Source organism: Salarias fasciatus, unplaced genomic scaffold, assembly GCF_902148845.1.
Source record: "Salarias fasciatus unplaced genomic scaffold, fSalaFa1.1, whole genome shotgun sequence".
Lineage (NCBI taxonomy): Eukaryota > Metazoa > Chordata > Actinopteri > Blenniiformes > Blenniidae > Salarias > Salarias fasciatus.
The window spans coordinates 392192-462628 of NW_021941376.1; the positions used below are offsets into that span (position 1 = coordinate 392192).

The window sequence follows — 70437 nt, forward strand, 5'->3', positions numbered from 1 at the left end:
ATGGAGGAGAATCTGGTCAGGACCCAGGAGGAGCTCTACACCGTCACGTCCTCCACCACCATCACCACCACGGTGGTGGAGGTTCCTGAGTCCCGCTCCCGCTCCCGCTCCGCCTCCTCCTCCTCTTCCTCCTCCTCCTCCTCCTCAGAGAACGAGAGCGACCAGGAGCACAGCGAGGAGAACAGCACCTACAGCGCCGAGCTGCAGACGCCGGAGATCCACGACCACCACGAGGAGGAGCGGCTGACGGAGGCCGAGAAGAGCGAGCGCCTGAAGAGGCAGCTCATGGTGCGCGCACGCACACACACACACACTGTGTCAGGGGAAGTTGAGTCTACAGCACAGATTTTAAATAAATGGACAGACCTTTCGTGACGTCACTTCAGCGAGTCCAGCAGGACGTCTCCATGTTGAACATTTGAAGCCAGATGTGATGTGATTGGTCCAGCCCGTCATGTGACTGCATCACGTGACCAGAGGAGGCGCTGTGATAGGGCCATTTATGCAAAACTTTAACTGGTAAAATAAAATCAACGGATGATTCATGTGAAAATCAGAGTCTGGTGAAGCAGCAGGTTCTAGAAACCAGAGCCAGAGACCAGAACCAGTCCTGAAACCGGAGCTTTATATGTTAATTTTCACTCTGAAAATCAGCATTTTGAATGGTTCCAGTGGGACCGGGCTCTTTTTGAAACCAGCATCATCGCCCCCTGCTGGAATCTCTCTTGAATTGCATCTTTTTTGCACTTCCGCATTATCTTCATGTTTTACGAGCGGAGGCTGGCGCTTGGTCTACAGCCAGTCAGGGGGAGGGACTCCATCACCACGTCTCTCCCCACCCCGGAACCAGCATAACAGCATGTCCATGATCACCACAGCCATACGATACATAGACCCCCTGCTGACAGTGGAGAGACCATTGGCTGTATGTAATGGTGGGCGGGGCTAACGTGGCGCCCCCCACAGGTCGTCTCCATACTGGACTCTGTAAACCAGAGTCCTGTAATGTGATTGGTTGTCATCAGTAGGTTAAAACTAAAAGCTCGCTTGACCTCGATCTTCAGTCTGAGTACAGACCGTGGAAGCGGGGCCTCACCATCCTTCTGACTTTTTGGGTTTTAAGCAGGAGGTGTCAGAAAAGTTCCCACAGGGAGAACTGGCTTGTGGCGGCCCAGCGTTCATAGCGACGTCGCTTTTTGATCCTTGAAGTCGGCTCTTCCTGTCATTGTGAAGCAGAATTCACCAGGCGTTGGATTGTTCTCCACTAACAGGGAACGTGAGCTGAGTTAGACCGTCGTGAGACAGGCTAGTTTTACCCTGCTGATGATGTGTTGCTGCAATAGTAATCCAGAGGAGGAGCTGTGATTGGCTGATTGATGCTGAACTTTAACCCCTGGAATCAAATCAATATAGAGATCAGAGTCTGGTCCAGAAGAACCAGAGCCAGAGACCAGGACCTGGTCTGGAACCAGGACTAATGTGGTCTGGTTCCTGAACTCGTGGTTCTGGGTTCTCCTGTGTTTTTAACCTGGAACCTGGTTCCTCCTCAGGCCCTGACCTCTGACCTGGCCGGCGCCCGAGACGACAGCATGAGGACCCAGAACGACCTGCTGTACGCCGAGAACGTCCGGGTGGGCCGGGACAAGTACAAGACGCTCCGGCAGATCCGGCAGGGCAACACCAGGCAGAAGATCGACCAGTTCGAGTCAATGTAGGCCCCCGTAGGCCCCTGTAGGCCCCCGTAGGCCCCTGTAGGCCCCGAGGGGCGGGGGGGGCGGGGGCTCCCGGGACCCGGGGACCCGGCTCATGGATTCACTCCAGTCTGAAGATCCTCCAGGAACAAACCTGCAGCAGGAAATCCGCCTCCAGCTGATTGACTGTGATTCAACAGCAGCTCGGTTCTGTCATGTGGACCCAGCTGAACCTGAAACCCAATAAAACCACCTGAGACCCTGCTGCACCGCTCATTCCCTGCTCTCATGGATTCATCCTGTCATTCATCCTCTCATTCCTGTGACTCTTGCTCTCGTTCTCTGTTCCTCGTCCGGCTTCTCTCCGTCTCTCTGATAATCTCTCGGTTAAACTTCAGTGATTTTATGGTTTTATCTGCAGCTCTGGACTCTTTCACTCACCAACCTTTACACCAGAGCTGCCTTTGCCTGTTCTGACCTTTGACCTTTCTTGCTCCATTGCTCCTATTTGACCTCTGCAGCAGATACAGAGCTGAAACTTGAGCTCTGGAGTTATAAAACTTTTCCTCCTCACACACGGTGCTGCTGGTGCTGTGCTGCTTTCACATTTACTTCCCCTCAGGTTCACTCCAAAGGGACCAATAAAGTTTTATCTATCTAACAGAAATCTTATCACCATTTCCTTCTTTGTTGTCGTTTCATCAATACCTCATAATCTACTGGACCTCAATTAAAGGGGCTGCATCATGCAAAATTCACTTTTTGTATGTTTTAACCGTGTTATATACAGTGTTGGGAATAACGGCGTTAGAATAAACGACGTTAGTAACGGCGTTATTTTTTTCAGTAACGAATAATGTAATTAGTTACTTTTCCCATCGTTGCAACGCCGTTACAGTTACTAAGAATATGAAGTGGCGCCTTACTACAATTAGATTGAATGAAGCGCGAGTGTCCGCTTCTGCCGCACATCAGCTGCAGGAGAGAGCAGGGAGGAGGGGGGAGGGGGGAATGGCGGGGTGATGAAGACGCCAGGATGATTGGCTGGTGGGCGGATCATGCCCTGCTCACGTGTCTCACTCGCTGCACGCTCTGATCAGTAAACACAACAAGACAGAGACAATGGCGTGAAGCTCGAGCCCAGGACGTAGAAAGGTAGCGTTCTGAAACTGGAAGTCTCACTGGAGACTTTATCCACGTCTGCCACATGCTAGCATGACACTGCTGCTGCTCTGCTGCTGCTGCTGCTGCTGCTGCTGCTGCTGCTCTGCTGCTGCTCTGCTGCTGCTGCTGCTGCTGCTGCTGCTGCTGCTCTGCTGCTGCTGCTGCTGCTGCTGCTGCTGCTGCTGCTGCTGCTGCTGCTGCTGCTGCTCTGCTGCTGCTGCTGCTGCTGCTGCTGCTGCTGCTGCTGCTGCTGCTGCTGCTGCTCTGCTGCTGTTGCTGCTGCTGCTGCTGCTGCTGCTCTGCTGCTGTTGCTGCTGCTGCTGCTGCTCTGCTGCTGCTGCTGCTGCTGCTGCTCTGCTGCTGCTGCTCTGCTGCTGTTGCTGCTGCTGCTGCTGCTGCTGCTGCTCTGCTGCTCTGCTGCTCTGCTGCTGTTGCTGCTGCTGCTGCTGCTGCTGCTGCTGCTGCTGCTGCTGCTGCTCTGCTGCTCTGCTGCTCTGCTGCTGCTGCTCTGCTGCTCTGCTGCTGTTGCTGCTGCTGCTGCTGCTGCTGCTGCTGCTGCTGCTGCTGCTGCTCTGCTGCTGCTGCTCTGCTGCTCTGCTGCTGTTGCTGCTGCTGCTGCTGCTGCTCTGCTGCTGCTCTGCTGCTGCTGCTCTGCTGCTGCTGCTGCTCTGCTGCTGCTGCTGCTCTGCTGCTGCTAACTCGACCTGAGCCCAAACGCAGCAGCAGGGAGACGAGCCGCTCAGTTAAAACAAGCAGGCAGCAGGCGACCAGAGCCAAGCTGAACACTGACTGCAGGTCCATTGGAACACAGGAGGCCTAATGTACAGTTACAGAGATTTGCAATACTTAATGGCCAGAAGTTTACATTTGTGTTTTATTAACAGGCTGCAGTTTAGTTCAAATAAATACTAAATGTTCTAAAATACTGTATGAAGTGTTTTTATTCTTCAATCAGTTGACATAAACATCTGTGATGTTATAGAATGTGGTAATGTGTAGAACATGAAAAATAACGTCAGTTACATTGCTGAGTAACTAATTACTTTTTCAATGAGGTAACTGAGTTACTAACTCAATTACTTTTTGGGAGAAGTAATTTGTAATTGTAACTAATTACTTTTTTAAAGTAACTTGCCCAACACTGGTTATATATTAGGGATGGGACGAGATCTCACGAGATCGAATGCCGCAGTTGTGACGCCGTAGTTCCGGTGCTGAGCCGCTCGGAGAGGCTGGAGTCTCACGGTTTTCTGACCGTGAACGTGAACGTGACCGTAATGAGGATCGTTTAGCCCTACCATGTCGGACTAGATGGATGTAAGAAATGGAGAAGAACTTTTTGAGTTGTGGAATCTTATTTTTGTGTAAATAAACCTGTAAAAAGTTCTTCGCTGGGAGCCATTTTTTCTTTGGATGAAGACACGCGTCAGCCACAGACTCCAGGATCACAATAGAGACAGGTTTTTATTGGGAAAACCTACATTTTAGTCAGAAAACCTCTACTCCGGGACCTTTTGGAAGGATGTATGCCGGATGGAACTGTGGACTGCAAAAAAGGACAACTTTATCAAAGATTGCAGTGGAAGGCGATCAGCACCTCGTGGCATGAAAACAAGGCAGCTAAGGTAAGAAGCTACACATCATGGAGGAAGGTTATCAAGAGTTCAGAAAAAGAGAATCAAAAATGACTGAGAAGGCTCTTGAAGAAAAGATATCCAGATTGATTCAAACAAGGAAAGCTAAGCTTGGTCGTATAACTACACAAGCTAATGAGCTCGAGCGGCTAATGGATGAGGATGCTAATGTAAACGAAGTAAAAAGGAAGCTCCGATTGGACTATCAGGATGCGGTTGGTGGACTGGAAAAAATAAATGATGCTTTAAAGGGACTACTAACCAAAGAAGAGTTAGAAAAGGATCAGAGCTCATGGTATGAGCCTAAAATAAAGCACATCCGTGATTTCATGCAACATGTGGAAAAGTGGATAAAGGAAGCTGAAGAGCGCCTCATTCAGGCAGAGGACTGTGATGCAGAGATAAATCCAATGGACAGTGTATCAATGGTGTCTGCTGCAAAAACCAGTAAGAGTAAAAGGCGTGGCTCTGATGTCAGTAAAGTCTCCACAGCAACTTCAGTACGCCTCAAAGCTGAAGTGGAGAGAGCTGCACTGCTCGCAAAGGCTGCAGCTTTAAAAGAAAAACAAAATCTTGAACGTGAAGAAGCTGAACTAAAAGCAAAGAGAGAAGCCTTGGACTTGCAAACTGCCCTTGCAGCTTCTGATGCAAAACTCAAGGTGTTGCAAAACTATGAAAACGAACACCTGTCACATGTAAGTCATGCAGGTGTAACAGCTATTGATTCTGGGTACTTGCCATTATCTGCACATCAAAATTCAGTCATAACCACGGACATTGAACCAAAAGCTGAATTCAGACCACTTCAACAGTCCAATGGCAGTTATGTAGCAGATGATCACACTGTGGAAGCAATATGTAATGTCATGACAAAGCAAAACAACATAACTGAAGTAATGATGAAGCAACAGAAAATGATGACATTGCCCCCACCAGACATCCCTACTTTCAGCGGTTATCCCTTAGACTACAACTCATTTGTAAGAGCTTTTGAGCATGGTGTTGAGTCCCGCACTGAAAGCTTTAAGGATCGGCTCTACTTCTTAGAGCAGTTTACCAGTGGACAATCAAAGGAACTTGTTAAGAGCTGTCTTCACATGCAGCCAGAAGCAGGGTACAGGAAAGCCAGACAGCTTCTTAAAGAACATTTTGGAGATGATTACAAGATTGCTACAGCATACATGGACAAGGTGCTGAACTGGACATTTATTAAGCCAGAAGATGCAGAGGCTTTGAGTGCTTTTTCACTGTTTCTGACTGCATGCTGCAACACTATGGCTGATGTGAACTACATGGAGGAGTTGGATAATGTCACAAATCTGAAGGCTGTTGTGGCAAAGCTTCCATTCAAGTTGCGAGAGAGATGGAGATCTGTGGTGTGTGGCATACAGGAGCAATGTGACAGGAGAGTCAAGTTCAAAGATTTAGTGGAGTTTATTAACAAGCAGGCAAAGATTGCACTCCACCCAGTCTTTGGTCATATAAGGGATAGCACTGTGTCTAAACCGCCCTCAACAAAACCAAACATTTACAAAGAAAAGAAAAAAGATGTGATTAAGAAGACGTTCATTACAAGTGCCTCACCAATTGACATGCAAAGTAAAAACAGTGATTCAACAGAGCAGACAAATGCTGTGTCACACACAGCATCAGTGACATGTCATTTCTGTAAAGGTGAACACAACATTGATGCATGCAGCAAGCTTGAAAGCAAACCACATAAAGAAAAACTGGACTTTCTTAAGGCCAAAGGCCTCTGTCATTCCTGTTTGAAGCATGGTCACATGAGCAAGCTCTGTAAAGCTAAAATCAGCTGCCAGGTTTGTTCGTTAAAACATCCAACGCTGTTACACATTAAGAAAAATAACACAGTTGCTCATCCAGAGAAGACGGCAGGTAACCATGATGGACAGACCGTCTTAAGCGCATTTGTTTGTGCTGAGGTTGAGCAGCATCAGTCAACCGGGGCCGGGGAAGATGACTGCATACTCTCAATTGTTCCTGTGCAAGTCAAAGCCAAGAAGGGAAATGTCAAGGTGCAGACATACGCCTTCTTAGACCCAGGAAGCTCAGCCACATTTTGCACGGAGACATTAATGAACAAACTGAAGCTAACAGGAAGGAAAACTGACATACTGGTGCGAACTGTGAATGAAGAAAAACCTGTCAGTACTTACCTGGTGTCTGGCTTGGAGGTCAGCAATCTTAATGGCAATGAATACGTTGACCTTCCAGATACCTTCACACAATAAACAATACCTGTGGGAAAAGAAAACATACCTCAACAAAAGGATCTTGAAAGGTGGCCTTACCTGAAAGAAGTAAAACTGCCTCAAATTCAGGCTGACATTGGATTGCTCATTGGAGCAAATGTGCCAAAAGCTATGGAGCCATGGGAGGTCGTGAGCAGTGTCGGTAATGTACCGTATGCTGTTAGGACCAAGCTTGGTTGGACTGTGAACGGACCCTTGAGGGAGAACTACAGTCACACGGGTAAAGGAAAACCCACAAAGACCATGGCAAACAGGATCTCAGTGGCTGTTCTTGACAACATGTGGCTACAACAGTTTCACTTGGATTTCCCAGAGGGAGGGAAACATGAAGAAGTTGAGATGTCCAGAGAGGATCACCAATTTATGGACAAGGTTATGGAATCTGCAAAATGGATCAATGGACATTACAGCATACGTCTGCCTTTGAAGAGGGATTCAGTCAACATGCCTGACAATCGAATAATCGCAGAGCAGCGAGCTCAAAACTTGCGATGTAAATTCATCAAGAATGACTGCTATCACAAGGAATACACTGATTTCATGGAGGACATCATACAAAAAGGTTATGCTGTGCGATTGTCTGATGAAGAACTGACACACAAGGAAGGAAAATTGTGGTATATACCACACCATGCAGTGTATCACCCCGTAAAACAGAAACTGAGGGTCGTGTTTGATTGTGCAGCGTCCTACCAGGGCACATCTTTAAATGATCAACTCTTACAAGGCCCTGACTTGACCAGCAGCTTACTTGGCGTTGTCATTCGATTCAGACAGGAGCCTGTTGCTATCATGGCAGATGTGGAAGCGATGTTCCACCAGGTTAAAGTTCCTGATGATGACTCCAATCTACTCAGATTTCTGTGGTGGCCAGGTGGGGACTATAATCAAGCTTTGGCTGAACACAAGATGACAGTTCATTTGTTCGGAGCCACATCCTCGCCCAACTGTGCCAGTTTTGCCTTGAGGAGGTGTGCTCAGGATCAAAGCGAACAGTTCAACACTGAAGTTGTGGACACAGTTCTGCAGAACTTCTATGTGGACGATTGCCTCAAGTCTGTGGCTACAGAGGAGGCAGCCATAGCATTGTGTCAAGATCTCATGAAAATCTGTGCTTATGGTGGCTTTCGTCTCAACAAATGGGTGAGCAATCGCAGGAAAGTGCTTGACTCCATCCCAAAGTCAGAACTGGCCAAGGAGATGAAAAACTTGGATTTGGACCAAGATGACCTTCCCCTAGAAAGAGCTCTTGGTCTCAACTGGTGTGTCGAGTCAGACATGTTCAAGTTTAAAATCACCATCAGAGACCGTCCTTTCCCAAGAAGGGGTCTCCTGTCAGTCATTGGCTCAGTCTATGACCCATTAGGCATCCTGGCGCCTGTGATTTTGCCAGCAAAGAAGATCATGCAAGATTTATGCAGATTGAAGGTTGGGTGGGACGACAACTTACCTGACCACATAAAGAAGCGGTGGTGTGACTGGTTAGCTAGTCTTCCTGCTTTGGAACACTTCTCCTTCCCGAGATGTGTGAAACCTGAAGAGTTTGCCCCCTATGCTTCAGCAGAACTCCATCATTTTGCTGATGCAAGCGAGTACGCTTATGGATCAGTCAGTTACCTTCTTCTGAAAAACACAGATCACAAGACCCACTGCGCTTTTGTGATGGGGAAATCTAGAGTGGCTCCTCTCAGACCACCTACCATCCCACGCATGGAGCTGACTGCTGCTACGGTAGCTGTGAAGATGGATGAAATTCTCAGAAGGGAGCTGCAAATGAATCTGGCTAAGTCAACCTTTTGGACTGACAGTACAGTTGTGTTGAAGTATCTTCAAAATGAAACAACACGTTTTTGCACTTTTGTGGCAAACAGAGTTTCTACCATTCTGAAAGGCTCAGATGTGGAGCAATGGAGACATGTTGGCACAGACAAGAATCCCGCTGACTGCGCCTCCAGAGGTCAAAAGGTCGAAGAATTTCTGAAGAACACAAGTTGGGTGTCAGGACCTGAGTTTCTGTACAGCCCAGCTGATTGCTGGCCAGAGATTTCACTGAACAAAGCAGAAATAATGCTTGATGACTCTGAGGTCAAAAGAGCCACAGTAAACGCCGTTTCTGTGGAAGCGAGTCCAACTGCATTCAAAAAATTGATCAGTCACTTTTCCTCGTGGCTGAAGCTGAAACGAAGTGTAGCATGGTTCTTGAAGCTCAAGAACTTACTTTGGTGTCTCTGTCAAAAACGCAAAGAGCTGCGTGTAACAAATAAGGAAGACAGTAGTCAACAGGAGATCCAGAGTCACATGGACAGCATCAAAAGGAGCGTTAAAAACGCACAAATTTCAGCAAAGGACTTGGATGAAGCCGAGTTTCACATCATCAGATTCTGTCAAAAGGAGAAATTCTCTGAGGAAATGTTGGTTCTGCTCAAAGGACGGAATGTAAAACATGGCAGCCATCTGTACAAGTTAAACCCTGTAATTGAAGATGGACTATTGCGAGTTGGTGGGAGACTGAGTTGGGCAGCAAACGGCCAGTCATCCTGTCTAAAGACTCTCACATTGCTCAAATCATACTTCGCACGATTCATATCGAAGCTGGGCATGCAGGTCGCAATCACATGCTTTCTGAACTGCGTCAGAAGTTTTGGATTCCCAGTGCCAACTCAGCCATTCGAAAAACTATTGGAAAGTGCGTGACTTGTCGTCGCTTACATGGAAATGCAGGAAAACAACTCATGGCTGATCTCCCAGCAGAGCGAGTGTTGCCAGATGACCCACCTTTCACAAGAGTGGGCGTGGACTATTTTGGTCCATTTCAGGTGAAGAACAGAAGAAGTCTTGTGAAAAGGTATGGAGTCATTTTTACTTGATGGCTGTACGTGCTGTACATCTTGAACTTGCGGCTTCATTGGACACAGATTCGTGCATTAATGCGCTCAGGTGGTTCATAGCACGAAGAGGGCAAGTGAAAGAAATCCGCTCAGACAATGGGACGAATTTTATTGGAGCCAACCGTGAGCTGAAAGGAGCTATTGCTGATTGGAATACCTCACAGTTTCATCTCTTCCAACAGCATGGAATCAAATGGTCATTCAACCCGCCGACTGCTTCACACCACGGGGGTGCATGGGAGCGTTTGATAAGATCAGTCAGGAAAGTGCTAAATTCCACTGTAAAAGAACAAACTTTGGATGAAGAAAGTCTTCACACTTTCCTATGTGAGGCTGAAGCAACCATCAACAGTCGCCCCCTCACGAAGGCATCAAGTGACCCGAATGACCTTGAGGCGCTGACACCAAATCATCTCTTGTTGTTGAAGACAAAGCCTTCTTTACCTCCAGGATTGTTTGACAGCAATGACATCTACACACGCCGCAGATGGAGACAAGTGCAATACATGTCTAATCTTTTCTGGAAGAGGTGGATTAAGGAATATCTTCCTCAGCTTCAGGAGCGTCAGCGGTGGGCCACAGCTTCTAGAAATTTTGCGGAAGGAGATGTGGTGCTCCTTGTAGACGACTGTGCGCCAAGAAATTCATGGATAATGGGAAAGATCATCGAGACACTTCCAGACAAGAAAGGGCTCGTTCGCAGGGTGCGAATAGAGACGAAGACGAATGTTCTCGACAGACCCATCACAAAGATCTGTCTGCTGGTGGAAGCAGAACGGGCTCGTGGTAAAGACTAAGCCCCTACGATGAGCCATGTGCTGGTAACCTCTGACTCTTTCTATCTGTAGCTATCTATCTTCTATCTTTCTTCTCTCTCTCTTTTCTTTTCTTTTCTAGGTTCGAAGAAGTGTCGCCGATGGAATTTATATAGTTTATTATATTAGTTGAAGTACAATGACCTTTAGTATGGTTAATTGGCATCTTTTGATGCATTAATTCACTGAATGTAAAGTTTTATAAAGTGAATGTTGCTTTATGTGTAGAATAGGATTTAAAAAATGTGTAATTGTTCTATGTCATTTCATTATTAGAACAATTAGGGGCCGGTAATGTAAGTGCCATATGTACATATTTATGTGAAAGATTGAGTTCATTATTTGATGTAATGGGAACAAGGAAAATTGTGTTTTGAATTCCTATTTGAATGATTATTAATAGTTTTATTTTGGAGAATTACAGCACATAATTCATGTTTTTGGAGTAATTTAAGTTGGATAAATATATTGCGCTTTTTGCTTTAAGAAGTTTGTCCTAGTTGTGACGCCGTAGTTCCGGTGCTGAGCCGCCAGGAGAGGCTGGAGTCTCACGGTTTTCTGACCGTGTCCGTGTCCGTGAACGTGACCGTAATGAGGATCGTTTAGCCCTACCATGTCGGACTAGATGGATGTAAGAAATGGAGAAGAACTTTTTGAGTTGTGGAATCTTATTTTTGTGTAAATAAACCTGTAAAAAGTTCATCGCTGGGAGCCATTTTTTCTTTGGATGAAGACACGCGTCAGCCACAGACTCCAGGATCACAATAGAGACAGGTTTTTATTGGGAAAACCTACACACTGTTCAGTTCTTTATTTTTTGGTTCATATTGTAGCTTCTGATCTGTTTCAGAAATGATTTTAATGATTCTGTTAAGTTTTGAAAGTCTCCCTGAAGTCATTGTTCAATGCAGAGAACTGTACCTGCTTCTCGGAGCAACGCCCTCTGGTCAGACAATAAATAAATTAAAAAAGTAAATAAATTAATAAATGATATTATTTACAGGAGCAATAGGAGACCCCGGGTTCTAAAATGTGGCTCTTGGTCCTGATTCGGATCATGGATTAATGAGTGCTGTGCTCATTTGAATTGAAGGACTTGCGTAAGGGGGAAGTAATGAGCAGGGTTGGGGAGTAATGGATTACATGAAAAGCATTTACATGACCAGGATACAAACAAAAAGTAACTGTAATCCATTACAGTACATAAAAAATATGTTATCTCGTTACAGGTATATCTGATAAAAACAGGGATTACTGAGCGGGACTACTTTTGAAAATCAGACGGAAATGATCAGAGTCTGGTGAAGCCAGAACGGTTGCAGAACCCAGAGACAGAGACCAGAACAGGTTCTAAAACCCGGCGCTTTTGTTTATTTGCTCTCTGAAAATCAGCATTTTGAGTGGTTCCAGTGAGACCCGGGCTCTTTTTGAAACCATCATCATCGCCCCCTGCTGGGATTTCCCTGGAACTACAGCCTTGCATGGAGGTTGGGTCTCGGCTGAGCAGAGTCCAGCAGAGTCCAGAACACGCAGAGCGGTGTGTGTTTGCTGTGTGTAGAGTCAGGTCACTGTGAGGCCTATGTCTTTATTTTTATCTTTGCTGGAGAAGTAATCTACAAGTAACTAAAAATAATCTGGTATGTTACTTTTCAATTGAACTAATTATAGTAAGTTACAGTTACTGATTTGACAAGTAACTCTTAATTGTTCCAGATTACAATTTTGAAGTAACTCTCCCAACCCTGCTGAGGAGCAGCATGCAGCCCACTGTCAGGATCAACACACATTGACTTTATAAGAACTAAACAACAGCTAAGAACCATGTTGTTGTAACCACTTCTAGATGATCCCAGAACCGCGTCTTGGTTTCCATGGAGACCAACTCCAGCTGTCTTCTCCGGAGGCGGATCGTGTCGGAGCTGCTCTAAAACAACAGGTATGTTAGAAATACATCAGGAGGTAAATATTAGCTCCAAACAGCCCGAGTCACGACACAGTGTGAGAGGTGTGCCTGCACATTGACACTGACGGCCAGAATAAGCTGAAAAAGACTCCATGGAACCACCGGCAGGCCGCCGTCAGTCGGCTCCACGGCTGGAACAGCTTCAGGTGAGACTGGGGAGGCCGGTCCGGGAGCGACAGAGCCTGACACGGGGGATGCAGGTGTGAGCGGTCTCCGGGTTGTCTCCAGGTGTGAGCGGTCTCCGGGTTGTCTCCAGGTGAGAGTGGTCTCCGGGTTGTCTCCGGGTGTGAGCGGTCTCCGGGTTGTCTCCAGGTGTGAGCGGTCTCCGGGTTGTCTCCGGGTGTGAGCGGTCTCCGGGTTGTCTTCAGGTGTGAGTGGTCTCCGGGTTGTCTCCAGGTGTGAGTGGTCTCCGGGTTGTCTCCAGGTGTGAGCGGTCTCCGGGTTGTCTCCAGGTGTGAGCGGTCTCCGGGTTGTCTCCAGGTGTGAGCGGTCTCCGGTTGTCTCCGGGTGTGAGCGGTCTCCGGGTTGTCTCCAGGTGCGAGCGGTCTCCGGGTTGTCTCCAGGTGTCTCCGGGTTGTCTCCGGGTGTGAGCGGTCTCCGGGTTGTCTCCGGGTGTGAGCGGTCTCCGGGTTGTCTCCAGGTGAGAGTGGTCTCCGGGTTGTCGCCAGGTGTGAGTGGTCTCCGGGTTGTCTCCAGGTGTGAGTGGTCTCCGGGTTGTCTCCGTGTCTCCCAGCTCTCAGTGTTGATGTCCAGAGCTTTCATGTCTCGCTTGCAGACGTCCTTGTAGCGCAGCTTGGGTCGCCAGCAGGTCTTGTGCCAGACGCTAGCTCACCGTACAAGACGTTTTTAGGGATTTGGTCGTCTTCCATCCGGCGAACATGGCCGAGCCTTCGCTATCTGAGCAGCGTGTACGTTGTGGGGAGGCCGGCTGTGGGAGGACCTCTACGTTTGGCACCTTGTCGCTCTGCCTGATGCTGAGGATCTGGTGGAGGCAGCGCATGTGGAAACTGTTCAGCCTCTGCTCCTGCTCTGCCTCGCTGCCATTCAGCAGAGTGCTGATGATGGAGGCGTTGTACGCCGCCATCTTGGTGATGGTTGTCGGCTTGGGGTTTTCCCAGACACGTGTAGTTGCAGCCTTCCTGATGCGCTGGTTGACTTCCGCCTTGAGGGACAGTTGTCGCTGATTGTGGATCCAAGGGAGGTGAACTGGTGCACAATGACTGGATCATAGTTACTGTATGTATGGTGGTGACGGGCGGTGTTTCCACGCCCTGGGCCAACACACCGGTCTTTATCAGGCTGATCGTGAGCCAGAAGTCTCTGCAGGCCTGAGAATATTTGCTCATGAGTTCCTGGAGCTCTGGCTCTGTGTGTGAGGAGACTGCAGCGTCATCAACAAGAGCAGGTTCCTGATCGTGATCTCATGAAATTTGGTCTTTGCTCTTAGCCTGGCAAGGTAGAACAGCTCCCAGTCTGATCTGGTGTACAGGTACGGGCCTGCTGTGGCTGCTTCAGGAGCCGGGAGAAGAAGATCCCAAAGAGGGCGGGCGCCAGAACGCATCTTTGTTTCACCCCGCTCTTGATGTGAATGATGAAGGGCTCGGACATGCTGCCTTCGTACTGCACTGTCGCCTTCATGCTGTCGCTGCTGCATTCTGGGTGTTTTCACTGCGCTGGCACTTCTTCTTGCTGTCTGCTGCTCTCTGCTCCTGGCTGATCGGAGTGCTTGGAGGGACTCTCTGGAGCTGAGCGCTTGTATTCAGCCGGGGCAGCTCTCTTGGATGACTGGAGTCAACTCGCTGGACGTCACATCAAACCAGTCTCAGCTCTTGAAGGTCTTCCTTCCAGATGTTGTAAAGGCTGTTTTCTGAATTGTCCCACGGTAGGAGGTCCCATTCCTCAGAGGCGGATTCGTGCGATTGTTTTGCGGACAATGTGTCCAACAGAGATTTGGCAAATTCTTCAACTTCCTGGTGGTGTCGATGCGGGGCTTCCCCTTCTGCCTGGGGTGGTGGAGTTTCCGGGGTTGAAGCTTCAGCTTGCAGCACACTAGCAAGTGGTCAGTGTCTCAGTCTGCACTAGGGGTGGGCAATATGGCCTCAAATTTACATCACAGTATAATTTTATATATTAATTTCAGCGTAACAGTCTTTTAAAGCTAGGGTTGGCGATCTGAATGAGATAAATTTTTTAAAATACTGGTTAAAATAATAATTATGACCTGATGGGAAGCAATTCATAGCGTGTTTTTAAAGTAGTTTGGGAAATATCCGCTAACTACAGCAGGATTAAAACGGGAAAAACAGTAACCAATAGTCTTGTCGGGACACCTTTTTTTAAACCAATCAAATCCCTTCGCCGTTCGACCTGCCCCCTGTGAGTACATGTCAATGGCGTGCACTGACCCTGGTTCAGTGCGCGTAGGACGGAGCGTCGTTGCAGAATGGCGGAGAAGAACGTTTGGGGCTTTACTTAGCGTTGAGTGCGCCATAACTTGGCGTAGTGCAAATAAAGAAAAACAAAGACACGAAGTGCTGAGGACAGCGGTGCTCATGCATGTAAGCGGATGTGTCCGAGCTCCCAACGGGAGCTCCTCCAATGGGGTGGGAGCTGGGCAGAGCTAGGCCGAGCCTTGGGGAGATGCTACATTCGTGCTACATATGCTAGTTTTGCAAGTTCGCCAACCCTAGCTTTAAAGGAATACTCCACCCAAAAAACGATTTGGCCTAATTTTCTACTCACCCTCATGCTGAGAAACACTCTGGAGCAGTTTTTTGATGTTTCAAATGCAGTTGGAGATGTTTGGGGACTTTCGTTGTCAACAAACAGGGACCGACAGCGCCCGAAAGAAAAAACGGTCCATAAAGTCCACAAAAACGTGCCCATTTTCCTTCATACTGCTCGTCCGCTGTAATCCAAGTGTCCTGAGCGCGTAACGTCCATAATTAATTCTTAACGAGGTCATTTAGTACATTTTAAGAGCCCAAACAGTGCGCTCTGGTACAGCTCAGGTGCATGTCTGCGCGCGCACCCTGAACTACGGAAACCCAATCTAGACAACACCAAAACAGAGCCGACAACCAACACAGACACTGACAGAACCACACATATATATAATTTTTATTTTATTTTTTTTCCCCTGACGAACCATAGTAGTGAACAGACTAGTAACTAGTAGTAACTAGTATTAACTAGTAGTAACTAGTAGTAAACTCGGGGCGTGCATCAAGAGAGGTCTGCTACAGATCACCATTAGTCTAACCACCACAAGAAGACAAGGTAACCCAGTATGTGAAGAGTGATTAAAGATCAGCGTGATCATGTGAATATGATGGTGACAGTGATGGTGATAGTGATCATGCATATATGACCTCTGACCCCTGAGAAGGCCAGAAGCAGGCCAGAGAGGCCCTCAGAGCCCAGACAGCCGGCGGTCATCACAGAGCCCGGATCCAAGCCGCCCCCCCAGGCAGACGCCCCCGCTCCGGTCCAGAAACGGGGCAGAGGAAAGCCCCGGCCGGGGACCCCGGCAGGAGCCGGTCCACCCCGGGCGCCGGACGCCTGGGCCGGGCAGAGCTGAGAGCCCAAGGCCGAGAGCCCAGGAGCCAACCCCCCACCCAGGCGGAGGGCCATGACCCCCCCGGGAGAACCGGCCCACACGGGCGGCTACCCACCCCAGGCCAGTACACCCCCAGCGCTCCAACCGTGTACCCCGAGATCCAGGGCATCACCCCCCCCCCCCCCCCCCCCCCCCACAACCCCCCGGCCCACCCCTCCCACCCTATCCTCTCCCACCTCACTCCCCCCCGCCCCAACCCAACACTCACACCCACTCACTCACACTGACACACACACATGCATGCGCGCGCACACACACACACACACACACACAAAACCACTCATCCCTAAACCAAACACAGCCACATTCTGACACACTCACACACGCTAGCAAGCACGTACACAAACACACACATACACACACACACGCACGCACACACGCACGCACACACACACACACACACACGCACGCACACACGCGCGCGCCCCCCCCCCCCCCCACACACACACACACACACACACACACACACACACACACACACATACACACAAAGTCAACCCTACCCCAAACACACTCACATTCCCACGTCATCCAACCGTCATGTCCTGTGGGAGACCCCCCCGGAAGGCAAGGGAACACTGAACCCCACATCCAGGACCCCCCGCCACCCACAACCGCCGCCCCCACCCCCAAACCCCACCACTGCAGACAGGTATGCACCCCCCAGAGCCAGCAGCCCCCCAAACCACAGCCGCTCCAAACCCCCGGCCTGTGGGGAAACAACAGCCCCCCCCCCGCCCCCCACCAGAAGGAATCCAGAAACGGGGGCGCAGAAGACCCCCTTGCCCCCCCCCCTCCGCCTCGTGAGTGTTGATGGAGTATATGTTGTTAGCGATTAAAATTTGAGGGTCAGTAACCACACCGTGCTACGAGTGAGGCCAAACGAGCAGTCCCATCCACCTGAACAGCCCCCCCCCCCCCCCCCCCCCCCCGACACGGCGCGCCAAGACCCCCCGACGTGTGTGTTTGTATGTATTTGGTCGTGTTAGATGACTAAGTGCAGTTAAGACTGAGAGGCGAGCCACTGAAGGGTGCAGTGATTGAGGCCACTTAGACGGCCCCCTCCACCCCCCCTCCACCCTCCACCCCCCCTCCACCCTCCACCACACCCTACCTGATAAGCCCGCCTCCCAAAGCCCTACGTGTGTGTGCATGAGAGCGGGGGGAGAGGGGGGTCCGGGGATGCCGCAGCACCCCCGTCACCCAGGAGCCCCCGGATGAAGGCCAGAGCCAGGAGCGCCCCCCCCCCCCCAGGACCAGGGCGGACAGCGACCATAGCCAGAGAGCCACCGACCCAAGAAGCACACACCCATCATGCATCAGGAGGAGTGGAGGCGAGGACAGACGGGGGGCAGCAGAAGGACCCAGACCCAGGGCCCACCGCCCCCAGACCCACCGGGGCCCCCCTACAGGACACCACACTCTCTCCTCACATACACACCTCCAATCGCCCACACATATACACCCACACATACAGACATACATACATACTTACAGATACATACCCACACACACACACATACATGCTCACAGATACATACACACTTACACATACACAGTCACACACATATACATACATATCCAGATACACACCCACACCCTCACATACACATACATACATACATACTCACACATACACACCCACACACATATACACACGCACGTACACACACACACCTTCCCCAACCCCCTAACCCCCACAGCCCCCCACCACCACCCCACCCCCCTGTCCCCCACCACCACAACCCCCCACCCCGATGCCCTGGATTCCGGGGCAGCAACCAGACCCCAGGGAATGCGCCGACCCAGGGAGCGGCAGCACGCCCGAGCCGACCGGCCCCCCAGCCAGGCCGACCCCCCCACCCCAATGGAAGGGGACAGCCCCCAGGCACCAGGGCCCAGGACACCCCGGCCACCCGGACATGAACCGGCACCCACCGACCCAGGCCCCCCGGAGCCCCCGCCTTACCACCGCCAGACAGCCCCAACAACCGGCGGCCCCCCCACCCCCAATCCAAACCAAACACGAAGACAGCCCCCAGCGAAGCAGCCCAGATCCCGACCCCAAGACAGCGCCGACCACCCGCAGCCATCAGGCCCCCCCCCACCAACAACCGACCCTCAAAGAGGAGAGGCCCCCCCCACCAACAACCGACCCTCAAAGAGGAGAGGCCCTCATCCTCCCCTGACATGAAGTGGTGGAGCTGATCACAGGGGACCAGAGGGAACCAGATATGAATACGAAACCCATTGAACTCAATAGAAAGCAGCAAAACAGTAAAACAGTAAAAACCATATTTTTATAATAAAAAAAACTGGTCATAAATACATAATCATTTCTTCAACCCGTCCGCCTTGTTCAAAAAAGAAGCTTGATTTGACAGAGACCCGCCCAACCTGGCAACACAGAGCCGCTCCGAGTGTTTGGAGTCGTTTGACTTTCCTGCAGGAGAAGAACAAACCGTTCATTCTTCTAAAGCGTAGAATGACTACATGACTGTTTGCTCTGTTTTCTACCAGAAGAAGTAAAAAAATAGAATATTAAGGCAAAAAACACGACACGGATTTTATTTTGAAATCACTTATTTTGGAACAAGTATTGCGTTTCTTTCTGGCGCCCGACTTGCTTCTGTCTGAATTGACGTGGTAGGAGTCCGGCATGCCGAGAAATAGGATCCATGTGGAAAGATTCTGGAGCTCCGCAAGGCCTCTGTAGCCAGACTGGATCCGGACCGGAACCGGACTGCAGCCGGACCGCAGCCGGACTGGAGCCGGACTGGAGCCGGACCGCAGCCGGACTGGAGCCGGACCGGATCTGGACCGCAGCCGGACCGGAACCGGACCGCAGCCGGACTGGATCCGGACTGGAGCCGGACCGCAGCCGGACTGGAGCCGGACCGGATCTGGACCGCAGCCGGACCGGAACCGGACCGCAGCCGGACTGGAGCCGGACCGGATCTGGACCGCAGCCGGACTGGAGCCGGACCGGATCTGGACCGCAGCCGGACCGCAGCCAGTGTGAATCTGGCCTTGTCAGCACAGGCAGCGTCCGCCCAGTGCCGCTCCTGGCCGAGACAACCTCAGAACCAAGGAACTGTTGAAGAGTTGTGCATGGAAGCACAAACATGTCTAAAGAAAAGAGTCAAGATTTTAGAGATCATGTCTTTTCAGAGGAGTAACCTGCATCCGGAGAACATACAGGGCCACACATGCTCCAGGAAAAGCGAGAGGGAAAAAAATCTGTTTCAGACCAATAAAATGATTCTATAAAAAACAAAAGCTGTTGAAGACGAACATAAGGGACAGAAGTCGTCGCTCTGAGCAGCGTGTTTCAGAATGCAGCTGAGACGTCTCTGGAGGTACTCTTGTGGAGGCAGGGTTGGCTCCGCCCCCGCTGCTCGGCGCTGCGCCCCCTGCTGGTCCCGCCCCGCCTCTCCGCCTGCGGGGTTGAACCGCGTTTCTTTTCTGCGAGAATCTAAATTTAACTCGGTGACAAACCGTCCAAATGGAGAAGCCGCCCGGCCGTGCTGTGGGGGAGGGGGAGGAGGGGGGGGGGGGGGGGGGGGAGGTGGTGCTGAGAGGACAGCTCCGTCTCCAAACTCCGCTCTGTTGGACTGAGAGTCTTCAGGAGAAGGAAGAGCAGAGAGCAGCTCCTCCTGCTCCTCTTCCTCCTCCTCTCTCTCCTCCTCTACCTCCTCCTCCTCTCTTTTCTCCTCCTCCTCCTCTTCCTCCTCCTCTTCATCCTCCTCTCTCTCCTCCTCCTCCTCCTGCTCTTCCTCCTCCTCTTCCTCCTCCTCCTCTTCCTCCTCCACCTCCTCCTCCTCTCTCTCCTCCTCCTCTCTCTCCTCCTCCTCCTCTCTCTCCTCCTCCTCTCTCTCCTCCTCCTCCTCCTCCTCTCTCTCCTCCTCCTCCTCCTCCTCTCTCTCCTCCTCCCCTCTCTCCCCCTCCTCCTGCTCCTCCTCCTCCTCCTCCTCCTCTCTCTCCTCCTCCTCCTCTCTCTCCTCCTCCTCCTCCACCTCCTCCTCTCTCTCCTCCTCCTCTCTCTCCTCCTCCTCCTCCTCCCCTCTCTCCTCCTCCTCCTCCTCCTCTCTCTCCTCCTCCTCTCTCTCCTCCTCCTCCTCCTCCTCTCTCTCCTCCTCCTCTCTCTCCTCCTCCTCCTCCTCCCCTCTCTCCTCCTCCTCTCTCTCCTCCTCTCTCTCCTCCTCCTCCTCCTCCTCCTCCACCTCCTCCCCTCTCTCCTCCTCCTCTCTCTCCTCCTCCTCCTCCTCCTCCTGCTCCTCCTCCTCAGCATGGAGAGGCAGACCTCCCGGACTCTGGCCCTCATCCTCAGTATCCTCACCTACCTGGTGGTTGGAGCCGCCGTCTTTGAGACTCTGGAGTCCAAACAGGAGAAGAGCCAGAAGAGGAAGCTGGACTCCAGGAAGAACCTTCTCCTGCGGAACCTGAACCTGACCAAGGAGAACTACCAGGACCTGGAGCTCCTGGTCCTGCAGCTCAAGCCTCACAAAGCGGGAGTGCAGTGGAGGTTCGCCGGCTCATTCTACTTCGCCATCACTGTGATCACCACCATAGGTGAGGCGCACTCACTGCACAGCTGGATCACAGCTGGATCACAGCTGGATCACAGCTGGATCACAGCTGGATCACAGCTGATACACAGCTGATACACAGCTGGATCACAGCTGGATCACAGCTGGATCACAGCTGATACACAGCTGATGCACAGCTGGATCACAGCTGGATCACAGCTGGATCACAGCTGGATCACAGCTGGCTGGTTTTCTTTCAGTTGACTGAGGAAGAAAATCACTTGAGGAGAGAAGCAGTAAGTCAGATCTGGTCCTGGTTCATGTTGGACTCCAGCAGGACTGAACTTTGTCACCGGTTCTGTTCAGAATCTTTATGGACAGAATTTCTAGATGCAGTCAGGAGCTGGAGGGGGTCTGGTTCAGAGACCAGGAGCTGGAGGGGGTCTGGTTCAGGGACCAGGAGCTGGAGGGGGTCTGGTTCAGGGACCAGGAGCTGGAGGGGGTCTGGTTCAGAGACCAGGAGCTGGAGGGGGTCTGGTTCAGGGACCAGGAGCTGGAGGGGGTCTGGTTCAGGGACCAGGAGCTGGAGGGGGTCTGGTTCAGGGACCACAGGATCTCCTCTCTGCTCTTTGCAGATGATGTTGTCCTGTTGGCTCCATGGAACCTGGACCATCATGCATTGGGGTGGTTTGCAGCCGAGTATGAAACAATGGGGATGAGGATCAGTACCTCCAGATCCCAGGCCCTGGTCCTGGACCAGAAGAAGGTGGTCTGTCCTCTCCAGGTCGGTGGAGGACCTGGACACCTCCCTGGAGAAGAGTTCTGGGATTGTCCCACCAGGAGGAGGACCCAGGGAAGACCAGGACACTCTGGAGAGACTATGTCTCTGGGCTGGACTGGGAACACCTTGAGATCCTCCCAGAGGAACTGGAGTAAGTTTTTGGGGACAGGAAGTCTGGGGACAGGAAGTCTGGGGACAGGAAGTCTGGGGACAGGAAGTCTGGGCATCCCTGCTGAGACTGCTGCCCCCATGGCCCGGTCTGGATAAGCGATAGAAAATGGAAGGATGGATGTGATTCCTGTGATCCATGTGATCCGTGTGATCCATGTGATCCATGTGATCCGTGAGGAGCCGCCCTCAGAGACATGTGACCTTGTCATGTTGTTGCCTAGGTTACGGCCACGCGGCGCCCAGCACCGACTCGGGGAAGGTGTTCTGCATGTTCTACGCCGTGCTGGGGATCCCGCTGACGCTGGTCATGTTCCAGAGCCTGGGCGAGCGGATCAACAGCCTGGTCCGGGTCCTGCTGCGCCGGGCCAAGCGCTGCCTGGGCCTGCGGCGCACCGCCGTGTCCATGGCCAACATGGTGGCGGTGGGCTTCTTCTCCTGCGTGGCCACGCTGTGCGCCGGCGCCGCCTTCTTCTCCCACAGCGAGGGGTGGAGCTTCCTGCACGCCTTCTACTACTGCTTCATCACGCTCACCACCATCGGCTTCGGCGACTACGTGGCGCTGCAGAAGGACGACGCCCTGACGAAGGAGCCGCGCTACGCGGCGTTCTGCTTCGCCTACATCCTGCTGGGCCTGACGGTGATCGGCGCCTTCCTCAACCTGGTGGTGCTGCGCTTCCTGACCGCCGGCGCCGAGGACGAGCGGCGGGACGCCGAGCGGAAGGCGCCGCCGGCCGTCCCGGCGGCCCGGCCGCCACCCGTCTTCGCCTCCGTGTCCTCCGTGTCCTCTGTGTCCTCCGTGTCCTCGGCGGACGGCGCGGTGAGGGCCTCGGACCGGAGGGGGGTCTACGCCGAGGTGCTGCACTTCCAGACCGTCTGCTCCTGCCTGTGGTACCGGAGCAGGGAGGAGCTGCAGAGCTCCGCCTTCCTGCCTCAGGACCCCGCCTTCCCCGACGCCTACCGGCGGCGGAGCGGCGCCCGTCCCCCCTGGACGGAGGACGGGTCGACGGGCTGCGTCTGCGGTCCGGGTCACTGCGGCAGCATCGGCTCCGTCACCGCCGGCCTCATCCTGTCCCCCTTCAGGGCCTTCAGGAGACGCAGCTCCCTGTAGCCGGCGGGACGGCAAGTCCACGGCGGGACGGGACGTCCACGGCGGGACGGCAAGTCCACGGCGGGACGGGACAGCCACGGCGGGACGGCGAGTCCACGGCGGGACGGGACAGCCACGGCGGGACGGCGAGTCCACGGCGGGATGGGACGTCCATGGCGGGATGGCGAGTCCACGGCGGGACGGCGAGTCCATCTGCTGCCGGGCGGACGCCGCCGCTCCGCCAGGACCGGTCGGTCCACAGACGAGCTGCTTCAAGACGAACCATGAGGCTTCCATTGGCTGCTCCCCAGTGACCTCTGACCCCTGAGGAGGGTGGAGGGGGGGTTCTGTGTTGGTTCCACGGCCGTCACTCTCAGAGGAACTGAGCCACGACAGACGGAGTGACTGACGGGACTGAAGCTCCTCCCCCAAATGGCCGGGCGCCGCCTGAGTTGGTGGTGCGAGAACACAGAGAACACAGAGAACAGAGAGAACACAGAGAACACAGAGAACAGAGAACACAGAGAACACTGAGAACACAGAGAACACAGAGAACACAGAGAACACAGAACACAGAACACAGAGAACACAGAGAACAGAGAGAACACTGAGAACACAGAACACAGAGAACTCTGCTCTCCAGACAGAACACACCATTCTGAGGCTCGTCTGTGAAAATCAGGATTTTCAGTCGTAATAAAGATGAACAGAGATGAAAGTTTGAATATTTCAGTCGATTTCCTTCAAACCGCCTCAAATCTGACTGATCGGCGTGACTCTGCGACACGACGTCTCACTCTGTCTCTGAAACCTCTGCTATTTCAGCCGTGTGTGAGGACAGCCGTGTGTGAGGACAGCCGTGTGTGAGGACAGCCGTGTGTGAGGACAGCAGTGTGTGAGGACAGCCGTGTGTGAGGACAGCCGTGTGTGAGGACAGCAGTGTGTGAGGACAGCCGTGTGTGAGGACAGCCGTGTGTGAGGACAGCCGTGTGTGAGGACAGCCGTGTGTGAGGACAGCCGTGTGTGAGGACAGCAGTGTGTGAGGACAGCAGTGTGTGAGGACAGCCGTGTGTGAGGACAGCAGTGTGTGAGGACAGCAGTGTGTGAGGACAGCCGTGTGTGAGGACAGCAGTGTGTGAGGACAGCCTGTGGACGTCCTCGAGGCGGAGTGTGTCCAGATGGTCTCTCTGTGTGAAGCAGCAGCTCTCTGGAGTCGTGTCTTCACGTCGTCTCGGTCTCAGCGTCTCCGCAGGGAAACAATGAGAACATGAGGACCGCCTCGTCCTTCCTGCGTCTGGACCTGGACCTGGACCTGGGCCTGGACCTGGACCTGGACCTGGACCTGGACCTGGACCTGGATCTTTACCGTCCAGCCGTTCCATCAGGTTCATCTTCTGCCCGCAGCGTTTCTGCTTCTGGTCGTTCGGTTAAAACCGGCTCGGGTCTCCAGTCGGACGGCCGATGTTCAGTTCAGGGACTGAAACGTCTCGGTCGGAATAAAACCAGAGACCTGAAGGATTTTCTCCTCGCGAGGGGAGGAGCAGCCGTGTGATTGGCCATTTCGCGTCCTGCTCGTCTGATTGGTCGTTATTCCTGAGCGCTGTTGTTTGCGGCTCTCTGATTGGACGGAGCGGGTTTGGAGAGCTGCCGGTGGAACCTGCTGGCTCCCGGCCCCCGTCCGGCCCCCGCAGAGGGACCCGTGGAGGCAGCATCTGCCGCCTTCTGCTCCTGGCCCGGAACTGGACCCAGACCCGGACTCGGACCGGAGGATCTGTGTCAAACCCCAGAACTGATCCCGAGGCGTCACGCTCTTCTGTCTGTGAGTCTTTTTCACATCGTTTGCTGAAATAAGTGAAGTCAGACGGATTTGCTGTTCGCTCGGCTTCACTTCTGCCTTCCTGCCGGATTTCTTTGCAGGTTTTTTCTTAACAGTGAAGAAACTGACCTCCACTGACCTCTACTGACCTCCACTGACCTCCACTGACCTCCACTGACCTCCACTGACCTCTACTGACCTCTTCTGACCTCCAGGGGCCAGGTTGAGAGTTTGAGATCCCTACTACACATTGATCATAAAACCTACACACACACACACACACACACACACGCACAGTCTCGTATTTCTATCCTTGTGGGGACCATCCATTGACTCCCATTCATGTCTAGCCCCTAACCCTGACCCTTACCCTAACCCTAACCCACACCACAACAAAGCCTAACCCTAAAGAAATGTTTCTGCACTTTTACTTTTTTCAGTAACAACAACATGGTCAAGAAAACACTGTTTCTCCTACTTAGGACCAGAAAAAGGTCCCCACAAGGCACGTCGCTCCACGTTTTGCTATCCTTGTGGGGACATTTGGCCCCAACAAGGATAGAAATACGAGAACACACACACACACACACACACACACACACACACACACACACACACACACACACACACACACACACACACACACACACACACACACACACACATTAACTGAAATGACAACCTGCAAACTGTCATGTGCAATATCCTTTAATGTATTTTATTTATTTTGAGCACTGACACCCGATACAGCTGGACCGAGGGGGGACAGAAGGACAGGTGAAAAGACAAAAAAGTGGAAGAAAGAAACTTGTACATTTCCCCCTGTGGGACTAATGAAGGATTTTTCATTTCAATTCAGTTTGGGCTCTTAGAAATACCTTCTCTCAAAGATTTATTCAAGCTTGCTTCCATGACTTCTCCAAAAGGAGGAGGAACTTTTAGAACTTTTTCAATTTTCTCTCTGTTCTGAGCGGTGAACCCGGGTCTGAAGTTTACAGAGTGTCCCTGAACGTCTCACGGTGCTTCCTTCTCTTTACGGAAGTTCAAAGTCCGAAAACAGCCGAAAAGTTCCGAACGAGTCCGACAACAACCGACAAACACCGACAACAACCGACGAAGTCCCGCGGAGCGGAGCGGAGTGCAGCATGGATCCGAGGCAGCGGCTCTTCGGCGGGCTGCTCCAGAGCAGGACGGCCGCCCTGGTGGCCGGGGGCGCGGCCGCGGCCCTGCTCGGGCTCGGGCTCGGGTATCGGTACCTGCGGCGGGCGGAGAGAGCGGAGCCGGTCGGCGTCGTGTCGCAGCTGCTCGTGCACCCGCTCAAGTCCGGCAGAGGAGTGTCGGTGTCCGAGGCGGAGTGTCTGCAGCTCGGCCTGAAGAGCGGGGAGCTGCGGGACCGGTGAGTGGTGACCCGCAAGGGACCCGGTCCGGACTGCCCTCACCCTACCACCCCCCCCGCAGGTCCAGACTGCCCTAACCCTACCACCCCCCCCCCCCCCAGGTCCGGACTGTCCTAACCCTACCACCCCCCCTCCCCCCAGGTCCAGACTGCACCCCCCCATCCCCCCATTCCAGAGTGTCCCCCACCCCGGTCCGGACTGGTACCCCATAATGTGATGTTTGGACACTAGTTACACCTGATCAGAGCTAGTGTAGTGGACTAGTTGCCGCTGGTCAGTGTTAGTTGAGTAGACTTGTTGCGACTGGTCAGTGCTAGTTGAGTAGACCAGTTGCGACTGGTCAGTGCTAGTTGAGTAGACTAGTTGCGACTGGTCAGTGCTAGTTGAGTAGACCAGTTGCGACTGGTCAGTGCTAGTTGAGTAGACTAGTTGCGACTGGTCAGTGCTAGTTGAGTAGACTAGTTGCTGCTGGTCAGTGCTAGTTGAGTAGACTAGTTGCGACTGGTCAGTGCTAGTTGAGTAGACCAGTTGCGACTGGTCAATGCTAGTTGAGTAGATTAGTTCCCGCTGGTCAGTGCTAGTTGAGTGGACCAGTTGTGACTGGTCAGTGCTAGTTGAGTAGACCAGTTGCGACTGGTCAGTGCTAGTTGAGTAGATTAGTTCCCGCTGGTCAGTGCTAGTTGAGTGGACCAGTTGTGACTGGTCAGTGCTAGTTGAGTAGACTAGTTGCTGCTGGTCAGTGCTAGTTGAGTGGACCAGTTGCGACTGGTCAGTGCTAGGTGAGTAGACTAGTTGCCGCTGGTCAGTGCTAGTTGAGTAGACTAGTTGTGACTGGTCAGTGTTAGTTGAGTGGACCAGTTGCGACTGGTCAGTGCTAGGTGAGTAGACTAGTTGCCGCTGGTCAGTGCTAGTTGAGTAGACTAGTTGGTGCTGGTCAGTGCTAGTTGCCAGACCGGTTGCCGCTGGTCAGTGCTAGTTGAGTAGACTAGTTGCGACTGGTCAGTGCTAGTTGAGTAGACTAGTTGCGACTGGTCAGTGCTAGTTGAGTAGACCAGTTGCGACTGGTCAGTGCTAGTTGAGTAGACTAGTTGCGACTGGTCAGTGCTAGTTGAGTAGACCAGTTGCGACTGGTCAGTGCTAGTTGAGTAGACTAGTTGCGACTGGTCAGTGCTAGTTGAGTAGACTAGTTGCTGCTGGTCAGTGCTAGTTGAGTAGACTAGTTGCGACTGGTCAGTGCTAGTTGAGTAGACCAGTTGCGACTGGTCAGTGCTAGTTGAGTAGATTAGTTCCCGCTGGTCAGTGCTAGTTGAGTGGACCAGTTGTGACTGGTCAGTGCTAGTTGAGTAGACTAGTTGCTGCTGGTCAGTGCTAGTTGAGTGGACCAGTTGCGACTGGTCAGTGCTAGGTGAGTAGACTAGTTGCCGCTGGTCAGTGCTAGTTGAGTAGACTAGTTGTGACTGGTCAGTGTTAGTTGAGTGGACCAGTTGCGACTGGTCAGTGCTAGGTGAGTAGACTAGTTGCCGCTGGTCAGTGCTAGTTGAGTAGACTAGTTGGTGCTGGTCAGTGCTAGTTGCCAGACCGGTTGCCGCTGGTCAGTGCTAGTTGAGTAGACTAGTTGTGACTGGTCAGTGCTAGTTGAGTGGACCAGTTGCGACTGGTCAGTGTTAGTTGAGTGGACTAGTTGCGACTGGTCAGTGCTAGTTGAGTGGACCAGTTGCGACTGGTCAGTGCTAGTTGAGTAGATTAGTTGCCGCTGGTCAGTGCTAGTTGAGTTGATTAGTTGCCGCTGGTCAGTGCTAGTTGAGTGGACCAGTTGCGACTGGTCAGTGCTAGTTGAGTGGACTAGTTGCGACTGGTCAGTGCTAGTTGAGTGGACCAGTTGCGACTGGTCAGTGTTAGTTGAGTGGACTAGTTCCCACTGGTCAGTGCTAGTTGAGTGGACTAGTTGCGACTGGTCAGTGCTAGTTGAGTGGACTAGTTGCGACTGGTCAGTGCTAGTTGAGTGGACTAGTTCCCACTGGTCAGTGTTAGTTGAGTGGACTAGTTCCCACTGGTCAGTGCTAGTTGAGTGGACCAGTTGCGGCTGGTCAGTGCTAGTGGAGTAGACTAGTTGCCGCTGGTCAGTGCTAGTTGAGTGGACTAGTTGCGACTGGTCAGTGCTAGTTGAGTAGACTAGTTGTTACTGGTCAGTGCTAGTTCAGTAGACTAGTTCTCGCTGGTCAGTGCTAGTTGAGTGGACCAGTTGCGACTGGTCAGTGCTAGTTGAGTAGACTAGTTGCAACTGGTCAGTGCTAGTTCAGTAGACTAGTTGTGACTGGTCAGTGCTAGTTGAGTGGACTAGTTGCGACTGGTCAGTGCTAGTTGAGTGGACTAGTTGTGACTGGTCAGTGCTAGTTGAGTGGACCAGTTGTGACTGGTCAGTGTTAGTTGAATAGATTAGTTGCGGCTGGTCAATGCTAGTTGAGTGGACTAGTTGCGACTGGTCAGTGCTAGTTGAGTGGACCAGTTGCGACTGGTCAGTGCTAGTTGAGTAGACTAGTTGCAACTGGTCAGTGCTAGTTCAGTAGACTAGTTCTCGCTGGTCAGTGCTAGTTGAGTGGACTAGTTGCGACTGGTCAGTGCTAGTTGAGTAGACTAGTTGTTACTGGTCAGTGCTAGTGGAGTCGACTAGTTGCCGCTGGTCAGTGCTAGTTGCCAGACCGGTTGCCGCTGCTCACCCGGTTGCGTTGCCGCCTGCAGACACTTCCTGCTGGTGACGGAGGACGGCCACATGGTGACGGGCCGCCAGCAGCCCCGCCTGGTCCTGGTGTCGCTGACGTGTGACGGAGGTCTGGGCCGCCTGACGGGTCCGGACATGGAGGAGCTGCGGTTCCCCCTGGACCGGCCGCAGAACCCCGTCCTGGACTGCAGGTTCTCCCGTCTCTCTGCTCCTTCACTGCTTCATCTCCGCTCTTAAAGATCTGCTGATCACCTCTGAGATCTGATCTGATCTGATCTGATTCAATGATCTGAGTCAACTCGATCAATAAATCCTGAAATCCTGTCAGAAGATCCAATAAACCCGCAGAAGAGAAGCAGCCAATCAGGAGAAAGAAAGACGCTTTCTGTTGTGGTCTCACTCTTCCTCTGCTGAAGCTGTTTCCACGGAGACGTATGAACTTTCTAATGATGTGAAAATAACCATGAAGTCTTAAAGTGGCTGATCTGCCGTCACGTCAGCCAATCAGAGCTTCTGTCAGAAACAGTCAGTGTTCCAAATCCTCAAGTATTTCTGCCTGAAGCCTGACCAGAGCCGTTTGTTTGGACGAGATAAGACATTCACTCCCTCTCACTCTCCTCACTCTCTTCACTCCCTCTCACTCTCCTCTCTCCTCCGTGGCCTCATAGTGCAGAATTGATCTGATGACGGGCCGACCGCCGGTTTACCGACGTCCTGAACGGACCGACGACTGAGGGTTGATAAACGCAGCGGCTGGAATCAGTCGTTAACATGTCAGCCTCAAATATTCATATCCAGAAGCCCCGCCCCCGGAGGTCAAACATAGAGTTAAGCCGTGGCCCCGCCCATTGAAGCCATACATGGAGAGAAGCCGTGGCCCCGCCCATTGAGGTCATACATGGAGAGAAGCCGTGGCCCCGCCCATTGAGGTCATACATGGAGAGAAGCCGTGGCCCCGCCCATTGAGGTCATACATGGAGAGAAGCCGTGGCCCCGCCCATTGAGGTCATACATGGAGAGAAGCCGTGGCCCCGCCCATTGAGGTCATACATGGAGAGAAGCCGTGGCCCCGCCCATTGAGGTCATACATGGAGAGAAGCCTCGTCAAAACTATAAAATTTCTGTGCTGGACATCGATCCCCCACGTCTGAGGTGGAGATAAATACAGATAAGGGTGGAGGTAAATCAGAAGGAGGGTGGAGGTAAATCAGGAGGAGGGTGGAGGTAAATCAGGAGGGTGGAGGTAAATCAGGAGGAGGGTGGAGGTAAATCAGGAGGGTGGAGGTAAATCAGAAGGAGGGCGGAGATAAATCAGGAGGAGGGCGGAGGTAAATCAGGAGGGTGGAGGTAAATCAGGAGGAGGGTGGAGGTAAATCAGGAGGAGGGCGGAGGTAAATCAGGAGGGTGGAGGTAAATCAGAAGGAGGGCGGAGATAAATCAGGAGGAGGGCGGAGGTAAATCAGGAGGGTGGAGGTAAATCAGGAGGAGGGTGGAGGTAAATCAGGAGGAGGGTGGAAATAAATCAGGAGGAGGGCGGAGGTAAATCAGGAGGGTGGAGGTAAATCAGGAGGAGGGTGGAGGTAAATCAGGAGGAAGGTGGAGGTAAATCAGAAGGAGGGCGGAGGTAAATCAGAAGGAGGGTGGAGGTAAATCAGGAGGGTGGAGGTAAATCAGAAGGAGGGCGGAGATAAATCAGGAGGGTGGAGATAAATCAGGAGGGGGGCGGAGGTAAATCAGGAGGAGGGTGGAGGTAAATCAGGAGGGTGGAGGTAAATCAGGAGGAGGGTTGAGGTAAATCAGGAGGGTTGAGGTAAATCAGGAGGGTGGAGGTAAATCAGGAGGAGGGTGGAAATAAATCAGGAGGAGGGTGGAGGTAAATCAGGAGGGTGGAGGTAAATCAGGAGGAGGGTGGAGGTAAATCAGGAGGAAGGTGGAGGTAAATCAGAAGGAGGGCGGAGGTAAATCAGAAGGAGGGTGGAGGTAAATCAGGAGGGTGGAGGTAAATCAGAAGGAGGGCGGAGATAAATCAGGAGGGTGGAGATAAATCAGGAGGAGGGCGGAGGTAAATCAGGAGGAGGGTGGAGGTAAATCAGGAGGGTGGAGGTAAATCAGGAGGAGGGTTGAGGTAAATCAGGAGGGTTGAGGTAAATCAGGAGGGTGGAGGTAAATCAGGAGGAGGGTTGAGGTAAATCAGGAGGGTGGAGGTAAATCAGGAGGAGGGTGGAGGTAAATCAGGAGGATGGAGGTAAATCAGGAGGAGGGTGGAGGTAAATCAGGAGGAAGGTGGAGGTAAATCAGGAGGGTGGAGGTAAATCAGGAGGGTGGAGGTAAATCAGGAGGGTGGAGGTAAATCAGGAGGAGGGTGGAGGTAAATCAGGAGGGTGGAGGTAAATCAGGAGGGTGGAGGTAAATCAGGAGGGTGGAGGTAAATCAGAAGGAGCTCTCTGTAAATCTAACCTGTCTGACGGTCTGAGCTCTGAATCGGTGGTCGCTCCGTTATCTGATTGGTTCTGATTCCAACCAATCATGAGGCGGACTCGTGTTACTCAGCTGGTTTACTGATGTCAGGGAGCCAGACCCGGGCCGGGCCAGAACCAGGACCAGGACTCGTCCTTGTCAGACTTATTCCCCCCGGTTCCGGGTTCCTTCGGCGCTCCGCCATCGACCACAGCAGCAGCGCGTCCAACTGTTCAGGCCCACCAGTCCCGCCTGTCGGGGGTGAGCAGCAGCGCCCCCCACTGGGCCGAGGCAGAGAGAGTCCTGAAGCCGCTCCCCAGTGGCGAGGCTCAGTTCTACCTCTGCCCCCTGCTGCCAGCGGGCTGGCTCCGGGTTCTGCGGCCGTTTGAGCTTCGCTTCATGACCGTTCTCTCTCCCCGTCCGGTCAGACCCGTTCCGCCGCTCCGGACGCTCAGCGGGCTGATCAATAACTGATGGCAGCGTGGAGGTGTGCAGCGCCGTGCTCCCCTCTTAAATGAGGCCAGTGTGTGTTTACTGCTGTGTCCAGAGTGTTGAGTCCTCCGTTGTGTGTCCAGAGTCTTCAGCTCGGACGTCCAGGGCCGGGACTGCGGGGACGACGTGTCCCGCTGGTTCACTTCCTTCCTCGCCGCTGAGAAAACCTTCCGGCTGGTTCAGTTCGAGGCTCACATGAAATGCAGGAGACCGCTGGAGGCGGAGCCGCAGTTCCCCGAGTACCAGGTGTGTGTGTGTGTGTGTGTGTGTGTGTGTGTGTGTGTGTGTGTGTGTGTGTGTGTGTTCTTGTATTTCTATCCTTGTCGGGGCCAAATGTCCCCACAAGGATAGCAAAACGTGTAACGACGTGCCTTGTGGGGACCTTTTTCCGGTCCTAAGTAGGAGAAACAGTGTTTTCTTGACCATGTTGTTGTTACTGAAAAAAGTAAAAGTGCAAAAACATTTCTTTAGGGTTAGGCTTTGTTGTGGTGTGGGTTAGGGTTAGGGTTAGGGTTAGGGTTAGGGGCTAGACATGAATGGGAGTCAATGGACGGTCCCCACAAGGATAGAAATACAAGACTGCGCGTGTGTGTGTGTGTGTGTGTGTGTGTGTGTGTGTGTGTGTGTGAGTGAGAGAGAGAGAAATTTGGCTGCAGAACAAACATCAGACGCCAGTTTCCAGGTGTGAAGGGTGAAGCTTCAGGTCGGGGGTCAGGGGTCAGGGGGTCGGCCCCCCCCAGCCCTGACCGCCGCACCCCTCCCCCCCTGCAGGTGGCGTACCCGGACTTCTGCCCGGTGATGCTGCTGTCGGCGGCGTCGGTGGACGACCTGAGCAGCCGTCTGGAGCAGGAAGTGACGGCCGAGCGCTTCCGGCCCAACATCGTGGTCGGCGGCTGCCGGGCCTTCGACGAGGTGAGGCCCCGGGCCCCGCCGGCCGCGAGATGGCGTCCGGGCGCCGCGTCCCACTGACCCCGCCCCCCTCTGTGTGTCAGGACTCGTGGAGGAGCTGCAGATCGGCGGCGTGCGGCTGCAGCGCGTCATGGCGTGTGGAAGGTCGGGCCGTCCGGCGGCGCCGCGGTGAAGCGCCGGGCCGCCGGTGACGTCCGGTTTGTCTCTCTTCCTGCTTTCAGGTGCATCTTCACCACCGTGGATCCAGAAACAGGCGTCATCAACAGGAAGGAGCCTCTGGAAACCCTGAAAAGGTCAAACATTCACTTCTCTTCACCTCCACACATCAGGCTCGTCCTGAATGTCGCTGATATTCGCCACGGCTGAACGGACTTTAAAGCTCGTGTCCGGAGTTTTGAAAGAATGAGTTTTTTTTTTAATCCAGCGTCTGGAGGCTCCGCCCTCCCTCTGCTTTCATGAGCGACCAAGCCACGCCCCTTTAATTGTGCACGCTCATTATCCGTGGGGTGAAAATGAGAGCCTCCAGTCCTGCAGCGTCCTCCATGTTGAGCTGTTTCCTGGACGTTCGGCAGACGGTGGATATATCCGAGGTGAGCGCGGCGGCTGCTGCTAGCTAGCTCTCCCCTGCTGGGCGAGCGCCGTGCTCTGTGGCTGCAGCAGCTGACTGACAGCAAGGCGGAAGCTCGAATTCTATTGGCTGACGCTGACCGGCGCTTTTTCGGATAACATGGGGGTCTATGAGACGAAGGCGGGGCTCATAATAAATGTTTATATTGCTTTATGCTGATGTTATATTTTGGTATGAACCGGACTGACACACTGAAGCTCTGCTGAAAAATGAAACATACGTTGGAAACAAACGGAAACTCCGGACACCAGCTTTAAGTCAGAATCACCAAAACAAACCGTCGTTTGAAACAATCATGATGAAAAACTAGATTCCATGATGAGCTCAGAACCAGTTCTAAGACAGCAGACTGTCCCGATGTGGACTGAGGTCCTCCTGGTCTGGTCTGGTCTCGTCTGCAGCTACCGCCTCTGCCATCCGTCCGAGAAGCACCTCTACAAGTCGTCTCCGCTGTTCGGCCAGCTGCACAAGGTCAAGCAGGAGGGGGCGCTCCGGGTCGGAGACGTGGTTTACAAGATCAGCCGCTGAGACCGGGACCAGGACCGGGACCGGGACCAGGACCGGGACCGGGACCAGGACCGGGACCCCCTGCATGACCCACGTTCACAATCAGCAGACAGCTGAACACACTAATCACCTGATTCACCCTCAGCTGATCCTGCCGAGGCGAAGGCTTCATCACACTAATCCGTCACTTTAACGCTTCAGATTCACCCAGAAGCCCCTGCTGTGAATCTCAGGAGGATAAAGACAAGCGCCATGATTCGCTCGCCGCTGATCGGAAAAGCATCCAATCAAGTATCTAGAATCCACAATTCTGTCTCATTCAGAGCAATAAAGCTGCTTGGCTCCGCCGGCCGTCCTCCTGTCGTCCTTCCTTTACATCACTTCCTGCTTTCATGTTTTCCTCACTTCCTGTTTTCATGTCAAACTAGAAATTTGATCAAAAATCCTCTGAGAAACGGGTTCAGTCGACTTTTCCACCACAAAAAGTCCAAATCTGAGCCTGTTTTTTTAACTTGTTTTGAGTGAAAATGTCTCGTTTTACTTGACTTCAGATCAAATCCATTAAAAAATTGTTTCATCAAGAAAGAAAGACTCAATTTAAGAAAAGTTCTGGAATCAAGATGATTTTCATTTGTTCTATTGACAGTGGAGGTTTTTTTTACTTTTTTCAAAGTGAAAGTATCTTAATTTAAGAAAAAAAATCTGCCAATAGAACAAATGAAAATCATCTTGATTTCAGAACTTCTCTTAAATCAAGTCTTTCTTTCTTGATGAAATTAATTTATAATTGAATTGATCTGAAATCAAGTCAAACGAGAAATTTTCACACAAAACAAGTTTTAAAAAAACTGCCTCAGATCTTAACTTTTTCAGTGGAGCTCAGCTCCCTGCTGCTGACTGTAACCCGACCCGTCTGACTGTAACCTGACTGACTGTAACCCGACCCGTCTGACTGTAACCTGACTGACTGTAACCCGACCCATCTGACTGTAATCTGACTGTAACCCAACCCGTCTGACTGTAACCTGGCTGACTGTAACCCGACCCGTCTGACTGTAACCTGACTGACTGTAACCAGACCCGTCTGACTGTAACCTCACTGACTGTAACCCGACCCGTCTGACTGTAACCTGACTGACTGTAACCCGACCCGTCTGACTGTAACCTGACTGACTGTAACTCGACCCATCTGACTGTAATCTGACTGTAACCCAACCCGTCTGACTGTAACCTGGCTGACTGTAACCTGACCCATCTGACTGTAATCTGAGTAACCCGACCCGTCTGACTGTAACCCGACCTGTCTGACTGTAACCCGTCCTGTCTGACTGTAACCCAACCTGTCTGACTGTAACCCGATCCGTCTGACTGTGATCTGACTGTAACCCGAACCATCTGACTGTAACCTGACTGACTGTAACCCGACCCATCTGACTGTAATCTGACTGTAACCCGATCCGTCTGACTGTGATCTGACTGTAACCCGAACCGTCTGACTGTAACCTGACTGACTGTAACCTTCTGACTGACTGTAACCCGACCCGTCTGAGTGTGACCTGACCCGTGTGACTGTAACCCGACTAGTCTGACTGTAACCTGACCCGTCTGGCTGTAACCCGACTAGTCTGAGTGTAACCCGACCCGTCTGAGTGTGACCAGACCCGTCTGACTGTAAATGTGTGTCCTGTGATATGATGTCATGTTTTATCGCATCGTGTTCTGCTGTGTCCTGTCCTGTTCTGTCCAGTCAGATTGCTGGGTTATGTTCTCAGAGGTTCCTCCGTCTCATGATCTCAGTATTTGTGTCTTCTAGTAGAACTTGATGTTCTGCTGTTCAGTTCAGTGGAACCTGGATGTTCTGCGCTGTTCTCTCCGTCCGGTTTGATAGAACGTCATGTCAGAATGTCGGTTCTTCAATGTTTAGAACTTTACAGCAGAACAGTCTCTGAATGAAGGCCGGCGGAGACCATAAAGGTTCTAATGATTAATGTGTCCTCAAAGACAGGAGACCGTCCAAAGTCCTGCTGGACGCTGACAGGAGGTTAATCTTTCACCGTGAGGCTCGTATCCATAACGCCGTCTGACCGGACCGGATCGAAACGGTTCAGATAAACTCTGGAGTGGATCCACTTCACGGGGATCCGACTGATCCGGGTGATCCAAACTGATCCATGATCCATGATCCATGATCCGCTCCAGGTCTCAGATAAACAGCGGACCAGATTAAACGGGGATCATTGGTTCTGCCATGCGTTCCCTGGTACATAGTGACATGATGACGTGACAGGAAACAGGAAGCAGGAAGCAGGAAGTCAAAAACCAGCAGCAGAGCTGGACGGTGATTGAAAAACACTTTTAATAAAAACCCAGAGAGAACAAACCCTGCAGAGGAGGCGGAGCCAGCTGTTGAAAGAACTCGGTGGCAGACTACCAGCGGACCGCCCGGCCGGTGTTCTGGATGAGCTGGTTGCCATGGTAACGAGTGACGGTTCCTGTAAACAAGCTGGAAGCAGCAGATGTTAGAATCAGACTCACTAAAGACTCTGAACTGATGAATTTACTAGAACTGCAGAGAACCGGCGTCACTAGAACCTCTACAAGGCCACCAGTTAACACGGACACCAGTTCATCTGAAACACCGGCAGGCGGAGCGGAGCCCCGGTGGACGACACCGGGACGCGCCGGTGGGCGGGGCTCCGGCCGGGGGAGGGGCTCTGAGCAGCGGCTCATTATGGATCAGAGATCCAGATTAAACCCTCTGATGGGCTCTGAGGACTGGACCGCCAGAGACTCTGTCCTCATGTCCTGCATAATCCGCTTCACCAGGATCCTGGAGAACCAGGACCCTGGAGAACCAGCACTGATGGTGGATCTCCGTCTGCCTCCCTGGATTCAGACGTGTTTAACGTCACTGTTTCAGTCCGATTAAAGAACTCCATGTAGACCGGACCGGTGCCGGTTCTCCCAGCTGCTGCTCAAAGCTTTGATTCTCAGAACAGAGAAAACAGACGGTTTTCCTTTAGACGGTTCCTTTAGAACACGGAACAGTGTTCCACAGCAGGCTGAGGGAACCCTGACCGGGGGGGGTTCTCCTCTGGGGGGCCTCTCTCTCTCCTGAGGTTTTCTGGGGTTCTGTGGGTTCTCTAGCTGAGGTTCTGTGGGTTCTCTGAGGTTCTGCGGGTTCTCTAGCTGAGGTTCTGCAGGTTCTCTAGCTGAGGTTCTGCGGGTTCTCTAGCTGAGGTTCTGTGGGTTCTCTGAGGTTCTGCGGGTTCTCTAGCTGAGGTTCTGCGGGTTCTCTAGCTGAGGTTCTGTGGGTTCTCTGAGGTTCTGTGGGTTCTCTCAGGTTCTGCGGGTTCTCTAGCTAAGGTTATGTGGGTTCTCTAGCTGAGGTTGTGCGGGTTTTCTGAGGTTCTGCGGGTTCTCTAGCTGAGGTTCTGCGGGTTCTCTAGCTGAGGTTGTGCGGGTTCTCTCAGGTTCTGCGGGTTCTCTAGCTGAGGTTGTGCGGGTTCTCTGAGGTTCTGCGGGTTCTCTAGCTGAGGTTCTGCGGGTTCTCTAGCTGAGGTTGTGCGGGTTTTCTGAGGTTCTGCGGGTTCTCTAGCTGAGGTTCTGCGGGTTCTCTAGCTGAGGTTGTGCGGGTTCTCTCAGGTTCTGCGGGTTCTCTAGCTGAGGTTCTGCGGGTTCTCTAGCTGAGGTTCTGCGGGTTCTCTCAGGTTCTGCGGGTTCTCTGAGGTTCTGCGGGTTCTCTAGCTGAGGTTCTGCGGGTTCTCTGAGGTTCTGCGGGTTCTCTAGCTGAGGTTCTGCGGGTTCTCTAGCTGAGGTTCTGCGGGTTCTCTAGCTGAGGTTCTGCGGGTTCTCTGAGGTTCTGCGGGTTCTCTCAGGTTCTGCGGGTTCTCCAGCTGACAGGTTGACTTTGCTTTCTTTGTTCCAGTGAGGATCGTCCAGGTTCTGCTGGCAGGTTCTGGGTTCTTCCTCCTTGCCGGGTTCTTGTTGGACGTTCTCGAGTGGGAATTCTTTGCCACCTTGCGGTTCTTGGTCTTGGGTTCCTCTCCAGCGCCGCCGGGTTCTCTGGCCGGTTTCCTGCTCAGCGGGTTCTTCTTGTTCAGCGGGTTCTTCTTCTTCTTCTGGGGCTCCGGTTCAGACGTTCTCCTATGGTTCTGTGGCGTCGTGCTGCGGTTCCGGTCGGCAGCTGTCGGTTCTACTGTCGGTTCCACCGCTGGTTCCGCTGTCAGTTGTACCATCGGTTCCACCGCCAGTTCCGCCGCTGGTTCCGCTGTTGGTTCCGCCGCTGGTTCCACTGTTGGTTCCGCCGCTAGTTCCGCTGCTGGTTCCACTGTTGGTTCCGCCGCTGGTTCCGCCGCTGGTTCCGCCGCTGGTTCCGCTGCTGGTTCCACTGTTGGTTCTGCCATTGGTTCCTCTGTTGGTTCCGCCGCTGGTTCCTCTGTTGGTTCCGCCGCTGGTTCCACTGTTGGTTCCGCCGCTGGTTCCGCCGCTGGTTCCGCTGCTGGTTCCTCTGTTGGTTCCGCCGCCGATTCCACTGTCGGTTCCACCCCCGGTTCCGCCGGCGGCCCGGAGCGGAGTCTGAATGTTCTCGGCGGCGGTCTGGTGGGTTTTTCTCTGGCGTCCAACACCGTCACTGAAACGACAGAACGCAGAACGTTCCTGTAAGGAGCAGCGGAACATCTGGAGGCCCGGGTTCTATTCCGGTTCTGTCTGCGGTCCGGTTAGTTTTACTGCAGAACAGAGGCACCGGGCCGACGTTCCACTGCACGTTCTGCGTGTTCCTGCACAAACGTTGAAGAACCCCGGAACGAGAGGGAACCCTCAGGACGGCGGCTCCAGAACCAGAGCTCAGGTTCTACCAGGTTCTCCAGACGGAACACACTCACCCTCTCTGGGCACAAACGGAACCGTTCTCCCCAGGACCGGGACGGGAAGCAGGTTCTGCTGGCAGTGACCCGGAGGAGCCCGCCTAGACACACACACACACACACACACACACACACACACACACACACGGGGAGGGAGGAAGGCGCTCTGAGTCTGAGGCCGAGGAGGAGGAGGTTCTAGAGGCTGCAGCTCGGTGAGAACCTGGACGGATCCATGAACTTGAAGACGGTTCCTGAAGGAGACGAGCTGCTGGGATACGATGTGGCCAGGAAGTACAGTTCTCCTGCAGAACGTCAGCAGAACGTCAGCAGAACGTCAGCAGAACATCAGCAGAACATCAGCAGAACGTCAGCAGAACGTCAGCAGAACATCAACAGAACCTCAGCAGAACCTCAGCAGAACCTCAGCAGAACGTCAGCAGAACCTCACCCTGCTGGTCCTCGGCGAAGGCCAGGATGTGGCGGTGGTGCTGGTTGATGAGTCCGGGGAAGGAGCAGGTTCTGGAGTCCCCCATGCAGACGCTGCGCTGGGTCCAGGTTCCTGAGGTCTGGTTCTCCTCCAGGGCCATGATCCTCCTGCCAGGGGACCGGAGAACCACCGCTTAGATCCAGCAGAACCACCAGCAGAACGTCCATGTTCTCTGTCCAGCTGAAGGGTCTTGAGTCTCGTCCTGGTCCGGGTTCTCGCTGGTCCCGCGCTGTGACTCGTGAGCCCGGTTCTCTGACGGGGACCGATAGGAACCGCGGTTCCTCCACTCAGCCACGTCTCCGGGGATTCTGAGGTTTCAGTTTGTGGTTCTTGTGGAGGTTCTCTGCTCCTCAGCGGTCCTCAGCGGTCCTCGGCGGTCTTCGGCGGTCCTCGGCGGTCCTCGGCGGTCCTCAGCGGTCTTCGGCGGTCCTCAGCGGTCCTCGGCGGTCCTCGGCGGTCCTCGGCGGTCCTCCCTGAAGCGCCTCCTGCTGGCTGCTGTGGAACCTGAGTTCAGAGAAGTTGGACCAGACGTGCTGGTCTGGAAGCAAGACCACCACGACGTCACACAGACTCGTCCAGTTCCTCTCGAGGTTGTGATTCCCGTCAGTCCGTCCTCTGGTCTCAGTCTGTCCTCTGGCTGTCCTCTGGTCTCAGTCCGTCCTCTGGTCTCAGTCCGTCCTCTGGTGTCAGTCCGTCCTCTGGTCTCAGTCTGTCCTCTGGTCTCAGTCTGTCCTCTGGTCTCAGTCCGTCCTCTGGTGTCAGTCCGTCCTCTGGTCTCAGTCTGTCCTCTGGTCTCAGTCCGTCCTCTGGTCTCAGTCCGTCCTCTGGTCTCAGTCTGTCCTCTGGCTGTCCTCTGGTCTCAGTCCGTCCTCTGGTCTCAGTCTGTCCTCTGGTCTCAGTCCGTCCTCTGGTCTCATGATTCCAGCGAGCGGTTCTATGGGGATGGCGAGGAGGGCGGGGCCAGCGCAGCAGCCTGGTCGCGTCCCTCAGGTGTCCACTAGCGCCCCCTCTGGCCGGCGGCACTGAAACCCTCCTCTCGGGTTTGACCCTGTCAGACGGTGTTTCGGCGTCCGGGCGGACGGGGGCGGGGCCTCATGGTGGTTATTAACATGACCAATCATGTGGCGGCTTGGAGGAAGCCTGCCTCCGGCTCCGTCCAGCCCCTGATGGACGGTCAGACGTCCGTCCTGCTCTGAGCCGGAGGACGAAGGTCTGGAGAGTTGAGGAAAGGTTTGATTTTCCCTCCGTCAGCCTCAGGCGGAGAACATCCTGCCTCACAGTCGTCTTTAAAGGACCTATATCATGCAGAATCCACTCTCTTTAAGGTTTTAAGCCCCAAAGTTGATTTCCCTTTCAAACCACCCCAAAACGTTACCTGCCTTCATTCTGGACCACGGACATCCGGGGAACCGAGCACGTCCGGGTGTGCGCGGTGCTGAGCAGCCAGTGCGGGGGGCAAAGGATCACGGACAGCGCTGCAGGCGCAGCGTTCGCCTGGAGTTTGTTGCTCAGTATTTGTTACAGATTGAGAGACATCGATGTATAAACCACGGTGAGGAACTGTTGTGTGTTCAGCTGCACCAGCAATGTAGCTCCACAGTCTCTCTCGTCCTTTTATTGATACCGAGCGAGGCTGCTGAACCAGAGAGGAGGAGGAAGTGGCTGTTATAAACAGAACCGCCGACAGCAAAACACCGGGAAAACTGGCTGCTGAAACCGGACTACACACACGTTTGTTCTGCACACTTTGTAACAGGGAAGACAGGAAAGTTTAGAGCTGCCACTTCCCTTTCTGGACTACATGGGTGGATGTGAGCTGAGCCTGTTAGCCTGTTAGCCTGTTAGCCTGTTAGCCTGTTAGCCTGTCAGCCTGTTAGCCTGTTAGCCTGTCAGCCTGTTAGCCTGTCAGCCTGTCAGCCTGTTAGCCTGTTAGCCTGTCAGCCTGTCAGCCTGTTAGCCTGTTAGCCTGTCAGCCTGTCAGCCTGTCAGCCTGTCAGCCTGTTAGCCTGTTAGCCTGTCAGCCTGTCAGCCTGTTAGCCTGTTAGCCTGTCAGCCTGTCAGCCTGTTAGCCTGTTAGCCTGTCAGCCTGTCAGCCTGTCAGCCTGTCAGCCTGTTAGCCTGTTAACCTGTTAGCCTGTCAGCCTGTTAGCCTGTCAGCCTGTTAGCCTGTTAGCCTGTTAGCCTGGCATGCCAGACCGACTGTATGTATTACACACATATGAGGACATAAAGAGATCCGTGTTTCCCCGTGTAGCTCTGCCCATGGAGAGACGGTCTGGCGAGCCAGGACATGAGCCTGTTCCTTTAACAGGTAACAAACAAGCGCTAGCAGGATAGCTAACGCTAGCTTGTTAGCGTCCTCATTTTAATCAAACTGCGTTCGTCACATACAGTTTTTTTAATAGACACCTTTTATAGCAGCATTTGTACTGACCAGGAGCTTTGATGAGGCAGTGGTTCACATCTGGGAACCCAGACTGTTTGGATTATTTATCCAGGAATCAGCGGTGTTCCTGTTTGGACACGAATCCAGCCGACCATGTGAAGCTCTGCCTTATATCTTGCTGAAAGCTTCAGGCTTCAGCCCATCCTGACACTGGTGAGCCACACCTGGGACCAGTGACCAATAACAAACTTGTGCTGCTGCACAACAGAACGCTGAAAGTTTTAATAACTGTGCAAGCCCTCACGGTCGCTACGGTAACGCTCCCTTCCACTTTGTTTGCCCCTCAGGCCTGGTAACTAAGGAAGATTGCGTGGTGCGTGACTTCACGCCGATATCGAGAATCCACGCATGTCTGAGAAACTCGGTCCTTGGTGGTGTGTGTGTGTGTGTGTGTGTGTGTGTGTGTGTGTGTGTGTGTGTGTGTGTGTGTGTGTTGGGGGGGACAATCTCTTCCAGTCTGCTGCTCTCTACAGCAGCCCCTCCCTTCGGGTAGAAAACAGCTCGTTTGAAACTCTTCAAACCTAAGTACTCACAAGAGCTGAACTCCTCCCATCACTCTTCTCCCCCCCCACCCCCGCCAGACAACACCCCACTGTCCTCTGACCAGCAGCAGCTGATTCACAGTTTCCACTGTGGAGACCCCCCCCCCCCCCCCCCCCCCCCCCCCCCCCCCCCAGGCCCTCTTTTTGTAACTCCGATTACGGAGATAAACTTTAACCATTGTCTGAAAGCCACAATCAAGCAGGAGCAAGAGTCTGAAGGGTCTGGAGGGTCTGGAGGGTCTGAAGGGTCTGGAGGGTCTGAAGGGTCTGGAGGGTCTGAAGGGTCTGGAGGGTCTGGAGGGTCTGGAGGGTCTGAAGGGTCTGAAGGGTCTGGAGGGTCTGGAGGGTCTGGAGGGTCTGGAGGGTCTGAAGGGTCTGGAGGGTCTGAAGGGTCTGGAGGGTCTGAAGGGTCTGGAGGGTCTGGAGGGTCTGGAGGGTCTGAAGGGTCTGAAGGGTCTGGAGGGTCTGGAGGGTCTGGAGGGTCTGGAGGGTCTGGAGGGTCTGAAGGGTCTGGAGGGTCTGAAGGGTCTGAAGGGTCTAAAGGGTCTGAAGGGTCTGGAGGGTCTGGAGGGTCTGGAGGGTCTGAAGGGTCTGAAGGGTCTGAAGGGTCTGGAGGGTCTGGAGGGTCTGGAGGGTCTGGAGGGTCTGGAGGGTCTGAAGGGTCTGGAGGGTCTGAAGGGTCTGGAGGGTCTGGAGGGTCTGGAGGGTCTGAAGGGTCTGAAGGGTCTGGAGGGTCTGGAGGGTCTGGAGGGTCTGGAGGGTCTGAAGGGTCTGGAGGGTCTGAAGGGTCTGGAGGGTCTGAAGGGTCTGGAGGGTCTGGAGGGTCTGGAGGGTCTGAAGGGTCTGAAGGGTCTGGAGGGTCTGAAGGGTCTGGAGGGTCTGGAGGGTCTGGAGGGTCTGAAGGGTCTGGAGGGTCTGAAGGGTCTGGAGGGTCTGGAGGGTCTGGAGGGTCTGAAGGGTCTGGAGGGTCTGGAGGGTCTGGAGGGTCTGAAGGGTCTGGAGGGTCTGAAGGGTCTGGAGGGTCTGGAGGGTCTGGAGGGTCTGAAGGGTCTGAAGGGTCTGGAGGGTCTGGAGGGTCTGAAGGGTCTGGAGGGTCTGAAGGGTCTGGAGGGTCTGAAGGGTCTGGAGGGTCTGGAGGGTCTGGAGGGTCTGAAGGGTCTGAAGGGTCTGGAGGGTCTGAAGGGTCTGGAGGGTCTGGAGGGTCTGAAGGGTCTGGAGGGTCTGAAGGGTCTGGAGGGTCTGAAGGGTCTGGAGGGTCTGGAGGGTCTGAAGGGTCTGAAGGGTCTGGAGGGTCTGAAGGGTCTGGAGGGTCTGGAGGGTCTGGAGGGTCTGAAGGGTCTGGAGGGTCTGGAGGGTCTGAAGGGTCTAAAGGGTCTGAAGGGTCTGGAGGGTCTGGAGGGTCTGGAGGGTCTGAAGGGTCTGAAGGGTCTGAAGGGTCTGGAGGGTCTGAAGGGTCTGGAGGGTCTGGAGGGTCTGAAGGGTCTGAAGGGTCTGAAGGGTCTGGAGGGTCTGAAGGGTCTGGAGGGTCTGAAGGGTCTAAAGGGTCTGAAGGGTCTGGAGGGTCTGGAGGGTCTGAAGGGTCTGGAGGGTCTGAAGGGTCTGGAGGGTCTGAAGGGTCTAAAGGGTCTGAAGGGTCTGGAGGGTCTGGAGGGTCTGGAGGGTCTGAAGGGTCTGAAGGGTCTGGAGGGTCTGAAGGGTCTGGAGGGTCTGTGCTTGGCGAGTTTCTCACAGGAAAAGACGTTTTCGCGTGTCTTTGCGTGTAGAGAAGCTGGAGCTAAAGAGCTGAAGCTAGCCATCAGAGAAGCTAACGCATGACGTATTTGTTTTGAAGCTCTGATTGGTTGAAGTAGCTGTCAGTCAAAGTCCACAGGGGGAGAGGCGGGACTTCAGTGAAACAGAGCGTTTTCTCTTCCGGGTTTCAGAATTAGCCCCAGAAAATCTTTTATTTCACACAAAATGACTTTTCCTTAGCGCCAGAAATAAACTATTACCATGTTAATGCCAATAATAGGGTTTGGACGAGCTAAAAAAGCAGGATACAGGCTCTTTAAACATTCATTACATTCATGAAGTTTTTGGTATAGCTGGTATAGCGACATTTTTTTCTCGCGCGATAGGAGTCACAGCACGCACGGCGATAACGTGCGTGCTCCGAGTCTTATTGCGCGAGAAAAAAAATGTCGCCGTTAATCTATGCATTTCGGGTCTGGGAGCTGGGTCTACACACGCAAGCTAAGAAATTCACTTCGATATATTTTAGTGTGGATGTGTGCCGGCCCAGCCTGGCTGAATTACGCTTTGGGGTGGGGGGGGGTGGGGGGGGGGGTGGGGGGGGGGGGGGGGGGGGACAAGCCGAACCTGTCCTGCGCCGCCAGTCACACCGCCTCCTGCTGAGCCTCAAAAACACACACGCTTCCTGCGGTGAAACTCGGTCCGTTCCTCATCATTTGCCATATTGAACTCGGCCGAATTATCAGAAAAAATCACGAAAAGGCTGGTATGAGGCAGAAACTGAAATCAGGAGCGTAAATATGACAAAAATGACAATGAAACTTAAATCATGTGTTTTGCTGGTGCAGTGTTTCGGCCCGCTGGGTCTTTTTCAGGCGCTGAAAACACACAAAATAAAGAACATTTCCCTTCAACACACAATCGGCCTCAATAAAGGTCAGTATGAGGCAGAAGTCGGCGAGACTGAATTCAGGCTGCCTTCTGTGTCTGAGGGTCGGAGACACAAGGACGTTTGAGGAAGTGGCCTCAGAAGAAACTTACAGTTTTCATCTGCTCTGCTCTTGGTGGTGTGTGTGTGTGTGTGTGTGTGTGTGTGTGTGTGTGTTGGGGGGGACAATCTTGGTAAAGACTTGGTATTTTAAGCTCTGATAAATCATATTTGATGAGTTGTAAAATTATGTGACACACACATTCTGAACGCCTCGGCAGACTTCAAATGAGCCATTTTAATGGTGATTAATCGCGATTAAGAAATTTAATCGTCGCTCAGCTCTAGTTCTTGGGGATCCATGTCTGCCCATGTGCTCCGCCCCTCTGTGGCCAGACGGGGGCGCTGTGGCCTGAGCTCTGCTCCTCAGGCTCCGGCCGGCCGCCTTCCTTCTCTTCCTGATGTGCTGCACCGGTTCCCCCTTTAGGCCCTGCTCCCCTCGCTGGTCTGGTCGGCTCCGGTGGCTTCCAGTCCAGCTGGCCCCGCCCCCCGGGTACAGTCCAGCTGGCCCCGCCCCCCGGGTACAGTCCAGCTGGCCCCGCCCCCCACGTACAGTCCAGCTGGCCCCGCCCCCCGGGTCAGTCCAGCTGGCCCCGCCCCCCGGGTACAGTCCAGCTGGCCCCACCCCCCGGGTACAATCCAGCTGGCCCCGCCCCCCGGGTACAGTCCAGTTGGCCCCCTGCAGCCTGGCGGGGCTCTTAAGGCTGCGCAGATGTGAGGGGCAGGGCAGCACTAGCTACAGCCAGGTAGCGGCAGGGCTCGCAGCCCGCTCCCGCAGTGAGAGGAGTGTTAGCAAGCCTAGCTCCGCAGCGTGTCCCGAGCAGCCGGGACAAGACCAGGACCGGTTTGTGACGGTCCGGAGGAAGGCTAGTGCTAAGCACCGCCACGTAGCACTCCAAGAACCGCTTCACGTCTGCAATAGGTTCTCTCCCCTCAGCGACGACACGCCGGCTGAACTGGACACGCTGGTGATTGGCAGCTCTATAGTTAGAGACGTGAAGCTGCCAGCGGTGAAGGTTAGGTGTTACCCGGGGGCCAGAGTGGGGGACATCGAGGGGAACCTTAGGCTTTTAAAACAGGAAGGTAGGAGATTCCGTCGAGTCGTGATTCACGCAGGCGGTAATGATGCCCGGCGGAGACAATCAGAGGTGCTCAAATTACAAGTAGCCTCGGTGTGTGAATTGGCTAAGTCGATGTCTGATGCCGTAATATTCTCTGGTCCCCTGCCCAGTTTGGTCAATGATGAAATGTATAGCCGACTTTCATCATTCAATCGCTGGTTGTCTAGATGGAGTGAGGAAAACGGAGTTATTTTTCTAAACAACTGGTGCACCTTCTGGGGAAAGCCTGGGCTCATCCGCAGGGACGGCATCCACCCAACTTTGGATGGTGCAGCCCTTTTAGCTCACAATATGGCTGATCGGCTTAGTACTCTAAATTGACAAACCAGCTATGAGCCCCGGGCGCAGAGCAGTCGTGTAGAACGCTCCTCTGTTGATCTTGTTGATCCCGTCACTAATCCTGCTCCCGGATTTTTACAAGTCAAGCATGGAGGTTTACCTAGGCTAACAGAGACTGAGTCTGTCCAAAGTGCTCAAAGCATTAGAAAAAAGTCAATGGGTAAAAAGCTTAACATCTGTACGAGACAGAATAACTTTTCCAGTAGGAAATACATAAAATGTGGTCTACTAAACATTAGAGCAATCTCCACTAAATCTCTGTTAGTTAATGACCTTATCGGTGACAATAACATTGATCTCCTTGCTCTAACAGAAACTTGGCTTCAGCAAGATGACTATGTGAGGCTCAATGAATGTACCCCTCCAACCTATGTTAATTTCCAAACAGCTAGATCAACAGGTGGAGGTGGAGGTGTGGCAGTGATTTCCCACTCCAGTCTTCTTCTTAAACCCAAAACTAATGTTAAATTCAACTCTTTTGAAAGCTTAATACTAACGCTTACTTGTCCAAATTGGAAGAATCAAAAGCTGTGCTATTAATTATTGTGTATCGACCTCCTGGTCCTTACTCTGACTTTTTAACTGAGTTCTCAGAGTTTTTAAGCAATATAGTATTGACTCATAACAAGATCCTTATAATAGGTGACTTTAACATCCCTGTGGATGATTCTGGTGACAGTTTGAGTAATGTGTTTATTGCAGTATTAGATAGTATCGGTTTCACTCAAAATGTTGATGAATCCACTCATAGTCACAAGCACACCCTGGATCTGGTCTTAACATATGGGATAGAGGTCAGGGACCTAAATGTTCTCCCTCAGAACCCCATACTCTCAGACCATTTCTTAATTACTTTTCAGGTTTTGATTGAAGACTACTCTGCTCAAAAAGATAAAATTCAGCTGATACGGACATTATCTGAAAAATCTGTGGCTCGGTACAAAGAATTGATCCAGCCTGCATTTGCTGCATTATCTTGTGAACTCACAGAAATGAGCTTATTGATCAGTGGTGATAATAGTGATCAGTTTGTTGACACTCACTAAAATCTGCCCTTGACGTAGTGGCCCCGTTGCAGCTGAAAACCAATCGACCCAGGCGCGTTGCTCCATGGTTTAATTCTGAAACCCGTGTTCTCAAACAAAAAACTCGGCAATTAGAAAGACTGTGGCGTAAATCTAAATCGGAACAATCTCTGAAGGCCTGGAAATGTAGCTTGCTAAGCTATAAACAAACTCTTTTTAAAGCCAAGACATTATATTACTCTTGTTTAATAGAAATAAACAAAAATAACCCTCGGTTTCTGTTCAGCACTGTAGCCAGACTGACAAACAGTCATACTGCAGTGGAACCAGTAATCCCAGAATCTTTAAACTGCCATGACTTTCTTAAATTCTTTAATGATAAAATCATAACCATCAGAGGTAAAATCAGTGAAGCGCTTTCCTCAGATCAAGCTCAGGGAATCCAGCCACTGCCTCCACCTGAAATACCTGAAATACTAGATAGTTTCTCATCAGTAGATGGGGCTGAGATTACTTCGATTGTAATGTCTTCTAAAACCTCAACCTGTCTCCTAGATCCAATTCCAACTAAGCTTTTCAAAGATATTCTTCCAGTTATCTTAAAGCTAGGGTTGGCGATCTTGGAAAACTAGCATGTAGCACGAATGTAGCATCTCCCAAGGCTCCGCCCAGCTCCCACCCCATTGGAGGAGCTCCGCTGGGAGCGGAGACGCAGAGACGTTCCGCGCGCAGCACTTCCGCGTCCAGTGCGTCCCTGGCGTAACCTGTCCTCAGCGCTTCGTTTCTTCGTTTTTCTTTATTTGCACTACGCCAAGTATGGCGCACTCACCGGTAAGTAAACCCCCAAACATTCTTCTCCGCCATTCTGCAACGACGCTCCGTCCTTCTACGAGCGCACTGAACCAGGGTCAGTGCACGCCATTGACATGTACGTGCAGGGGGCAGGTCGAACGGCGAAGGGATTTGATTGGTTTAAAAAAAGGTGTCCCGTCAAGACGATTGGTTGCTGTTTTTCCCGTTTTCCTCCTGCTGTAGATAGCGGATATTTTCCAAACTACTTTAAGAACACGCTATGAATTGTTTCCCATCGGGTCATAAAGATCATTTTAACCAGTATTTAAAAAAATGTATCTCATTCAAATCGCCAACCCGAGCTTTAAATACGATCATAACTATAATAAATCAGTGTTGTTTTTGTTAACGATGACAACGAAAATATTTCGTCAACGCCCCTTTTTTCCGTGACTAAAACGAGACGTGACGAGCTAAAAATATCTCTTTAAAAGACGGAAATGTGACAAGACGTATCTGTTGTTTTCGTTAATGAGACGAGAGGAGACGAAAATGTCAGTATTTTGACTTTCAAAATAAATTAAAACAAATGCGATTCTCCCAGCTTTTCACACAGATCGACTGCTTTACTCTGAAAATATTATGAATTCATGAGCTGCTTCCTGTTTGACCACGCCTGCACTGAATGCACCGGCGCAGCAACTTTCGCGGGGCTTGGCGAGAGGAAAAGACGCAGTGATTTATGGATGTATTTAAATCAGAATCCAGCAGAAAATAAAACAGAATGCCTGGTAGTGGAGACGGAGGAACTAATCCAACTGTTTGACTGTTTGTTCTGACTGTGAAACTGCAATAGGAGCCACCATTAATTAGTGAAGATTTTTTCCCCAAGTAGCCTACCTAATAAATCTTTACTTTCTTTCTTTCTTTTTTTTTTTGTTTTTTTTTAATAATTCAGGTGTTGTCTTATTTTGAAGAAATGCATTTTGACTTTTGTTTAATATTTGTATGGAGAAAATTCAGGTAAGGAATACAAAGTTTATCAAACTCAAGTTATGTTTGTCATTTCAGTTTTGAAGACTTCCAAGTGTTTCATACCATCAAGTGTACCCAAGATATTAATTTAGTTTATTTCAGTTGTTTTAATGGTAGTATTTTTCTAATAACCATCTTAATATTGGTTTTATTGCTCCTCCAAAATAATAACAGGCAGTTACTCTACCAGTTGAAATCAGTAACATAGAAACATAACAGACCAGTTTTAATAAAAGATCTCAGCCTTTATATCAGTATGGACATTATAAAAATAGCTTGAAAGTATCAGCAAAATCCTATTCGTCCTCTCATTCTGTCTGCAGAGCTTATATAAGCACTGCACTGAGTTTCCAAAGTATCAAACTAGTCCAGTTTATTATTTGATATTCAAAGGCATCAATGTGTTCTGCTGGTTTTGTGCCATTTAAGTATATTTTATTATGTTTGTTTGGTTTACAATTTCCTTTGTCTGTCTTTTTCCTCATGTATGGTTTAAGCCTTTTTTAAAGACTAAAACTGGACTAAAACCTGTTTGGTTTTCGTCGACTAAAACTAGACTAAAACTATCAAGTGTAGAAATGACTAAAATGTGACTAAAACTAATAAGCATTTCGTCCAAAAGACTAAGACTAAAACTAAATCAAAATAGGCTGCCAAAAACAACACTGTAATAAATACGTCTCTAGAAATTGGCTATGTGCCACAGTCATTTATATTTGCAGTAATCAAACCACTGCTGAAAAAACCTAATCTTGATCCTGATATTCTAGCCAACTACAGACATCAACTACAGATGGTAGAGCGGGTCGTCTCATAACCGGAAGGTTGGCAGTTCGATCCCCGCTCCTGCAGGCGTAAAACTGTCATTGTGTCCTTGGGCAAGACACTTCACCCACCTTGCCTAAGTGTGAAAGTAGTATGAGAGTGAATGGTTGGTGGTGGTGGGAGGGGCCGATGGCGCAGATTGGCAGCCTCGCTTCCGTCAGTCTGCCCCAGGGCAGCTGTGGCTACAGCAGCAGCTTACCTCCACCCAGTATGGTGTGAACGGGTTAATGTGATATTGCAGTGTGAAGCGCTTTGGACTCTGTCATGCAGGGTACAAAGCGCTATACAAGTGTAGTCCACTTAGATATCAAATCTGCCTTTTATTTCAAAAGTCCTGGAAAAAGCCGTGGTTAAACAGCTTTGCCGCCACCTACAGGACAATAGTTTATTTGAGAAATTTCAGTCAGGATATAGAGCTTATCACAGCACTGAGACTGCGTTAGTTAAAGTCACTAATGACTTGCTATTGGCGGCTGACGCAGGTCTAGTCTCAGTCCTGGTTCTCTTAGACCTCAGTGCAGCTTTTGATACAATCGACCACAATATTCTCCTGCAGAGGTTAGAATGTGAGGTCGGCATCAGAGGAAAAGCCCTCTGCTGGTTCAAATCCTATTTATCTAATAGGTACCAATTTGTTCACGTTAACCAACAGTCCTCACCGTGCTCCCAGGGCAGTTATGGGGTTCCTCAAGGGTCCGTGCTCGGGCCAATTTTATTTCTGTTGTATATGCTTCCTTTAGGGAACATAATTAGAAGTCACGATATCAATTTTCATTGCTATGCAGATAACACACAACTGTATTTATCTATGAAACCTGATCAAACTAATCAAATAGACAGACTCAGTGACTGTATCAGAGAAATTAAAACCTGGATGACTACGAACTATCTCCGTCTGAATCCTGGCAAAACAGAGGTCATTATACTAGGCCCCCATAAACTGAGAGAGTGTCTATCTGAACAGATTATCACCTTAGATAACGTCAGTGTATCCTCCTCCTCTACTGTCAGGAACCTCGGGGTCTTATTTGATCAGGATATCTCATTTAAAGCACACATCAACCTGGCTTGTAAAACAGCATATTTCCACTTGCGCAACATAGCTAAAATAAGAAACATTCTACCTAGAAGCGATGCAGAAAAACTCATCCATGCATTTGTTTCCACTAGACTGGACTACTGCAACTCCCTTCTCGCAGCCTGCCCAAAAAGTGTATTAAAAAACTTTTAGTTGGTTCAAAATGCGGCCGCCAGATTATTAACTGGAACTAGAAGACGTGAACACATTACTCCCGTTCTAAAATCTCTTCACTGGCTTCCAGTCGAGTTTAGAGTTAGATTTAAAATCCTTCTCCTCACTTACAAAATCCTAAATGGGATGGCTCCGACCTATCTCCAAGATGCTTTAACGCCTTATCAACCAATCAGAGCACTTCACTCTCAAATGCAGGGTTACTGGTGACTCCTAGAGTCTCTAAATGGACACTAGGTGGAAGAGCCTTTAGCTATCAGGCACCGTTTTTATGGAACCAGCTTCCAAGTGGTGTCAAAGAGGCAGACACAGTCTCCACATTTAAGGTTAGGCTCAAGACGTTTCTCTTCGATGCAGCCTATGATCAGGTCAGCTAGGGACTCTAAACTAAACTAAACTAAACTAAACTAAACTATCTAAACTATACTAACTAAATACTAGTTTAAATACTAAACTATCCACAAAGCTGCCCTAGGAGCTAGAATGCTGTGGGAAGTACGGTGCACTGAGCCCTGTCCTCTAATGTCTGAATGTTCTTCCCTTTAGTCCCTTCATTGCTTTTCACCTGCTGTCCCCCCCTTCGAGGGGGAGTCTTCTCCAGTTTCAGTTGCTGACTCCACTATTACGAGGGCCTACGAACAAGCTCCGTCTGGACCGGGAGGACACTCCTGTTGCTGCTGCCCGTGGACTGGCTTTGGTTCTACTTCTGGGATCCGTGGTTCTTGTGCTGGACCGTCCAACGGACTGTCCTCAACATAGTCCTAGGCTTTACTTCTTATTGTCTCATGCTAGCTGTTGCCAAAGCTGTCCGTCCCTGGGAGAGGGATCCCTCCATACTGTGGTTCTCCCCAAGATCTCTTCTTCTCCCACTGGGTTTCTGGAGTTTTTCTTGCCGGATGTGAGGGTCTAAGGCGGTGGTTGCTTCGTTTTGTCTCGTTACTGTGAATTTGACATATTAACATTATGCTTATTCACTGTTTTTATTTTTACCAACCAATGTAACATCTTGAAGCCTCTGAGGCAGCTGTTGTTGTGATACTGGGCTGTACAAAAATACATTGATTGATTGATTGATTAAGGGGCCGACTGGACTGTACCCTCTCATAACTCACCCCTCACCCTCTCATAACTCACCCTCTCATAACTCACCCCTCACCCTCTCATAACTCACCCCTCATAACTCACCCCACTTAACTCACCCTCTCATAACTCACCCCCTCATAACTCACCCTCTCATAACTCACCCCCTCATAACTCACCCTCTCATAACTCACCCTCTCATAACTCACCCGCTCATGAAGTCTCCAAAGATGTAGAGTCCATTCAGGTTGGGCGACTCACAGCCTCGATACACGAATCCTCCCGTCACCGACTTCCCAACGTGGTGACTGTAGGCGAAGATGGGGGGGACGTCGTCTGGGGGACAGGAGGAAGATGCTCTATATTCTGATGTCAGAGGAGGAAGATGCTCTATGACGTGATGTCAGAGGAGGAAGATGCTCTATAGTCTGATGTCAGAGGAGGAAGATGCTCTATGACGTGATGTCAGAGGAGGAAGATGCTCTATAGTCTGATGTCAGAGGAGGAAGATGCTCTATAGTCTGATGTCAGAGGAGGAAGATGCTCTATAGCCTGATGCTAGAGGAGGAAGATGCTCTATAGTCTGATGTCAGAGGAGGAAGATGCTCTATGACGTGATGTCAGAGGAGGAAGATGCTCTATAGTCTGATGTCAGAGGAGGAAGATGCTCTATGACGTGATGTCAGAGGAGGAAGATGCTCTATAGTCTGATGTCAGAGGAGGAAGATGCTCTATAGTCTGATGTCAGAGGAGGAAGATGCTCTATAGCCTGATGTCAGAGGAGGAAGATGCTCTATAGCCTGATGCTAGAGGAGGAAGATGCTCTATAGTCTGATGTCAGAGGAGGAAGATGCTCTATGACGTGATGTCAGAGGAGGAAGATGCTCTATAGTCTGATGTCAGAGGAGGAAGATGCTCTATATTCTGATGTCAGAGGAGGAAGATGCTCTATAGCCTGATGTCAGAGGAGGAAGATGCTCTATAGTCTGATGTCAGAGGAGGAAGATGCTCTATAGCCTGATGTCAGAGGAGGAAGATGCTCTATAGCCTGATGCTAGAGGAGGAAGATGCTCTATAGTCTGATGTCAGAGGAGGAAGATGCTCTATGACGTGATGTCAGAGGAGGAAGATGCTCTATAGTCTGATGTCAGAGGAGGAAGATGCTCTATATTCTGATGTCAGAGGAGGAAGATGCTCTATAGCCTGATGTCAGAGGAGGAAGATGCTCTATAGTCTGATGTCAGAGGAGGAAGATGCTCTATATTCTGATGTCAGAGGAGGAAGATGCTCTATAGTCTGATGCTAGAGGAGGAAGATGCTCTATAGTCTGATGTCAGAGGAGGAAGATGCTCTATAGTCTGATGTCAGAGGAGGAAGATGCTCTATAGTCTGATGTCAGAGGAGGAAGATGCTCTATAGTCTGATGTCAGAGGAGGAAGATGCTCTATGACGTGATGTCAGAGGAGGAAGATGCTCTATGACGTGATGTCAGAGGAGGAAGATGCTCTATGACGTGATGTCAGAGGAGGAAGATGCTCTATAGTCTGATGTCAGAGGAGGAAGATGCTCTATAGTCTGATGTCAGAGGAGGAAGATGCTCTATAGTCTGATGTCAGAGGAGGAAGATGCTCTATGACGTGATGTCAGAGGAGGAAGATGCTCTATAGTCTGATGTCAGAGGAGGAAGATGCTCTATGACGTGATGTCAGAGGAGGAAGATGCTCTATAGTCTGATGTCAGAGGAGGAAGATGCTCTATAGTCTGATGTCAGAGGAGGAAGATGCTCTATAGTCTGATGTCAGAGGAGGAAGATGCTCTATGACCACTGACTGAGGTCGGGGTTGAGGCAGAGGTCCGGGTCGTAGCACTCGTGTCCCTCCTTGGCCCTCCAGCCGTAGTTTCCCCCCCGCTCCACGATGTCGATCTCCTCGTAGCGGTTCTGCCCGACGTCGCCGCAGAAGATGCGTCCGCGGCCGTGCCCGGTCCGCGGGTCGCCGCGGTCCACCGAGCAGCGCCACATGTTCCGCACGCCGTAGGCGAAGACCTCGGGCCGGGCGCCGGCGGATCCCACGAACGGGTTGTCCGGCGGGATCCGGTAGCTCGCCCCGCCGGCGGGGACCCGGTCCACGTCCAGCCGGAGGACCTTCCCCAGCAGAGAGCTCCTGGACAGCAAGACCACCAGAGTCACAAGACCTGAGCCCACATGCTGGACTCTGCAGACCTAGATCCTGACCAGAGCACACATGCTGGACTCTGCAGACCTGGATCCTGACCAGAGCACACATGCTGGACTCTGCAGACCTGGATCCTGACCAGAGCACACATGCTGGACTCTGGACCTGATTCCAGTCCTGCTTGTTCCAGACTGATGAGCAGCTGAAGAGGTGAGTCAAGGTGACCTGAGGTCAGCCGGTTCGACACAGGTCCAGACAGGACCAGGAACAGGAAGCAGGTCCAGACAGGACCAGGAAGTGGGTCCAGACAGGACCAGGAACAGGAAGCAGGTCCAGACAGGACCAGGAAGTGGGTCCAGACAGGACCAGGAACAGGAAGCATGTCCAGACAGGAACAGGAACAGGAAGCAGGTCCAGACAGGAACAGGAACAGGAAGCAGGTCCAGACAGGACCAGGAACAGGAAGCAGGTCCAGACAGGAACAGGAACAGGAAGCAGGTCCAGACAGGACCAGGAACAGAAAGCAGGTCCAGACAGGACCAGGAACAGGAAGCAGGTCCAGACAGGAACAGGAACAGGAAGCAGGTCCAGACAGGACCAGGAACAGAAAGCAGGTCCAGACAGGACCAGGAACAGGAAGCAGGTCCAGACAGGACCAGGAACAGGAAGCAGGTCCAGACAGGAACAGGAACAGGAAGCAGGTCCAGACAGGAACAGGAACAGGAAGCAGGTCCAGACAGGACCAGGAACAGAAAGCAGGTCCAGACAGGACCAGGAACAGGAAGCAGGTCCAGACAGGACCAGGAACAGGAAGCAGGTCCAGACAGGAACAGGAACAGGAAGCAGGTCCAGACAGGAACAGGAACAGGAAGCAGGTCCAGACAGGACCAGGAACAGAAAGCAGGTCCAGACAGGAACAGGAACAGGAAGCAGGTCCAGACAGGACCAGGAACAGAAAGCAGGTCCAGACAGGACCAGGAAGTGGGTCCAGACAGGACCAGGAACAGGAAGCGGGTCCAGACAGGAACAGGAACAGGAAGCAGGTCCAGACAGGACCAGGAACAGGAAGCAGGTCCAGAAAGGAACAGGAACAGGAAGTGGGTCCAGACAGGAACAGGAAGCAGGAACAGGAAGTTGCTGACTTGTTCTGGGCGTTGCCGAGCGGGTCCCCGGCTCGGCCTCCGTCTCCGGTGAAGATGTAGAGCATTCCGTCCACGCCGAACAGCAGCTGGCCCCCGTTGTGGTTGGCCGCCGGCTCCTCCACCTCCAGCACCACCCTGACGGAGGACAGACGGCAGGTCGGTCCAGACTCTCCTCACCCCACCTCTGCCAGAGGCTGCTCCGCCCACTTCCCTACCCACTCCTCCACCCACTGCCCCGCCCACTGCCCCGCCCACTGCTCCACCCGCTGCCCCGCCCACTGCCCTGCCCACTGCCCTGCCCACTGCTCCACTCGACTCCAGTCCAGAGGTGGATGAGGAGTGGGCGGGGCTTGTTCACCAGCAGACCTTCTCACTGGCTGTGTTCGAAACCGCATACTGTCTACTACATCCTTACATACTCATACTATCCATCCTGCATCCTGCTTACTCAGTCCATCAAACAGTATGCGAAGCGTTTACACTACAGCATACTACATAATAACCCACAATGCATTGCACTTCTTCCATGAGCAGAAATCGATCTGCTAAAGCTGATTTCACTTTAGCTCTAAACTCGTCAAATGTATAACTTCATCGAGATTTTTTTTTAAATTAGGCGACAAAGTGGTGGTTTAGAGCCCGAGTGTGTCGTTTATTTGTCCGAATACGAGCCGTTTATGATTTTGTCCGGACGAATTCGGCGAAATTCAAGCCAGCCGCAGTGAGCAACGCACTTCCGGTTATTTTCACCAAAATAAGCCCCCCCTTTCCCTTTCTCATGCAAAAAACCTCAGTGATAAATCTGTGCTTTTACTTTGAAAACAAGAAGGCAACCTTTCAGCAATATATCTCGCTTAACATCGCCGTTTGGACCGGTGTCCCGTTAACGGACCATTTATTATGCCAATTATGATGCTTTACCGACGGAGAGTTTTTTCGGCTCTTCAACAAAGATCGGCTCGCCGTCTTCGGTGCATCATGGTCGCTTTCAGCATGGACTAGTTCTCAGATGTAAGGGTTTTTTTTTTGTTTTTTTGTTTTTTGTTTTTAATATTTTTAATCATTGTCAATCCAATCAGAAATCTCGTAACATAACATACCGACTGGCACAAACAATGGAGGGAAGATTAAATCTAGAACCATACTCAGCTTGCTAAATGTACATCATGAAGAAACAGTCACTGTGAACTGAATAAAGTTTATTCAAATGTCCGTCGCGTTGCATCTTGGGCAATTTCAGTATGAGTAGTGAACACACGATGTATACTCAACATTTCTGGCGAATGCAGTATGCATCCGGGAACTTCTCGCATACTCAACATCGCATACTGCCAGTGTAAACACACTGCATACTCAGTAAGTTAGTATGAGTAGTACGTAAGTATGCGGTTTCGAACACAGCCACTGACTCTTCAGGCTTCAGGGTTCGTTCCTGGAAACACCTGCTTCGAGGTCAGCAGGTCGCCTGGAATTCTGGGTAAACATCAGACATGAGGGACGGACTCCAGGTCAGACCACAGAGATCCACCAGGAAGACCACTTCTGATGGACCGGTCGGTCTGGAGGTCCAAGAGAGCAGCCACCGGGGCAGATAGGAGCCACCGGGGCAGATAGCAGCCGCCGGGGCAGATAGCAGCCGCCGGGGCAGATAGGAGCCGCCGGGGCAGATAGCAGCCGCCGGGGCAGATAGGAGCCGCCGGGGCAGATAGCAGCCACCGGGGCAGATAGCAGCCGCCGGGGCAGATAGCAGCCACCGGGGCAGATAGCAGCCGCCGGGGCAGATAGCAGCCACCGGGGCAGATATCAGCCGCCGGGGCAGATAGCAGCCGCCGGGGCAGATAGGAGCCGCCGGGGCAGATATCAGCCGCCGGGGCAGATATCAGCCGCCGGGGCAGATAGCAGCCGCCGGGGCAGATAGGAGCCACCGGGGCAGATAGCAGCCGCCGGGGCAGATAGGAGCCGCCGGGGCAGATAGCAGCCACCGGGGCAGATAGGAGCCGCCGGGGCAGATAGCAGCCACCGGGGCAGATAGGAGCCGCCGGGGCAGATAGCAGCCGCCGGGGCAGATAGCAGCCACCGGGGCAGATAGGAGCCACCGGGGCAGATAGGAGCCACCGGGGCAGATAGCAGCCACCGGGGCAGATAGGAGCCACCGGGGCAGATAGGAGCCACCGGGGCAGATAGCAGCCACCGGGGCAGATAGGAGCCACCGGGGCAGATAGGAGCCACCGGGGCAGATAGGAGCCGCCGGGGCAGATATCAGCCACCGGGGCAGATAGGAGCCACCGGGGCAGATAGCAGCCACCGGGGCAGAAGAGGAACGCCGGGCTGCCTCACTGCCACGACCTGGCAGCAACACCTGGTGAGCTGTTGGCGGTGGGATTTGAACCTGCCACCTCAGGGTCTGTCCATCTGGGTGGTTCCTGGTGGTCTGGAGTTTGCGGTCTGTTCTGGACCGGTTCCGGTCGGGGTTCTGGACCGGTTCCGGTCGGGGTTCTGGACCGGTTCCGGTCGGGGTTCTGGACCGGTTCTGCGTGCGGCGGACTGCCTGATCCCGGTTCAGCGCGGCGTCTGGTTTTGCGGCCCTGCAGGCGCCAGACTTCCTGAACGCCGGCGTGTTTCTGCAGGTCGGCGCGGCGCCGCCTCCGGGGCGATGACGGGGAGCCGAGCGTCTGTCAACACGCCGCCGTCTCCTCAGAGGAACCTGCAGAACCAGCGCAGGGCGTCCTGCCGCCGGCGCCGCTCACCTCTCGGAATCCGGGTCGGCGGCGTTGGGGTCGGACGCCGACACCCTCATTTCGCTGATGCGGATCTTCTCGGGCCGCCCGGCCTCCTGGACGGAGTAGTAGAGGAAGAAGCGGCCGTTGCGGCGGAACCTGGGGTGGAACGCCATGCCCAGCAGGCCGCGCTCGTCGCCGGGCCAGGGCGTGGTCAGCACCTCGCCGCTCAGGTCCAGGAAGGGCCGCTCCACCCGGGCGCCGTCCGGCAGGTAGACCCACACGAAGCCCAGCTGCTCCGCCACGAACAGGCGGCCGGTGCCGTCGGCGCCGTGCAGCAGCAGCACCGGGTTCCGCAGGCCGTTCGCCACCTCCGTCAGGCAGAGCCGCAGGCAGTCCGGGGGGTCCCGGGGGTCCCGCGGCCGGCCGGGGCCGCCGCTCGGCTCCGGGCCGCGGAGCACGTCGGGGTAGCAGTAGTCCTGGTCCGGCAGGCTCATCGTGGCGCAGAACGCGGTCCGGTCCCGCTCCGCGGCCTCCAGCAGCGCCCGGTTCTCCGTCAGGTACTTCAGAACGTGGCCGCACTCCCGGTGGAACCGGGAGCAGAACCCGGAGCACAGACCGGGAAGCTCTCGGACCGGCGTGACGGGGTCCTCCGCATCGAACAGGTGGGCGGCGTACGGAGAGCACTCCTGGAGGAGGACAGGCAGAGGTCAGGACCAGGAAGATGCTCGATAGCCTGGTGTTCCAGGGGACGTTTGGTCCAGGTCTGCTCTGGTCCTGTACTGGACTCAGGCTGCAGGTCCAGGTCTTCAGACTCTTTCAGTTCTGACTCACACTGAAGTTTAAATTCTAACCATTGAAGCGAGGAGGAGAGTCTGGATTCTGGAGTCTGGAGTCTGGATTCTGGATTCTGGAGTCTGGATTCTGGATTCTGGAGTCTGGAGTCTGGAGTCTGGATTCTGGAGTCTGGAGTCTGGAGTCTGGATTCTGGAGTCTGGAGTCTGGAGTCTGGATTCTGGAGTCTGGATTCTGGAGTCTGGAGTCTGGATTCTGGAGTCTGGATTCTGGAGTCTGGATTCTGGAGTCTGGAGTCTGGATTCTGGATTCTGGAGTCTGGATTCTGGAGTCTGGATTCTGGAGTCTGGATTCTGGAGTCTGGAGTCTGGATTCTGGAGTCTGGAGTCTGGATTCTGGAGTCTGGATTCTGGGACTCAGCAGGTTTCGTGTCTTTTCTGATTTGTTGATGAGTTTCAACAGAAGAGTCACAAACTGATCATGGACCCGTTAAAGTCCCGTTAAAGTCCCGTTTAAGGTCCTGAACGAGGCTCTGCAGGCAGACCGGGCATTGGCCCGGGGCCCCGGGCCCCTGAGAGACCGGGTTCATACATGTAGTGCTCAGAGACGGCTCCAGTGGGCATTTAGGATTAAATCATGAAACCCTGGACCTCCCGTTGAGAACCCCTGAAGGGTTCTCCAGGTTTTCACTTCACATCAGAAGTCCTGATGGACTTCTTGCTTGGAGCCCCAAAGACCCGGCCCGCTGCTGTCAGCAGGTGAAGTAACGAGGTAACGTAACGAGGTAACGAGGCTCACCTGGCACATGACGTCCTTCAGCATGTCCGCGCACAGCGCGCGCCCCGCCGCCTCCAGCCGCTCCATGATGTCCCAGTAGCGCTCCGCCAGCGCGCCGTCCGCGTGCTCGTCGCAGCAGCCGAAGTCCCCGTAGCGCGAGCAGAACTCCAGGCGCCACCGCGGCCGGAAGGGCGGCCGGAAGTCCAGGCACTGCGGGTGAGCGGCGGCGGGCGGCGCGAGCGGCAGCAGCGGCAGCAGCAGCAGCGGCAGCATCCTCCCGGTCCCGGTCCCGGTCCCAGTCCCGAACCCGGTGCGCATTCTGAGCGTCCGCTGCACGAGCTGCATGAGCCGCGGCCGCGCGCCGCTTTATGTAGGATGCCTGCGGGAGGGCGGGCGCGTGCACGCAGCAGTTAACGGGCCGCTGTCTGTTCCCGCCGACAGGCTGGCACAGCAACACCTGCAATTATCTCCCGGGGTCACGCGCTCACGCACGCGCGCACAGAGCCGCAAACACACTTGTTGGAACAATGAGCTGTTTAAGAGCTGCGGGGCGTTCCCGCTGCCGGTTCTAACGAGAACCAGGCTCTGCTCCGAGAAGGTCCTGGTCTGACAGCCTAACAGCAGGCTACCAAGTCAACTACAGGTGAACTACAGGTGAACTACAGGTTAACTACAGGCATAGGCGGCGCCAGGGTGGGGCTTGGTTGGGCTAAAGCTCCACCAAGGATTGTATTAGCCCTACCATAAGCCAACCAATAAAAATTAAAAGTTTTAAATCCAACAGCGCCACTGCAGCGCATGTAACGGCATCCAGACAGGCATCTGCGAGGACAGCTGAGCTCCACTCTGGGGTCCTGCTTCGTAGTACGTCACTCATGTGAGCGCCTTAGCTAACCTGGCTGTAGTTTGTGTTGGCGGCTCATAGTCACCCGTGGTTAAGTTAACGGCAGTAAGCTGGTCAAAACATGGACACGTTGGTTTTAAACGCCGCCGGACGTCCGTCCTGTTGGTGAACGGTTTGTTCTGGTTCTCACGGTTTTCCAGGAGCTTTTCCGGGTCGCAAAATTCATGTGTGACCAGCTCCAATCTCCCGCTCTTCAGCTTCCATCCACAACAGACTCATCAGAGTCAGTCACAGCGACATTACCAGACAAACGTGCAGAAGAGTGGTGGAGTGAGACTCTGGACGGGGAGCGGACCTGAGTCCTGTGGTTTTTGACTCCGGTCAGGAAAAACCGGAGGATTGTACCTCTGTGAAAATCAGCCTGGTGAGTTTAGTGTTGTGTATTATTTTCCTGACTGCTGCGTGTGGTTTGCCTCTTGCTGCCTGCATTCTTCATTTTTTGGAGCTGTGTTTCGATTCTTGGCGGTTCTGTGGATACAGCTGTACGACCGGAGCGGCTCAGTGCTGCCAGATCAGGTGAGTTTCTGCCAAATCAAGCTTCTGTACTGAACACGTCGGACCGGTTGATGAAATGATTATGTGCTTATGATGTGTTTTTTTCTTATTATACAAATACGGTTTTAACCTGCATTTCCAACCGAGATGGCGGCTTGCGCTGCTTTCTGTTGAGTTAAACGGGTTTCATGACAGATCTGGCACTGCAGGCGGTGCTGCGATGATTCCGGACCGGAGACGGAACGCAGCCAGAACGGTGGTTCTGTTGTACTTGATTTTTCAGCAGGCCGTACAAATCGCTGACTTTCAGAAGGAAGACCGGCTCTCCTCTCCGCCATGCTGGATGTGCGCTCAGAATAACAGTTCGTGTTGTGCGCTACGGAAGCCTCACACGGACAAAAGTGAGGCAAACGAGGAAAGTTGGCTGGACCCGGGGAGCGACCGTGTTCTCACTGCATCGAGACGGGGTGTTTTACTTTAAATAAACATTCACATTGAAGTTCTGGCATTTTTTGAAGCCCTGCCACAGTATGGGTCAGCCCCGCCTCAGCCCCGCCAGGAAAATACTCTGGCGCCGCCACTGACTACAGGTTAACTACAGTTTAACTCAGTGGTGGGCCGTCAGGGCCTGCAAGGCCTTCTCTGCTGGCCTAAAAGGTATCTGAATTACAGACTGATGTAAATTATATTTTTTCCATGAATACTTACTAAATGATTCCAAACGGTATGTTCCGTTCCTTTCATAGTTTTCCCGTGGTCGCGCTGCTTCCAGACATGTTTTTTTTCATATTAAATCATTTAACCAATCAGATTTCAGGCATCATCTGTTGCTAGGGTCAAAGAAATCTGCCCGAGGCCTTCACTGTCCGTTCTGATGGCGCAGTGAAGTAAAGTGAAGCGTCAAACAGACAGTTGCTTCAACCAATCAGATTTCGTGTTGGTGACTCAGCGCCTTCTAGCTTCTAACAACAGCAGATCCAGAGATACACCAAGAGATACAGTAGGGGGCGCTATGCACCTAAGTTGTTGGCCGCCACCCGCAATTATTCCAAAGAAGAAGAAGAAGAAGAAGAAGAAGACCTGAAGAGAAATAAAACTTATGCCAGAAATCCCACAGGGCAGCTGGACTTTCAGTCCTGGCTTTATGGGACTGAAACGCACCGATAATCTATATGACAGAGCAGTTGAACTGTTTTTGAGGAAGGAAAGGAGGACGGATTTTGTTTACAAATAATCGGGATTTTGGTGAGTAAAATGTTCCTCTTTTCCTAAATAATATTGCTGTTTTGTTAAAGGGCAACTCCGGTTTTTTGACACCTGGACCTTATTTATAGGTGTGTGCCTCTCTGCAGGGGAGAGGAGCGCCGCAACGTTCCCATCCGAGCTAATTGTGGCTAAGTTAGCGAAAACTGTCAGCTCTTCAGATGACCCACCTGAAGACGGTAGACGAGCTGACTTTATGAAAACACTGGCGATGGATGACGAAATACAGCCGAAATGAGCGACTTTGCAGAGATTATGTCCCGCGCTAACGCCCCATTGCTGTGGCACCCCCGCTAGTGCGGCTACATCGTTTGGATCTAAATAACTTCTGAAGGACTCCGAGCTGCACGATGTTTGTCTGAGTGAGTATATGAGCATGACACACCTAGAAATAAGGTCCAGGTGTCAAAAAACCGGAGTTGCCCTTTAAGTTGTTGATGCTCATTGTATGTGCACAGATGTAGTAGGAGACTTGTGCTCTTCAGCAAAGGCAATTATTCTGGCTGCACAAGTATCTATCTGCTGTGCAACAACTCTTTATGTGCATATCTGTTTAATAAGATTTTTTTATAGACAAAATAGTTATTGAGAGGTGGATTGGTTCAGGCGGATCTGTTCTGAAGGCCTTAGTGTGAAATGCACCGTCCGCCACTGGTTTAACTACAGGTTAACTAGGGGTTAACTAGCAGCAGTGCCAGAGCTCCACATCAGAGCAGTCCGGTAGTGAACTGGATCACCAGAGACCGGAGGCCGGATCCAGCAGGTCCGACCCGCATCTGGAGGAGCTGGAGAGAACGTCTGCCGGCCGACGGAGGAACTCAGGAACAGAGAGGTTCTGCTGGTTCTGACCCAGCTGGGGGTCCAACAGTCTCTGGCAGCGTCCTCCTCAGCCGACCCAGAACCCCGGTCCCTCCTGCTCCACATCGGACCACCATCCGGGGAAATCCAAACCCAAGACCACCGCGGTTCTGCCTCCGTTCTCCGTTTGGAACCTCGTCCTGGTTCTGAAGCAGCAAGAAGACAACGGCGCTGCGGTGGTGAAGCGGCGGTGAAGCGTCATGATGGAGACAGGTGGAGACAGGCGGAGACAGGTGGAGACAGGTGGAGACTGAACATGTGAGTCGGTGTAGGTAATATTTCAAGTAATGGATTACTCTGGGAGTAGGACGTGGGAGAAAGTGTAACATTAGCATCTCAAAATAAATGTTTTAGCAAGAGACTGTTCTCGTAGTTATGACATAACAGCACCACAAAACGCAAATAAATACAAAGCAAATATATTTGGACTTAATGCATTTTGAAGATGTGATGATCAAGGTTTTGTTTATTTTATATCCTACGAACATGTTTTCAGCACAGCGTATTCAGCCACGGGGATCATACTGAATTCGTGCAGATCGATATTTTAATCCTCTGAATTTTATTCGTTTCTTGTAGAAACACAGATAGATGGCTACGCTAACACTGAGGAGCGGGCCAGTCTCTGGGATCCATTGTTTTGGCCTTGCTGTGCCTGATTGGCTTCTTATGGGCTGTGTTTTCAGGGGGCGGAGCTCATTAACATCTCGTAGAACGCTGTGAAAAACGCCCGTCCTGCTTGTTTAAAATGCTTTTTTTTGGCTCGTTTTATTAAAAAACGGGCATTTTTTTTTACGGCGTCTTAAAGCAGAACTGTGCAGCTTTTTTACCTCAACAAATGTGTTTCAGAATCCCTGTGGGGGTAAACGGCGCTGCCCCCCCCCCACCGGGTCTGTCCTGAAAACAGCTCTTGCAGCTTCAGAGCAGCGACCCGACTACATCTGAGAGAACAAACCTGCTTTACGGCTCAGACGGGACGACAAGGATAAAAGCACGTAAAACAAGCATGAAACCCTCGCTAGCGTTAGCAGCACCACCCTGAGGGGCTCACGGATGGCAGAACCAAAAAGACAGAAAAAACCTTTGTCTGACGAGCGGAAAAAAAGGAAACGGGAGTTGGACGCTCTCTGCACGCGGGGCGGGGGGGGGGGGGATGCGGAGGACGTTTACGACAGTGAGCTTTCACAGGAGACCAGTAGGGGGAGCGGGAGAGCAAATCTTGCATAGTTCTGCTTGAAGGATCAGACGCGTTGGATTAGTGGCGAATTGTGACTCCTTTGGCTTTCCGTAGGACCCGTCATGGAGGAGGCTGCTCGCCAGCGGTCTGAACCACCGTCAGACTGACAAACTTCTCAGCGACAGAAACACACCCAGCCCGCCAAACCTCGCCGGGGTGAGCCGGCGGAGCCGAGGCTGCCGACGCCAACCTTTGTCTACCAGAGGAAATCGGACAGTTGATGGAGAAAGAAGGAAAACCGGCGCTGGAGTTCCAACCTCAGGAATGGCTGCAGGACCCGGTGTTACTGAACACTTCAGCAATGCTGCGAGAAAAGTTGTCACACAGTTCTCTGACAACATCCATGCGTTTACCGTAAATCCTCTAATAGTGACTGTATTCCGTTAAACCGTCTCCTTTAAAGACCGGAGCGTCTCTGAAGAAAGCTCATAAAGCCGCCTCCCAATATAAGCCTGTTTTTTTTTTGTCTTTTCTTTTTTTCTGTGAAGCGCTACGGCGCTGTACTGACAGCAGTCTGTACTACAGCGCCAGTCCTCCTGGTGTGGCCACTGTGTGTATTGCATGCGTCCGGTAAAAATGGCAGAGGGACAGAAAACATGAAACTCGATGGTGAGATTTCATTTTTTCACATCGATTGGAAAAAAAAAATGAGCTCAGAACATTTTACTGGGTTCAAACTGACACAAAAGATCTTCCTGCTCTTTTTGAACATTTTAAAATATCAGCCTGTCTCTGATGCAGCCTCCTTCCATGAAAGCCTGGAGCAGCTGCAGCTGAGACCGCTACCAGCCCCGGCTGCTGGAGGAGGATTTACGTAAGTTGAAGCTGACTTTGTGGGAGACTGGCAACCCTGCTCACACCACCCCCCCCCCACCCCCCCCGTCTGGGAGGTGTGTGTGACCGGACCGGATGCAGACGTGAGACGGTACAAAGACAGGACGGCAGGACTACTGCGGGAGGTTGAGAAAGTTGAGACAGGATGTTCAGTTCTTCTCGCCTTTCACGGTTAAAGCTGCTGTAGGCAGGATTTTGCTCGTCAATGCTAATTTTTCTGTGTTTTCTTTGGATTAAATGTTCGAGTATTCATTGATAATCCTTTAGGAGTGTAGCATCACTGCTCTACCGCGAGGGCGCAGCGTTTCCATCTGTCTCTGTTCTGAGCTGAAAAGGAATCTCCACAGCTCCAGGTATCTTTGACCAATCAGAAGAGCTCCTGAGGCTCTAACCGTGATTGGTCGAGGGGTGTTCGTTGTGCGTTCTTGTGGGAGGGGCTTAACTTACGTAAGGGCGTGATGTCAGAGAAGACAGGACAGGATTGGCTGTGCTGGGTTTCAAATGGCCATCTTAGATGGGTCAAATCGCCATCTTGCTTAGGTAACCCTAAGCAAGATGTCGGAGATGCGGAATCCTGCCTACAGCACCTTTAAAGCTTCTGGTCTGCCGTCGACATCCAGCGAGGAACGACTGATTTGCAATGTGATGCTGATTCGAAGGGCAAACTTGCCTCCGGAGGTCTGGACACACGTGATGGGTCTCTGCTACCAGGGTTCCTCACATCCACAGCCCTGGCCGCTAGAATGGCGTGCATGTCTGGGAGAACCTGCCTTTCTGAACAAATGTTCTCAGTCATGAATATCAGTGAAACAGAAAAGCGTTGGAGGCTCACAAACATGCAGTTAGTGACATTCTGAAAGCGACGGCTAGTTGGGACATGATACCTGGAGGTGATGCACTGTACAGGCCAAAAGATGGGGAGCAAGAGCAAGTCCAGACGAGACCGACCGTCAAACTGCTGCTGAGATGCTGCTGGCAGAAGGAATCCGCTCCGTGAAGACGAAGCCCGACTGTGGCGATGAAAAAAATGTGCAATTTAATGTTGGTCAGCAGCTTCACTGCAGAAGAGTTTGGTGGAATTCTGCTGTTCACACAGCTCCACACATTCCCAGTGTGTGTTCTGTGTGTGTGCATGTTTCATGTATGAAGTTCACACCTTTACGGGAGCGGTGGATTCTTAGTGTGTAAGGTGTAGGCTGGGATTCAGTTTAGATTTCATATGCACACGTGTAAACGGTTTAAAAATTCCTTTCTTTATAAGTCTCGTTTAATCTTAAAGAGCAACTAACCCGCTTGACAGAGATTTACTCCGCTCCCCTCAGGATTTGAAAAGAGGCGGGCTCGGCGGATTGGAAGGGGGAGGAGGGACAGGAAGTGGGGGGGGGGGGTCGGAGCGGTGGCGGGCGGTGCGGCGCTCACACGGAGCGTCGAGGCGCCCGGGGGGCCCGGGGGTTTTCATAACCCACCAACCCTACGTAAATCACGCCTGTGAACTACGCTAAATGATCTAACCAGCTAACTCTAATGCTAAAATGATGCTAATGCTAAAACAAAGCTAATCTGATAATCGCTATGAAAAAGTTTGCTCGCTCTGGTCCGACTCCAGCTTGTAGGGGAGGCATCGCTTATATAGGGCTGTGCGCCATGACGTACGATGGAAGCAGGGGCGTGGGCCACCGGCCACCGCGTGATGCCCTGGATCTCGGGGTACACGGCTGGAGCGCTGGGGGGTGTACTGGCCTGGGGTGGGGAGCCGCCCGTGTGGGCTGGTTCTCCCGGGGGGGTCATGGCCCTCCGCCTGGGTGGGGGGTCGGCTCCTGGGCTCTCGGCCTTGGGCTCTCGGCCCTGCCTGCCCCGGGCGTCCGGCGCCCGGGGTGGACCGGCTCCTGCCGGTCGTGGCTCCGCGGGGCCCGGGCCCCGGGACTGCCGGGGTCCCCGGCCGGGGCTTTCCTCTGCCCCGTTTCTGGACCGGAGCGGGGGCGTCTGCCTGGGGGGGCGGCTTGGATCCGGGCTCTGTGATGTCCGCCGGCTGTCTGGGCTCTGAGGGCCTCTCTGGCCTGCTTCTGGCCTTCTCAGGGGTCAGAGGTCATATATGCATGATCACTATCACCATCATATTCACATGATCACGTTGATCTTTAATCACTCTTCACATACTGGGTTACCTTGTCTTCTTGTGGTGGTTAGACTAATGGTGATCTGTAGCAGACCTCTCTTGATGCACGCCCCGAGTTTACTACTAGTTACTACTAGTTACTACTAGTTACTACTAGTTACTGCTAGTTACTACTAGCTATATTCAAAAAAAAAAAAAAAAAGGGTTTGTGGTGTCCTTGCATTTCTATCCTCCCCTACACCTCCTTTTATTTATGTGGCCTGGTCTGTTCACTAATATGGTTCGAAAAAAAAAAAAAATGTATGTATGGTTCTGTAATTTTCTGTGTTGGTTGTCGGCTCTGTTTTGGTGTTGTTTGGGATTGTTCTTGGTTGCGTGTGGTGCGTCGACAACACTGTTTTGTATTGTGACTTTGTACATAGGTTGTGCCCCCCCCCCGTTCTCCCTCTCTTTATCTTTCTCTCTTTCTGTCTCTTGCTCTCTTTCTGTCTCCGTCCCGGTCCTGTCCTCAGCCATGCCGGATGCCAGCTTTAAATAAAGGCAGCAGCAGGAGGAGACTCAGTCTTGTCCTGCTGCTGACATTAAAATCTGTTTGGATAGTAAAAGGCTACAATCAGACAATATTGCACGCCCCAGCTGCCGAACAGGACAAGGGAAAAAAAAAAAAAAAAGATCGGTCCTATTGTCCTGTGCAGGGCACTGAAGGCACAGCAATATGAGTGATTTGGGTTCGAATCACTCTGAGCATGACGTAATGCACGCTCCCGCTGGCCTGGTAATCCTGAGTTTCGATTTGTCCGCCATTACTCCGCCAGACGCTTAGCAACAACAACTGAGCAGTACTGAGGATGGAGCTTCCAGAAAGTCAGAACAGACCGGCTTCCAGCGCTGCCACAGCTCCAGCACAGACCCACCAGGCAGAAGAAACTTACATTTTACTCGAGCACTGCTAAAAGAGCGAGGAAGGAGTTCCCCTCTTCTGTGCACGTACATGGGCGCATGCCACAGACACGAGCTTTTCACTAAGCTACAGTTACGCCTAAGGCCTGCAGGGGTCGGTGTTTCGCATAAAACGAGCAAACTGCGCTGTGCTCCTTTAAAGTGCTTTACTATATTTTTCAACACCAATGAACTGTTAGTTTTGAGCCGTGCTGCAGTCAGTGGGATCAGTGGCGATGCAGATGTGTGAATGATGAAAGTGGATTGTTTATTAAATTCAAAGATTTCCTCATGTTCTTGTTCTTCTTGACACTAAAACAAAGGAAAGAGGTGATATTGTGGTCATTTAGAGCAGAGCGTGGTGTCATTTAATGGTCCGGCCCGCTCCACGTGCGGCCCACCGTGGGAAACCAGTCTGGTTCAGAGAAACGCCACGGGCGTGTTTCCAGCGGTGGAAGGTTGGTTCTTCTTCTCAGGTGTTGAACTGGAGCCAAGAGAAACCTGGAGGAGATGAATCATCAGAGAACCACCGACTGGAAGTCTGAAGAGAACCACCGACCGAAGAGAGAGAACCACCGACTGACCAAAGAGAGAGATCCACCGACCGACTGAAGAGAGAGAACCACCGACCGACCGAAGAGAGAGAACCACCGACCGACCGAAGAGAGAGAACCACCGACCGAAGAGAGAGAACCACCGACCGAAGAGAGAGAGCCACCGACTGACCAAAGAGAGAGATCCACCGACCGACCGAAGAGAGAGAACCACCGACCGAAGAGAGAGAACCACCGACCGACCGAAGAGAGAGAACCACCGACCGAAGAGAGAGAACCACCGACCGAAGAGAGAGAGCCACCGACTGAAGAGAGAGAACCACCGACCGAAGAGAGAGAGCCACCGACCGAAGAGAGAGAGCCTCCGACTGACCAAAGAGAACCACCGACCGACCGAAGAGAGAGAACCACCGACCGACCGAAGAGAGAGAACCACCGACTGAAGAGAGAGAACCACCGACTGACCAAAGAGAACCACCGACCGACCGAAGAGAGAGAACCACCGACCGACCGAAGAGAGAGAACCACCGACTGAAGAGAGAGAACCACCGACCGACCGAAGAGAGAGAACCACCGACTGAAGAGAGAGAACCACCGACTGACCAAAGAGAACTACCGACCGACCGAAGAGAGAGAACCACCAACCGACCGAAGAGAGAGAACCACTGACTGACCAAAGAGAACCACCGACCGAAGAGAGAGAACCACCGACCAAAGGGGTTTCAGCCCTGCAGGAGACGTGAACACATCCTGTCAGTCTGGACCCCGTGAAAACCAGCTCTGTGTTCAGGAGGTTCAGCTCTGGAAACGGTTTACCACTAAACGTCACACTCGACTCCTTAAAAACACCGGTTGTTGTTTCCCACACAGTGTGAAGCTCGACTGACTCCTGCAGAGTGACACGTTAACTCCTGACAGAGTGAACTCACTCTGTGTCCAGAGTGAGTTTCACTCTCTGGGTTCATGTGTTCACTCAGACAAAGAGGAATCCAGGTCTCTGGAGTCCTGAAGCTCATGCTGGTCCAGATCAGGTTCCTAAGTTCTGGTTCTGCAGCTGGACGGAGGAGGACGGAAACCAGGAGACAGACAGGCTGGACATCCTGGTCCGACTGAGTCAGAAACACTACGAGCTGAGACGGAGACGTCTTCAGGACCGGAGGACGGAGACGCCTTCAGGACCGGAGGACAGGGACGTCTTCAGGACCGGAGGACGGAGACGTCTTCAGGACACACTGGAGGAGAGGAGGACCAGACATGGACAGGAGGTCCAACAAGTCCACCTTCCAGACACAGGAGCAGCCAGAGCAGCAGGAGACACCATGGAGACGCTGGTGTCAAATTTCACTTTGGGGTTCTTCATTGATGCCATCAGAGCAGCAGAGTCTCCGGATCCGTCCTCCTCATGGTTTTATTTAAGGACATTCAGTCCCTGAGACGGAGTCTGTGGACCTGCAGCTTCCTGGATCTCCAGAGACAATGTCCTCAGGCTCAGGACGTCGTCCCTTAACCAGGGAGACGCTGCTTCCTGGAGACATGGCTGGATGTTAGTGGAGCCTCTCGG

General features: G+C 52.4%; 3 protein-coding genes across 3 annotated transcripts; 2 read left to right on the forward strand and 1 right to left on the reverse strand.

The window, feature by feature from the left end:
* Nucleotides 1-20320: 20320 nt before the first annotated feature.
* LOC115385241 (potassium channel subfamily K member 3-like) lies at nt 20321-22636 on the forward strand. Its single transcript, XM_030087205.1, has 2 exons — nt 20321-20619; nt 21750-22636. The coding sequence occupies exons 1-2, from the start codon at nt 20337-20339 to the stop codon at nt 22634-22636; spliced, it is 1170 nt and encodes a 389-aa protein (XP_029943065.1). The 5' UTR covers nt 20321-20336.
* Nucleotides 22637-25466: 2830 nt separating this feature from the next.
* On the forward strand, nt 25467-33889 carry marc1 (mitochondrial amidoxime reducing component 1). Its single transcript, XM_030087201.1, is given in 8 exon segments — nt 25467-25827; nt 28568-28738; nt 31580-31742; nt 32268-32408; nt 32489-32495; nt 32498-32549; nt 32627-32698; nt 33435-33889. Coding segments are annotated over 8 exon segments (984 nt in total). The 5' UTR covers nt 25467-25576; the 3' UTR covers nt 33562-33889.
* A 3041-nt stretch (nt 33890-36930) lies between these two features.
* Nucleotides 36931-59919, reverse strand: hhipl2 (HHIP-like 2; the record flags this gene model as incomplete). Its single annotated transcript, XM_030087202.1, has 9 exons — nt 36931-38173; nt 38427-38509; nt 38629-38710; nt 38857-39002; nt 52281-52407; nt 53902-54233; nt 55388-55522; nt 58135-58793; nt 59698-59919. Coding segments are annotated over 9 exons (2634 nt in total), but the record flags the coding sequence as incomplete, so codon positions are not given.
* Between the last annotated feature and the right edge of the window lie 10518 nt (nt 59920-70437).

Bases quoted from the DNA above. Each gene is read 5' to 3' on its own strand.
- LOC115385241 (XM_030087205.1), top strand. From the start codon at position 20,337: ATGGAGAGGCAGACCTCCCGGACTCTGGCCCTCATCCTCAGTATCCTC. The intron at 20,620-21,749 runs GTGAGGCGCACT...GTTGTTGCCTAG, and splicing joins CACTGTGATCACCACCATAG to GTTACGGCCACGCGGCGCCC.